General features: G+C 38.7%; 3 protein-coding genes across 5 annotated transcripts in view; 2 read left to right on the forward strand and 1 right to left on the reverse strand.

The window, feature by feature from the left end:
• The first annotated feature begins 2,078 nt into the window (after positions 1 to 2,078).
• Positions 2,079 to 41,455, forward strand: LOC110455141. Of its 3 annotated transcripts, none has more exons than XM_021505094.1 (2): positions 2,079 to 2,218; positions 38,584 to 41,455. In XM_021505094.1, the coding sequence occupies exon 2, from the start codon at positions 38,599 to 38,601 to the stop codon at positions 39,556 to 39,558; it is 960 nt and encodes a 319-aa protein (XP_021360769.1). In that variant the 5' UTR covers positions 2,079 to 2,218; positions 38,584 to 38,598; the 3' UTR covers positions 39,559 to 41,455. The 3 variants fall into 3 exon arrangements, with proteins under 3 accessions (XP_021360769.1, XP_021360768.1, XP_021360767.1); XM_021505093.1 differs by lacking the exon at positions 2,079 to 2,218 and adding an exon at positions 30,901 to 30,982; XM_021505092.1 differs by lacking the exon at positions 2,079 to 2,218 and adding an exon at positions 31,932 to 32,064.
• LOC110455142 lies at positions 13,529 to 30,576 on the reverse strand. Its single transcript, XM_021505095.1, has 2 exons — positions 30,517 to 30,576; positions 13,529 to 14,588 (listed from the first exon to the last, which is right to left on the reverse strand). The coding sequence occupies exon 2, from the start codon at positions 14,571 to 14,573 to the stop codon at positions 13,629 to 13,631; it is 945 nt and encodes a 314-aa protein (XP_021360770.1). The 5' UTR covers positions 14,574 to 14,588; positions 30,517 to 30,576; the 3' UTR covers positions 13,529 to 13,628.
• An 18,247-nt stretch (positions 41,456 to 59,702) lies between the features above and the next one.
• The window catches only part of LOC110455174, a 24,196-nt gene continuing 11,809 nt past the window's right edge, over positions 59,703 to 72,089 (forward strand). The window contains exons 1-2 of the mRNA XM_021505150.1: positions 59,703 to 59,784; positions 69,244 to 69,384. The gene's annotated coding sequence lies outside the window, so the exon portion shown is untranslated. The remainder of the gene's footprint in view (positions 59,785 to 69,243; positions 69,385 to 72,089) is intronic.

Here is a 72,089-nt window from a genome sequence, read left to right on the forward strand (position 1 = left end):
GTGACACAAAAGACACAGTGATTTATGTGGGACACATCTATGATTAAACAAAGTATTCAACGTATTACTCGAACACAAGTTGTCGAAGCGTGCTATATTTTTATTACATCTCACGCAGGCTATCCTACATTTAATACGCGAGTAGTAAGCAGGAACTTATGGTAAATTCCCGTTGCTATTGTCAAGGCGTGTGTATAATTATTTATGTAATATTTAACAAAATACTTTATGAGAGCGTTCGGCGCCCGAGCGAAGCTCTTTAATGGTAACACATGCGTACGTAAACAGAGTTGCCTCCCCTTGCTACACATTGCCCTTGAAATTTTTCGTCCGGAAGTAGCCGTCCAGTGGGGAAACCGGAATTGTGTCCTTGAAGCAAAGGCAATTATGTTTCAACTTTAATATCCGTGCTAGAAAACAGAATATAAACGTAAACAGAATTGTTGTTATATTTCGACACTTTCAGAATTTGATAAAAACTAATATACATTCTGTGGAAAAAATCCATCACATTAAATGTGATACAAACATCATATGACGTCACAAAAACGTAATACTCCTTCGGCCTTCATCAGTTATTTCCGATGAAAAATTAACCGTAAAATCTTGGAACTGATGTCCGTTGCATTATCGTTTTGTCGGTGCTTTCAGAACTTTGGTTTATTTCTGTTTTTATCACAGGTACAATAAGTAAACATGCGGATATTTCCATAAGATCCTTTTTGTCATGCACCAGGTTCTGTTAATATTTCTACCGGGAGATATATATATGTATTACACCAAATGGTCTACGTGTACATTTATTTGTTCATCGTCAAAAATTTCATCAGCTTTTGAATACCAATTGTTGAGAATATGAATAAAATATCTAACATATTTGAAGTCTTGTTATAGTCTTTACACAATGTATTTATACATCACCACTCATTAAAGAAACAATTGATAATGCATTTATGTTGTAATCAACATTGATTTTCCAGACCACCAACACGAGTTTGACGCCAAATAAACCAAATAGCCCCTATTTAATAGGCGGAAAAACGTTGTAATACCAGGTGGTTCATTTGTATATATTGTTTTAATACTTTGTTTGTCTATTTTTTTTATTTTTTTCCCCTGTGTACAATTAGTTTGGTTGTTTCCTATTTTTAGATCGGTAGCAAGCATTAATACGATACTTAACAGCTTTCACAGATCCTAACGGCTACCATAAACACTAAAACATAGTTTTTTTCCCCAGTAGAAATGTGCTTTACATAAAACGCATTCAGGTATTAACTTTCGGACTGTTGAACGTAATATTTTTTCATCACAAATAACTGAAATAATATTCTATGAATGCGCTGTTACCGAAAAAAACAGAAAAAGAAAATAGCACCAATTGTTTTATCAGGTTATTGCATCCACCTTGAAAAAATGACATGAAATCTTGATAATGTAAAAACGAAGTGAAGTGAGACAGGAAGCCTTAAAGGGCTCGTAATACTATGATTGAAAGTTCGAACCATTGTCTCGTAGAGAACATTTTTTCTTTTTTCAATATTACATTTAATTGTATTTTTTCAATAAATTTACTTCTAAAAAATCATTTGGAGTTCAATCGCCCAACGGCTGTTCAGCGTTCATAAACAACTAGAACACATCTGTCTTCTCTCCATTTTTTTTATTCTGAAACATTTGTAACACGATTGTGAATTGTCAATTCTAAATTTGAAATAGGGCGAGTTCATTATCCGGATTAAAGTAAAACATTGGTAAAGGGGACATAACTTTTCGTATCAAGTTACAATAATAAACGTTATCTCAAGTTCACCATCAATGCTATGTGTTGTTAATGTAAGTCGGGGTAATTTTATCATGACTTTTTAAAACACGTGAGTTGTTCCAATGACTTTATCATGTGACACATGGAAAAAACCTACAACATATAAGACACACACTTACAAGCAAAAAATATCAATTACGCACAACAATTACGAAACGGACTATACAGGAAAACGAAAGTACAATCCTTTCACACATGTATTCACTTACCAGGCTTCCCGATCAGGGCTGTGTATTTGCAGACACTGCCCGTACTCCATACATACATGTAGGAATACACGCTTGTTGTATAAATGCGTCCGAACTATTGCTAGTTCCAGCGTAGAGTGACTGGTGGCAGAATACCAGAGAGGGATAAAGGGCGGATCGGAGGGAGTGATGGGTAAAAACCGTGGTAAGTCATACAGTCCGTTTTTCACTGGTCAGTCTGACCAACACTCACGACATACTAGTCACGTGAGTAGTACTCACGCAACCGCATACAAAATACCTTCACACACACAATGACACTCACAGGTATGACAGTATGTCAGCCTGGTCTACACATACCCCCCTTATTTGAAATATGTCCAGGTAAGCAGGTAAACATCAGCTCATCCAACTACTATGTAATAAATCATTTCCTGCAAAATAAAGAAACAAACAAAGAAATCACAATTAATTATTTAATAGGGAAATGCATCTTCGGAACCTGTAGAAATAATCGAGAAAACCACAGTTAATACATTTCCAGACAGTGGCATAACACTTGTAGTGCTATACGATAATACTGATAAAAAATCTCTCTATGCAAAGGAATGGGCTTTGGTAAATATTTAGGGCTCATCAGTAAATGACATGATCCAAGTAGTCAAGCATTAAATTATTTTAAAGCCGGTTAACACGGACATCCAAAGACCTTATATTCCAACAGCCTCTACAACGAGTCGTTAATAAATAGATAATATCAACTTCCGCTCTCATTAAGACTGCTGTATAAATTATAAACTCACATAATATAAACAAACTAAACCAATGATAGGATTACTTATTTAAAAATGCCGTAACTTACACCAACATGATCAGATACCCAATACAAGTTATCTTTTATAAATATTGTACCAAGGTTCAACATTTATTTTGTCTTGCGACTTGTACACAGAACCCCTCATATAAGGACTGCCTTTATACAAGGACAACCATTTATGGAGAAAACCTCCCAATAAGGTCAACCTGTGAATAATGAAAACCTATGTATTAAGAACACCCGTTTAAAATTAACCACTGTGTATGGTGTATATCACATCAGAATACCACACACCTGATCACCTTTATTTTACAGCTACCTGACTGATACGACAATTTCACAATGGTCACAATACAGTTCCTAAGTGCTCGCTTTACTTAATTTTACCTTATAAAGTAGATCTATTAAAAGTAATCTGAACATTTTGTCAATAAAACACTCACTACTCTACAATAAAACCCAACTGTTCAAAATGTCTCGTCAAAATGTTTGGGGAATAATTGAGATCCATACCAGTCTGGGGGATTTCGTGTCCTGTCCGAACGTCGCACTCCTGCAGGATTAACAGCTTCCATATCGGATCCGGAATCCTCCCTATTCTCTGCTGATGGAGCATCTTGTGTCTCAGCCTCATCAGGGTTTTCCAAGGAACCTGGTGTCGGAGGTTCTTTTTCCATGGAGACCTCTGGGGGAATGGGATTAATCACTGGGTCTGGCACCCTATATGGAATAGGGGGAGATCAAGCTGGTGGTGCTGGGCTGTTTTCTATGGAAACCCGGGGCAGATAAGGACTCCTAACCTGTCCAGGGGTCCTATCCGGAGTAAGGGAGACTACCCCTCTTGGTTTCCACCTCTGAGACATGACATACCTGTTACCGACCGTGTTCGAATTGTCCGTCTCCGTTATGGAGCTGGAACTCTGTTCCACTTGGGATGTTACCCTACTGACCTTATTTCGGCGAACGTTGCGATTCGCCATAGCTTCATTTTCAGCCCAGTCAGACTGAATTGCTGTCAATAACAACAGCATATTCCTATGAAGTGTTCGCACAGAAACAACACCATCTGCCCTCTGCACTTTATACACAGGTAACCCATCTACCTCTGCTGATACCATAATATAGTAATCTTGCTCCCATCTATCTGCGAGCTTATGTCTACACTGGAATCCTACCTTTCTCACCAGTACTCGATCACCCAGGCCGAGTTTTGACTCTCGTACACGAGCGTCGTAAGCAGCCTTATTTTGCTCAGCTTGCCAACCAGATTCTCGAGCTGCTGACCTATAAGCATACTCCAGCCTCTGCCTCAGCCGATGGACATATGTCTCATAGTTGCCGGATTGATTCCCATGTGGGCCATTGATACCCAGGAATGCATCAACGGACAACCTCGGATGCCAACCAAACATTAAATAGTATCCAGTCGCATCACGTTTGGTGGCATTGTAGGCCTGCACCAGTGGTGAAAATAGCTCTTCCATTTTGAGGTGAGTTTGGTAAAACCGCTCTACCCAGCCATTGCCCATGGAATGGGATGGGGTGGTTCGAACCTTTTTAACCCCAGCAATCTTTCATAGTTCCCTTATGACTTTGCTACAGAAGTTTCTGCCCTGGTCAGACAGCAACTTCTCAGGGAAACTATAATGAACGATGAAGTGTTCATATAAGGCTTTTGCTGTTGTCGAGGCAGTTTGGTTGCGGCACGGGATTGCTTGTGCATCGTGTGAAGTGATCAGTGATTACTAAGATGTTTTCGTAACCACCCTTTGACTTTTCTAAACTTAAAAACTCAACACACAGCAACTCTAGTGGCTTAACGGTTTCGATTGGGACTAACCAAGCCGCACAGGCCTCACAGGGGTTTTCCTCCTAATGCATCTACCACACTGCTTTACCTTGTGACAAACATCTTTTTCCATGCCTGGCCAATAGAATCTCCGCCTAGCTAGCCACAGAGTTTTCTCTTTGCCCTGGTGTCCCACATCGTCATGTATACCCTTCAGTTCCTGGGTCTTGTGTACTTCAGGCAACAGTAATTGTTTCACCTGTTCACCATCTACAGTAGTAGTTCTGTAAAGGACCTTGGTTACAAAAGGTATGCACCCTTTCTTCCTAAGATACCTTCGCACCTCGGGTGGCTCATCCTTCAGCTCTTCTTCCCCGGAAAAGGCTTCATACTGTAGAGGTGTACAAGCCTACCACTAACTGGATCCTTACTCTGTTCCAAAGCCCAGTCTACTCGACCGATCTCATCTAAATTGCCACCAGCCTCATCTCCGACCGGAAGAGAGGCTGGACCCAATGTTATTGAGTCAGCGAGTGGCACTGAAACTGTGGCAACCTGGCAAATGGTCTTGACCGTGTCTGAAAAAACCCTGTGGACAGCGGGATAACCTGTCTGCGTCAGAATTGTTCTTCCCGGGGCGATATGGTATTGTGAAGTCATAACTAGCTAAGGCGGCTGTCCAGCGATGGATTGAGGCATCTAACTTAGCCTTAGTAAGGATATAAGTTAATAAATTGTTGTCGGTGATACCCTGAAATTTGGTACCATAGAGGTAGTCATGAACATTATCAGTGACTGACTAGGTCGGAGCCCCCTACTCGCATACGCTATGACCCTTGGATGGCCTTCCTGCTCCTGAAAAAGGACACTACCAAGACCGTCTCCGCTGGTGTAAGTGTGCACCACGAATGGCTTGGAATAATCTGCATATTCCAGAAATGGAGGACTAACAAGCTTCTCTTTGACTGTGTCAAAGTCAGTCTGTTAGGAGTCACCCCATTTCCACTTTGCATGTGCAACTTTCTTTTTTCTACCGGTTTGTGTTTTACCTGGGACACCGTGCCCCCTCAACAGTGCATTGAGTGTCTCGACTATCTTGGAGTAGTCTTCACAAACCGTCGGTAGTAACCTGTGAACCCGAGGAACTGGCGGTGTTTCTTTAGGTTTTTTGGCTCAGGCCAGTCATTTACTGCCTTGGTCTTATCTGGGTCAGTACTAATACCCTGTTCTGAAACCACATGACCAAGATATGTGACTGAGGTCGTAAACAACTCCCCTTGGACGGTTTCAGCTTGAGACAATGGGCCTCAATCTTATCAAACACAGCCTGCAACATCTTCAGGTGCTCTTCAAAAGTTCTAGCAAAGATGAGAACATCATCTATGAAAACCAAGCATTCTCGTAGATGTTAATCACCCATTCACCTTTCCATCTACCGCTGGAATGTGGCAGGAGCTTTCGTCAAACCGAAGCACAAACGGTTACACTCATAGAGCCCAAGGTTACCTACTGAAAAGGCTGTGTAAGGCTTGGACTGTTCCTCCATCTCTACCTTCCAATAGCCGGAACGTAGGTCAAGCTTAGAGAAACAGTTATAGCTATTCAGGGTAGCAATGACTGCGTCAAATCTCGGGAGATTATAAGCATCCTCCCGAGTGTTGTTTTTGAGCATTCTGTAATCGATACAGAACCTCAGGGAGCCATCTTTTTTTCTCTCGAACAAGTACGATGTTTGACGAGAATGGGGAATTAGATTCCCGAAAAAACTCCAACATCAAGCATATCCTTGACATGCTGTCGTACCTCTTCAAACATGCCCGGGGGAATCCGTCTATATGGTTGTTCAAAGGGTTTTTGATCTAACAGCTCTATACTATGCTTAACAAGATCTGTCTTACAAATATCTGAAGCATCTTTGGAGAAAATATGGCTCCATTTACCAAGGGCTTCTCGAACAGTAACCAACTGTTCGTCAGACAGACTACTGGTATCAACATGTACACCTAGTTCTTCAGGTTCAGACTGTGTTGGCATATTCACTATACTTGAAACTAAGTCATCTACAACTTTAACCTCCTGAACCTGACAAAACTCTGTCTTGGGTTTTATCGATATGGGTTTTGTAGTCAAATTACAGATTTGGACGTGTAGTCTCACTATGTTAGACTGCTGCTTACACTTTACCACCAACTGCAAACTTGGCACCATTACCGTCTATATTTTCAGTGACAACCTTGCTGATATTTTGTCCTATGCCTCTAACGATCCCATCTACCATAAATAACCATAAGGCTATACAGTGACTGTTTTCTTACCAAGTGATCTAACATAGAACTTGTCACAATGAATACTACTCATAGCCACCTCCCACTCCTGTGGTACAATTGGCGCCCAACGAAACATACCCACCGAAGGTGGTATAGGTTCTCGTGTGTCTTCGGGGTTGAAGACGTTGTAAAAGGAGGGAGTAATGTAGCGGCACTGGACTGGGTCGATCGTCGGCGACCAGATAGCTCAATTGGTAGAGCATCCGTCTAGAGTTCGGAGGGTCCCGGGTTTGAACCTCGTTTTGGCCGTGCATTTTTCCTCTCCTGTTACATTTGGCGTGGTGCCTCTAACTATCCCATCTACCATACAAGAACCATAAGGCTCTACAGTGACTGTTTTCTTACCAAGTGATCTAACATAGAACTTATCGCAATGAATACTACTCATAGTCACCTCCCACTCTCGTGGTACATCTGCAGTGCTTGTCTTACTAGAAATAACCACCTTACATGGTCTAATAATATTAGTACCAACAATCACATGGCACCTCTCATTGTACTCGATGTCTGGCTCCATTAAGACTAGAACTGGGATATCGAGACCATTTAAAAATGGAATTTGAACCGTCGTCTTGATATAACCCAAATATTTCAACCTTGTACCATCAGCTATTGACACCTCTAAACCTAACACATCTAAATCCTGCAAATCTGGTCGATCTTTTAACTGCAAAAATACTTTGTCTGACAAAGTTGTCAAAATTGATCAACTATCAATCAACGCTATCATTTCTTCACCGTGAAGAACTATCTTACTCTCATTCTTCTCTCCAACCATCCTATCAAATACTTGTTGGCCTTTGTCTGGTTTGGTACAGGTCTCCACGTGGCCAGCAGCAGAGACCTTCAGACGTTTGGGTTACTGTAACCACCACCTGTCTGTCGACCTATATTGCCTCGACCTCTTCCTTTCTGATGTTGACCTGACTGACCTCTCTGACCTTGACCTTTACCTCTATTCTGGTAACCTGTTCTACTTAATTGCAAACTGTTCAACGTTTCTAGTACCTTGGAAAACTTGTCATTTACCTTTTCATCTAGATTCTCGAACTTCTTGTCAAACTACTTTTCCAATTCCTCTATTGCGCTAAGCTGCTCAGACCTATCTCCCAGAACTGTTTGTGTTACCTCCACTACTAACACTTATCTCACTCTCGACAATACAAATCTCTTTCAGCAACTGGTCGTAATCTAATATTGTATCAAACTTATGCCGAGTCTGACTCTTCAACTTGTCACAAGATAGTGACGACCAAAACTTCCTGCGAAGCAAATAATTCTTGGAATAACTATCTAAATGTCCATGCTCTACAGCCACTTGTAACATGCTGTCTAATCGACACCCAAAATCCGTAGCAGTTTCCCCTGGCTTTTGATAGGAGTTAAAGAATTCTTGCATTATCGTATCCTTGGTGCGTACATCACCCTACAAGATATCAAACTTGTTCAAGATCTCTCTCACACTGTGTTGATTGTCAACCCCCATCAGGGCTAGTCTGGCATTCCCTCTAAGGGACCTATGGATAGCTTGACCTAAGATATTTTCAGATATTACAGGGTCATCAGCTAAATACTGGACTTCATACCTCTATTCCTTGTAAGTAACTTCATTCTTATGAGGTTGTTGGTTCCCTGAGAACTGGGATATTTTAGGGATGCTAGTGTTGTTATGACTAGGGGGTCTTGACAAAATTTCGTCAAACCCAAATCTGTCATGCTTAGGGGTACTAGTTTCAAACTTAAAGTTAGTTTCTACATCTTTCACATTCTCCTCCCCCTCTTTAAGAGGGGTGATCTTAAATTTACCAGCAGCTGTTAGCCTTGTAATAATTTCCATGTCGAGCTCCGCGTAAGTAAGAGACATGATGATTATATATATGTCAATAGATATATATTAATAGCAACAGAGTAACAACTCGACACCTATGATAGGGCAGCTCCAACCGGCACGGCCAAAGTAGTATATACACCATCACTATAACCATAACCTAAGTATAAAATACACAACAACAAAAAGGAAAATTTATAAAGGAGACCCTCCATGTATCTACATGTAGTACACTTCTAGGATACACAGTAAACATTTCTTCAGCCAACACCTAGCTAACAATGCTCCAGGATGTATGCCATCCTTGTACAAACACAAAAATTTACACTCACTCTAGCCTTATTCTGAGACTCACAATTTACAACATACAATATAGCACTTTATATATACTAATATAATACAGTAGGCATTACCAACCAATAAAATTACTTCAAATGTAATAAACAATATAAAACAAAATTGACATTGTGTATGAATAACATTATTACAAACAATGTACTTTACTGTGTCATAGCAAAAATGTCACAAAGAACAACAATAACAAAGTTTCAAATACTTTACACACCAATAATACATTTCTACATAATGTACAAATAAAATACTATGTTGTGATATAAAAAATCACACTATATACAACAATAATAAACTTTTATATTCTGAACAAAACAATAATAAACTTTCACATTATGTACAGATAACAACATACCATATTGTGATATAAAAAATATCACACTTTATAGCAATAATAAACTTTGTCATTATATACAGATAACAACATATATTGTGGTTTAACAAATATCACACTATTATTCTATTATCGCCCTTTTCCGAGGGAACTGTTCTCTTATAGTGTTGTCTGGGGAGGTATACGGTTCCCTTTTCCAGTAGGAAGTCTGTAAGTACTGCGACGTCAAATGGTGTCGTCTGCTTCGTCTTTATGCATTGATGAGCCTCTGCGAAGCAATCGGCATTCCTGGTCCCGAAATTCGAAGCCATTTTGGCAGACGACAACAATGAAGCGGTCCAAACAAAAGTATAGTGCCCGTCTCCAGGTATAGTTCCCGTCGTCAAGGGCGGATGCTAACTATATTAAATAGAACAAGGGTAGTTATCCAATAGCTATCCTAGAAATTATCATGTGATGTACTAAACAACAATACTAAACTTTTACATTATGTACAAATAACAACATACGATATTGTGGTATACAAATATCACATTGTAAAAATAACACTGTTGCATGTAATATATAAAAATGAACTTGAAATATAGGCCTATTGGGCATATACATGTAATAACAAATATGGAATATAATCCTGACTATTGTGATGTATAAAATACTTCCCAGGCCAAAATGTCTTTCCTGTTGGGTATTGCACAACCGAAGCCTAGTACCGCATTCCTTACAACCTTTCTGGTCCAGGTATTCAGATAACATCGCGAGTTCAACCAGTCGTCTACCCTGCGACCAGGTTAAAAAGTTATTGGCGTATTCATGATCACTAGTACTGGAGGGATCCTCATCGGACGTCGGTCTGGGTTCATCAGTAAAATTGTCAGTAAGCGCGGTGTCGGCTCATCAGTAAAATTGTCAGTAAGCTTAGTAGGGGCCTCAGTAGCCAGCGTCTCTTCAATGTGTGAACGAGTGTCAGTTTGTTTCGTCGCATAGTCGTGGTCTAGAAGTTGATATTGGACATCGTTGTTGTTGTTATTATTGTCAGTTAATGCATGTCGGCCATCACTGCCACGTCGTTGTTTACATCGCTACGACAGGTTTTTTGGCCCACACTTCTGCGATTGGAGATTTTCAACGCAAGGGACACAACTCAAAGTCAAAATGTTATTCAAACGAAATCTATTTTAGGGAAGATAACAACATTGTCGAAATGATAATCAGAGGCAGGTGACTCAAACACAGAAAAACGACAGTGGAATTCTTTAGTGTTTTGCTATGGCTGGGACGGGGATCCTTAAACCAAGTTATTCTCACACGCATACGTAAATACACACTTATACTAATGTACAAAAAAACGCACTCTTACGTCATATGCAGAATGTCATTCTTATGTCGTGCTAGGGATGTAGGAATAGAAATAGATGAAACAGAAAATGATATTAAATTAAATGGAAAACTCGTAAAAGTAGAAAAGTATCGACTAGGTCGCCTGGTAAGTGTACACATGTGGGACATCGACCAGATGAAGAGGGATTGCCGTGAATTCGCCAACAAATTCACTGACAGGAACTCCACCTCTGCGGGCGGATATAGAGGACTTATGGGCAAATATCAAGGACAACCTCCTGGTCATACACAACATCATTCAATCCAAGATGACAACAACGCGCTACAACCAGCCCTGGATAAACCGAGAGGTAAAGGCGCTATCTCGGCGTAAGAAGCGCAGCTACAACCGCGCTAGAATATCCAACTCTTTCAAAGACCGCGAGCATTACCATCAGCTCAAGAAAGCAACCCAAAATGCCTATAAGAAAGCCTACAATGAATATCTGAATACCATCATATCGCCAGACTCAACACCAAACCCAAAACGCTTTTGGAGCTTCATTTACAGCAAGAGAAAGGACAGTTCAGGAGTAGCCTGAAATCCTCCGACGGAATGACATACTTGGACAAAAAAGCCAGGGTCAACATCCTTAATGCCCAGTTATCTTCTGTCTTCAACGTCAGTGAGAGGTCCGAAAACATGAAGGACATGGGCGAGACCAGACATCCAGATCTACCACCCATCTCTCAGAAGGTGTTAGGAAGCTAATGCTAGGCCTAAACATCCACAAAGCCTCAGGACCCGATCAAGTACCAACAAGACTGCTGAAGAAACTGTCCACAGCGATAGCCCCAGCCCTAACACTGCTGTTCCAGGTGTCTTTACAACAAGGCAGAATACCATTAGAGTGGAAGAAGGCAGATGTCACACCCATCTTTAAGAAGGGAGCGAAGAACCGACCGGAAAACTACAGACCTGTCTCCCTTACGTCTGTTATCTGTAAGCTGTTGGAGCACGTCATTTGTAGCAGCTTGACAAAACATCTGGACCATCACAACATCCTCACAGACGCACAACATGGCTTCAGGAAGCGGCGCTCCTGCGAAATGCAACTGATCCTAACCATTCAGGACCTAGCCAAATGTGTCGACAGCCAGGGCCAAATAGACGTCATTCTCTTGGACTTCTCAATAGCGCATGTAGACTGTCTTTCCCGACAGAACTTTCCCTATCTTGAAAAGCAGTTACGCTATCTCACAGTTATAACTAACATTATAAGACTATTTCATGCCCGAGGGTGTAGGGTAGGGAAATTCCACCCGAAGGGTTTTCAAATTTGGTTAAAAATGATGCTTTGCCGAAGGTTTTCCCAAAATTTGAAAATCCCGAGGGTGGAATTTCCCTATCCTCTTGGGTATGAAAGAGTATTTTTCTCTCATTCCAACCACCAGAATAAGCTCAGAAACCATGAAAATGCGTTTGAACTGGACACCATTTTGAAAATATCAATCTCCCCTGAGCTTTTTAGACGAAAACGAATCAGCAAGCCGGATTAAGCATATCCCATATTGGCAAACAGAGTTTGCGCATAAAAAATACTCACATCTTTCTAACGTGTACGGTAAATATATCGTAAAAAGGTTTTTAATTTCATCATGTCGCCTTTTCCGCATTGCGACATCGGAGAGTTCTTAATTTGTGACGTCACGTCATTGTTGAGTCATTGTTAATAGATTAAGATTAATAGAATCTTCCCCTGCTCTGACGGTGTGACAGAGAAATCTCCAACCCGAGGGGTGATGTTCTTTGGTTGTCTAACCCGAGGCTCTGCCGAGGGTTAGAGAACCAAAGAAATCACCCCGAGGGTTGGAGATTTGTCTGTTACACCCTCAAGGTAGGGGATGATTATTTTTCTCCCATCCTATTATTTCAGTCACAGCTCCACCGACAGTAGTCTGCCATGTTTGTAAACAAAAACACATGTGGGGTATGCATATCGTCATTCACTTTTGATGACCCACAATTACCGATGACGCATTTTAATGACGACACAATTGAACACGTGCTAATCGGCACAAGGCTATCTCCCCCCTAGGGGGAGACAAGCTGATCTTTCCCGGCTAAAACGGGAGATATGCCTGTGAAGGTTGGGGGAATAATAGAATCTGTTCCGTGGACAGGGATATCTCAACCCGAGTGTAAGAGTTTGGCTGACCAGCACGAGGCTTGAGATATCCCTGTCTATGGAATAGACCCATGTTGGATTATATTTCTCACATACAAATAAACAAATTCCAGTCGGAATAAACATCGATCTTATTCTTCCTGCTAACCCCAAAGTCCTAGGGTTGAGACGGATGATTCCCCATTCACAACAGTTGTATGACATCACGGATACAATAAAATGACGTCACGTCGACAATCCATTATTATGACGTCATAGCGCGTGACAGTTATCTTTCCCTACCCCGTGTAAGATAGAAGTTATCTTTTCCTAGCAATAATGGGGGACACACCTGTGAAGTTTGGAAGAAAGAAATTTCCTACGCCACTTAACCTGGACAGCTCTATCTTACCCACATTTAAATGAGAGAAAAGTTTATATTGACGAAAAATCTGTTTCTAGAATTTCTTAAAATATTAAAGAAAATGTCTGTGATGGAATTTGATTGGAATGAAAAACAAACTCAAAAGAAAATCTACAGGCATACAAACATGTATATACAAAGGATAAATGTCGAATACATCCTTACTATGAACATTGAATTGAAAATAAAACCGAATGCAAAAAACACTTGATTGAAGCATTTTGTCAGGGAGGGAACTGAACCAAGCTATTACATCTTTATCACAATGTGCATTGTCTTGGTATGTGTTTCCGTCTCCGAATCTTTATTGTATGATTTGTATACATTGTGTGAAACCTGCAGCACGCGATTACTCCCTGCTGATATATAGTGTGATAGGATTCGGTAAAATATTTATTATTTTGATTCATGTTCCCGTGGCGTGCAGGGTAGGGTGCATTTTGATGAACTGCTAGAAGAGTGCTTGTAGCATCAATGACCACGTGACCCATTTTCCGAGCGTCCCGTACCAGCCAATTATCATAGAGTTTTTGGCCGATTTGAACTTCCGGTATATCTTTCCAGTGGTAGCTTCGGGATGTAATGAAGTAATCGATTCCCAACCATTCATTCATCAACTTTCCTCTCTTGGCAGCTCTTTCAATATTCTTCCAAGAACTTGCTTCTTTGAGTGTGACATTCGGCGTGTCCATCCGGCGACCCACTACCATATATGTCCGATTAACAACTAAAGACGAATTTGTAATTTCCTGTAAACTTTTGATGAAAGAATCAGTGAAAAGTATATCCCCATTAGCAAATCCATATAGTTTTGAATCTGGTTGCAGTTGCATGGCTTCTATGAACATATCCTTAAGAACGGGATGGCCTTTGACTTGTCGTCTAACTGGTAGCACCATCCATCCTAACTGTTTATATTTGTCCGGAATTTTATCATTGGTGAACAGTATGATGTTCACATGAGGCTGTAGTAGAGGCCAGTTACGTAAAGTGCTGTTATACACTTTGAATCTTTTAGGGAAGGTCATCCATGACGTAAACATTGTAATTAGTGGGGGTTGCTTTCTGTAAGGATTCTGATGGAATTGTCTTGCATCTTCTTCCTTATAGAAATAACTAAATGCACGAGACGAATACCGGATGTAGATATATCCGACAGATCCAGTGATAACCACAAAGATCCAAAACGTCTTCAATAAATTCATACTGGTTTCTTCAGCCTGAAAGTACAAAAGGAATCATAGATGTTTTTTTCAATTCTTAATAACAGTATAAATATAAAACGTTGACACAGGAAGATATGAAAATAAGGACTAATATATATACATTTGATATAGCGCCATATCTAGCTAACATCGGTCACTCTAAAGCGCTTTATACTACATAGATATACAATTAATACAATTAGCATAAACATTAATCAATACAATATTTGAGGAATTCAGAAGCTGCCTTATAAGGCGCTAATTTCTAGTCCTATGCCACCTGGCTAATATCTCCATTTGTGTTTATGCTTTGTGTGTGCTGGAGATGTACTGTGTTCTGTTTGTAGTGGGACCGTGCTTCCAACGGCATCATTTATAGTATCACCTCACTTGAATGCTACAGCACAGATACCACAACATCGACCGCAGACCATTTTATCCATGTGTACGACGACTTCTGGGATCGAAATCCGGCCGCATGCGTGGAAGGCTGGAATGTAAACCACTCGACCAATCCGCCGTTGCCTGTTGCATTAATTATTATTTTACAAAATGATTACACTTTATACCCAACATTGCCATCATATTCTGATCGACAAAATTTGCATTGGACATATATTTAGAACCCTGTTACACTTTCTTGAATATTTATGCAGAAAGAAAACTTAATGTTCTAAATCCTTATTTATATGTTTCCTGGTAAAATACATAATTTGTATTACGGATTGTTATTATACCATTTTCAATAATTATTGATATCTCTATTTTAACAGGTTGTCATCAATTCATGTTATACTCATAGATTGTTATGACTGTTAAATTGTTTCTGATTTCAATCTTCAGTCTTTTTTTTTTAAGATTTGAAAACACCTTTTTAACATTTATGGTATGCAACAGAGATCCGTTCAAAAATATTCAATGATGAATCTGTGAAAATATATTCGAACGAAATTGTTCTGCACACCGTCATAAATATTAAAAAGAAACAGTTCAGTCCTTAGATTTAAGTAAAAAAAAAATGTAAAAAGAAAGAATTTATTTCATCGTACTTTGTGATCTGATCATTTGGTTTAAAATACATTTTAGACAAACTGTCTTACAGAATGGTCGAACAGACATTTCTGCAGGAAAAAGATCGGGTTTTCTATGGTAAACAATTCCGGCCAATCGGCGACCGTCATTTGAAAACTATTTGGGGAATATCCATCATAATTTAATTTTGACGTCACGTCATGGTAGGTCCCAGACTTCTCCGGAAAGACAAGAGCAGATTATGATTGGAAATCATTCATCTGTTATGGTTCTGACTGGTATTGGATTATAACATTTTTGGTTGCATTCTACAATTCTAGCACTGCCCAACCACGTACTCATTTACAGCTGAGTAGACTTTGACAAGTAAAGTATCTTGCTCAAAGATACAACACAGTGCCGTGACGTGACTAGAACACACAACCCTTCGGTCACGACCCCGGCGTTCTACCACTAGACTACCGTGCATCCATATATACCGATAAGTGTGATTATTCTAGTCGCATTAAGCAACTTTCACGTTTTCAAAGAAGGAGCAGGGTAAGTCACAATGACAGCATAAGTGAGCATTGTCATAGATGTATAAATTCCTCAATTAGATCAAAGGCAAGCATAACACTTGCCCATAATACTACCTGAAATTGACATATACTTGTATCTATCGAAACGTTTTGTTGTAAGTGTGTGGCCATCAGCATGGGATAGTCGGAAAAAGTTGTATCAGAAACGCAGGTTATCTCGAAAGTGTCAACGCTCGATTATTACATCCAACAGGATTACAAAGCAAGGTGCGAAAGTGTCAACGCCCGATATTACATCTCAACACGATTACAAAACAAGGTGCGAAAGTGTCAACGATCGATATTACATCTCAACAAGATTACAAAGCATGGTGCGAAAGTGTCAACGCTCGATATTACATCGCAACAAGATTATAAAGCAAGGTGCGAAAGAGTCAACGCTCGATATTACATCTCAACAAGATTGCAAAACAAGGTGCGAAAGTGTAAACGCCCGATATTACATCTCAACAAGATTACAAAGCAAGCTGCGAAAGTGTCAACGCCCGATATTACATCTCAAGATTACAAAACAAGGAGCGAAAGTGTCAACGCTCGATATTACATCCCAACAAGATTATAAAGCAAGGTGCGAAAGCATCAACGCTCGTTATTACCTCTCAACAAGATTATAAAACAAGGTGCGAAAGTGTCAACGCTCGAAATTACATTTAAACAAGATTACAAAGCAAGGTGCAAGGAATCAAAAATAGTGCTAGCAAACAGAGAGAAAATAGGAAGATACCAAATAATGGCATGTTACATCTCAACAAGATTACAAAGCAAGGTGAGAAAGTGTCAACGCTCGATATTACATCTCATCAAGATTACAAAGCAAGGTGCGAAAGTGTCAAAGCTCGATATTACATCTTAACAAGATTATAAAGCAAGGTGCGAAAGTGCCAACGCTCGATATTACGTCTCAACAAGATTATAAAGCAAGGTGCGAAAGCGTCAACGCCCGATATTACATCTAAACAAGATCACAAAGCAAGGTGCGAAAGTATCAACGCTCGATATTACATCTAAACAAGATTACAAAGCAAGGAGCGAAAGTATCAACGCTCGAAATTACATCTCAACAAGATTACAAAGCAAAGTGCGAAAGTGTCAACGCTCGATATTACACCTCAACAAGATTGCAAAACAAGGTGCGAAAGTCTCAACGCCCGATATTACATCTCAACAAGATTATAAAGCAAGTTGCGAAAGTGTCAACGCTCGATATTACATCTAAACAAGATTACAAAGCAAGGTGCGAAAGAATCAACGCTCGATATTTCATCTCAACAAGATTACAAAGCAAGGTGCGAAATTGTCAACGCTCGATATTACATCTCAACAAGACTACAAAACAAGGTGCGAAAGTGTCAACGCTCGAAATTACATTTAAACAAGATTCTCAACAAGATTACAAAGCAAGGTGCGAAAGTTTCAACGCTCGATATTACATCTCAACAAGACTACAAAACAAGGTGCGAAAGTGTCAACGCTCGATATTTCATCTCAACAAGATTACAACGCAAGGTGCGAAAGTGTCAACGCTCGATATTTCATCTCAACAAGATTACAACGCAAGGTGCGAAAGTGTCAACGCTCGATATTTCATCTTAACAAGATTATAAAGCAAGGTGCGAAAGTTTCAACGCTCGATATTACATCTCAACAAGATCACAAAGCAAGGTGCGAAAGTGTCAACGCTCGATATTATATCTCAACAAGATTATAAAGCAAGGTGCGGAAGTGTCAACGCTCGATATTACATCTCAACAATATTACAAAGCAAGGTGCGAAAGTGTCAACGCTCTATATTACATCTCAACAAGATTATAAAGCAAGTTGCGAAAGTGTCAACGCTCGATATTACATCCCAACAAGATTATAAAGCAAGGTGCGAAAGCATCAACGCTCGTTATTACCTCTCAACAAGATTATAAAACAAGGTGCGAAAGTGTCAACGCTCGATATTACACCTCAACAAGATTGCAAAACAAGGTGCGAAAGTCTCAACGCCCGATATTACATCTCAACAAGATAACAAGGCAAGGTGCGAAAGTGTCAACGCTCGATATTATATCTCAACAAGATTATAAAGCAAGGTGCGAAAGTATCAACGCTCGATATTTCATCTCAACAAGATTACAACGCAAGGTGCGAAAGTGTCAACGCTCGATATTACATCTCAACAAGATTGCAAAACAAGGTGCGAAAGTGTCAACGCCCGATATTACATCTCAACAAGATTACAAAACAAGGTGCGAAAGTGTCAACGCTCGAAATTACATTTAAACAAGATTACAAAGCAAGGTGCAAGGAATCAAAAATAGTGCTAGCAAACAGAGAGAAAATAGGAAGATACCAAATAATGGCATGGGTACATCAGATTTATATTTGTCGCTTTTGTGTCTCCGAAAAGGCCAAAAAGGTTTATCTAGAATTGTGCAAGTGGTTCCCACATAAGTTGCCACTTATATCATGGCGTGGTTATTAATAGCTATATTCTGTTCTCATTCCTCGACCTGCTGAGTTGGGAAAATACATTATACTATTTCAACGTATGTTTCTATAAAGGACATATTTCTATAGTATAACAAAATAAACGTGATTTATTTTAGAACAATTATGAAACAAGTTATATCAATTTATATTAGTCAGTCTTGTTGGCCCGGATGTAAGCGCGTGGGGGTGTTAATGAAGGAGAAACCGGAGTACCCGGAGAAAGCCCACGTGGCCGGGCAGGTGAACCCATATCAATTTTCATTTTTATAAAATCTTTTTAATGTTTAATTTAAGCGTTTTGATATATACATGTACATACTGTTCATACTTAATACTGATCTTAACGTATTTCTCGGCATTATAAAGAAACATTTACAACAGAGGGAGAAGTAGGTGCTTGCAGTAATTTTAAGAATTCCTGTCCCACTGCGCTCTGACTTTTTCCAGTATACAGTAATCTCTCCTTAATTTCGATTTGGATATAAATGTTGGGCCAAAACACTTCCGTTGATCATGTAGCTAAGTCGGTTTAAAAAAAAAAGGGGGGGGGGTATACAAATATAAGGTCCTGGTTTCGAATCCATGTCTAGTCCATGCTTTCATTTTTAAACCTAAGAGGAACTATTGGTATATATTTACAAAGTGGCTATTGACACTCGGGCTAGATAAGCACAAAACGGTATGCCGGGTGGCGGATTCCGGAAAGTTTTCATGTGGCGATAGTAATTGTGCGTAGACGGTTGTGCATATCCGGATTTAACAAAGAACGATAAATGTAAGCTTTGGTCAACAATAAAACTAAGTGAATGGATTATTGACTTAATTTAACAATGTGTATCAGTATATACACTTAAGAAAACGTGTTTAGTTACTTATTATTACAAATTATGATTCGTTGTTGCTAGGTGTTCCGAACGGCCGAGTAAGAGTTGTTCAGAATTTTCGAAAACGGCATTTCTATTGTATTGCCGCGTTGTGATTATATCATTTAAATCTAAGCTGAAAAATCATTTGTAAAAGTGATATATTTCAGTATTTGTTTTGAAGTTCGCACATCACATGGAAAACGTTGACGTAACTTAATGTTGTTGTCATGGTCGTTGTGCATTTGTTTGCTTTTATAGAAAGCAATGTTACAGCAAAATGTAGAAAGTTACAGCTTCATGAAGGTAAACGATGAGCATGTTTATTTTGTGTTTTTTATTTAAGTGTACACTCTCAAATACTTTTGTATGGAAGGTGGTTATTTTTTGTCTTTCTTGTGTATATGAACAAGATATGATAATCGTACTGGTCCTTGCATGAGTGAATTATAAATATTCATAATATCAGAACTTTGATCCGTGATAATATACTAAAGTGTTTAAATATAAATCAAATTAAAATGATTATTCTGTCTTAGTAATTTTTCATAAAAGTCCCGTAAAGTATGGTTTTCGTGTCCGAAATTACTTTAATTAATTATAAAATTATCAATATCAAAGTCAAACATCAAATGCAAAGTTCAGTGTTTGGTCGTATCCTGGGTTTGGTTTAGTTTGTTTGGCTTTTTTAAGGACGTGCCAGGTTTTGGTTGTGGAGGAAAGTCGGAGTACCCGGAGAAAATCGTGTGTTTGTGAAATCATGGGACGAAGTGTTCTTTGTGGTGTTCCTGTACTGTCCATGTCTTGTGCGCATGTGTCTGTAGGTACATGTAATGTCAATGTCTTGTGCGCATGTGTCTGTAGGTACATGTTATGTCCATGTCTTGTGGACATGTGTCGGTAGGTACATGTACTGTCCATGTCTTGGGCGCATGTGTCTGTAGGTCCATGTACTGTCCATGTCTTGTGCACATGTAGGTACATGTAATGTCAATGTCTTGTGCGCATGTGTCTGTAGGTACTTGTACTGTCCATGTCTTGTGCACATATATCTGTAGGTCCATGTACTGTCCATATCTTGTGCACATGTGTCTGTAGGTACATGTATTGTCCATGTCCTGTGCGCATGTGTATGTAGGTACATGTACTGTCCATGTCTTATAGGTCCATGTAATGTCCATGTCTTGTGGGCATGTGTCTGTAGGTTCATGTACTGTCCATGTCTTGTGCGCATCTGTCTGTAGAAGCATGTACTGTCCATGTCTTGTGCGCATGTATCTGTAGGTACATGTACTGTCCATATCTTGTGCACCTGTGTCTGTAGGTACATGTACTGTCCATGTCTTGGGCGCATGTGTCTGTAGGTCCATGTACTGTCCATGTCTTGTGCGCATGTATCTGTAGGTACATGTACTGTCCATATCTTGTGCACATGTGTCTGTAGGTACATGTACTGTCAATGTCTTGTGCACATGTGTCTATAGGTCCATGTACTGTCCATGTCTTGTGCACATGTGTCTGTAGGTACATGTACTGTCCATGTCTTGTGCACATGTGTCTATAGGTCCATGTAATGTCCATGTCTTGTGCGCATGTGTCTGTAGGTACATGTACTGTCCATGTCTTGTGCACATGTGTCTGTAGGTACATGTACTGTCCATGTCTTGTGCGCATGTGTCTGTAGGTACATGTACTGTCCATGTCTTGTGCGCATGTGTCTGTAGGTACATGTACTGTCCATGTCTTGTGCGCATGTGTCTGTAGGTACATGTACTGTCCATGTCTTGTGCGCATGTGTCTGTAGGTACATGTACTGTCCATGTCTTGTGCGCATGTGTCTGTAGGTACATGTACTGTCCATGTCTTGTGCGCATGTGTCTGTAGGTACATGTACTGTCCATGTCTTGTGCGCATGTGTCTGTAGGTACATGTACTGTCCATGTCTTGTGCGCATGTGTCTGTAGGTACATGTACTGTCCATGTCTTGTGCGCATGTGTCTGTAGGTACATGTACTGTCCATGTCTTGTGCGCATGTGTCTGTAGGTACATGTACTGTCCATGTCTTGTGCGCATGTGTCTGTAGGTACATGTACTGTCCATGTCTTGTGCGCATGTGTCTGTAGGTACATGTACTGTCCATGTCTTGTGCGCATGTGTCTGTAGGTACATGTACTGTCCATGTCTTGTGCGCATGTGTCTGTAGGTACATGTACTGTCCATGTCTTGTGCGCATGTGTCTGTAGGTACATGTACTGTCCATGTCTTGTGCGCATGTGTCTGTAGGTACATGTACTGTCCATGTCTTGTGCGCATGTGTCTGTAGGTACATGTACTGTCCATGTCTTGTGCGCATGTGTCTGTAGGTACATGTACTGTCCATGTCTTGTGCGCATGTGTCTGTAGGTACATGTACTGTCCATGTCTTGTGCGCATGTGTCTGTAGGTACATGTACTGTCCATGTCTTGTGCGCATGTGTCTGTAGGTACATGTACTGTCCATGTCTTGTGCGCATGTGTCTGTAGGTACATGTACTGTCCATGTCTTGTGCGCATGTGTCTGTAGGTACATGTACTGTCCATGTCTTGTGCGCATGTGTCTGTAGGTACATGTACTGTCCATGTCTTGTGCGCATGTGTCTGTAGGTACATGTACTGTCCATGTCTTGTGCGCATGTGTCTGTAGGTACATGTACTGTCCATGTCTTGTGCGCATGTGTCTGTAGGTACATGTACTGTCCATGTCTTGTGCGCATGTGTCTGTAGGTACATGTACTGTCCATGTCTTGTGCGCATGTGTCTGTAGGTACATGTACTGTCCATGTCTTGTGCGCATGTGTCTGTAGGTACATGTACTGTCCATGTCTTGTGCGCATGTGTCTGTAGGTACATGTACTGTCCATGTCTTGTGCGCATGTGTCTGTAGGTACATGTACTGTCCATGTCTTGTGCGCATGTGTCTGTAGGTACATGTACTGTCCATGTCTTGTGCGCATGTGTCTGTAGGTACATGTACTGTCCATGTCTTGTGCGCATGTGTCTGTAGGTACATGTACTGTCCATGTCTTGTGCGCATGTGTCTGTAGGTACATGTACTGTCCATGTCTTGTGCGCATGTGTCTGTAGGTACATGTACTGTCCATGTCTTGTGCGCATGTGTCTGTAGGTACATGTACTGTCCATGTCTTGTGCGCATGTGTCTGTAGGTACATGTACTGTCCATGTCTTGTGCGCATGTGTCTGTAGGTACATGTACTGTCCATGTCTTGTGCGCATGTGTCTGTAGGTACATGTACTGTCCATGTCTTGTGCGCATGTGTCTGTAGGTACATGTACTGTCCATGTCTTGTGCGCATGTGTCTGTAGGTACATGTACTGTCCATGTCTTGTGCGCATGTGTCTGTAGGTACATGTACTGTCCATGTCTTGTGCGCATGTGTCTGTAGGTACATGTACTGTCCATGTCTTGTGCGCATGTGTCTGTAGGTACATGTACTGTCCATGTCTTGTGCGCATGTGTCTGTAGGTACATGTACTGTCCATGTCTTGTGCGCATGTGTCTGTAGGTACATGTACTGTCCATGTCTTGTGCGCATGTGTCTGTAGGTACATGTACTGTCCATGTCTTGTGCGCATGTGTCTGTAGGTACATGTACTGTCCATGTCTTGTGCGCATGTGTCTGTAGGTACATGTACTGTCCATGTCTTGTGCGCATGTGTCTGTAGGTACATGTACTGTCCATGTCTTGTGCGCATGTGTCTGTAGGTACATGTACTGTCCATGTCTTGTGCGCATGTGTCTGTAGGTACATGTACTGTCCATGTCTTGTGCGCATGTGTCTGTAGGTACATGTACTGTCCATGTCTTGTGCGCATGTGTCTGTAGGTACATGTACTGTCCATGTCTTGTGCGCATGTGTCTGTAGGTACATGTACTGTCCATGTCTTGTGCGCATGTGTCTGTAGGTACATGTACTGTCCATGTCTTGTGCGCATGTGTCTGTAGGTACATGTACTGTCCATGTCTTGTGCGCATGTGTCTGTAGGTACATGTACTGTCCATGTCTTGTGCGCATGTGTCTGTAGGTACATGTACTGTCCATGTCTTGTGCGCATGTGTCTGTAGGTACATGTACTGTCCATGTCTTGTGCGCATGTGTCTGTAGGTACATGTACTGTCCATGTCTTGTGCGCATGTGTCTGTAGGTACATGTACTGTCCATGTCTTGTGCGCATGTGTCTGTAGGTACATGTACTGTCCATGTCTTGTGCGCATGTGTCTGTAGGTACATGTACTGTCCATGTCTTGTGCGCATGTGTCTGTAGGTACATGTACTGTCCATGTCTTGTGCGCATGTGTCTGTAGGTACATGTACTGTCCATGTCTTGTGCGCATGTGTCTGTAGGTACATGTACTGTCCATGTCTTGTGCGCATGTGTCTGTAGGTACATGTACTGTCCATGTCTTGTGCGCATGTGTCTGTAGGTACATGTACTGTCCATGTCTTGTGCGCATGTGTCTGTAGGTACATGTACTGTCCATGTCTTGTGCGCATGTGTCTGTAGGTACATGTACTGTCCATGTCTTGTGCGCATGTGTCTGTAGGTACATGTACTGTCCATGTCTTGTGCGCATGTGTCTGTAGGTACATGTACTGTCCATGTCTTGTGCGCATGTGTCTGTAGGTACATGTACTGTCCATGTCTTGTGCGCATGTGTCTGTAGGTACATGTACTGTCCATGTCTTGTGCGCATGTGTCTGTAGGTACATGTACTGTCCATGTCTTGTGCGCATGTGTCTGTAGGTACATGTACTGTCCATGTCTTGTGCGCATGTGTCTGTAGGTACATGTACTGTCCATGTCTTGTGCGCATGTGTCTGTAGGTACATGTACTGTCCATGTCTTGTGCGCATGTGTCTGTAGGTACATGTACTGTCCATGTCTTGTGCGCATGTGTCTGTAGGTACATGTACTGTCCATGTCTTGTGCGCATGTGTCTGTAGGTACATGTACTGTCCATGTCTTGTGCGCATGTGTCTGTAGGTACATGTACTGTCCATGTCTTGTGCGCATGTGTCTGTAGGTACATGTACTGTCCATGTCTTGTGCGCATGTGTCTGTAGGTACATGTACTGTCCATGTCTTGTGCGCATGTGTCTGTAGGTACATGTACTGTCCATGTCTTGTGCGCATGTGTCTGTAGGTACATGTACTGTCCATGTCTTGTGCGCATGTGTCTGTAGGTACATGTACTGTCCATGTCTTGTGCGCATGTGTCTGTAGGTACATGTACTGTCCATGTCTTGTGCGCATGTGTCTGTAGGTACATGTACTGTCCATGTCTTGTGCGCATGTGTCTGTAGGTACATGTACTGTCCATGTCTTGTGCGCATGTGTCTGTAGGTACATGTACTGTCCATGTCTTGTGCGCATGTGTCTGTAGGTACATGTACTGTCCATGTCTTGTGCGCATGTGTCTGTAGGTACATGTACTGTCCATGTCTTGTGCGCATGTGTCTGTAGGTACATGTACTGTCCATGTCTTGTGCGCATGTGTCTGTAGGTACATGTACTGTCCATGTCTTGTGCGCATGTGTCTGTAGGTACATGTACTGTCCATGTCTTGTGCGCATGTGTCTGTAGGTACATGTACTGTCCATGTCTTGTGCGCATGTGTCTGTAGGTACATGTACTGTCCATGTCTTGTGCGCATGTGTCTGTAGGTACATGTACTGTCCATGTCTTGTGCGCATGTGTCTGTAGGTACATGTACTGTCCATGTCTTGTGCGCATGTGTCTGTAGGTACATGTACTGTCCATGTCTTGTGCGCATGTGTCTGTAGGTACATGTACTGTCCATGTCTTGTGCGCATGTGTCTGTAGGTACATGTACTGTCCATGTCTTGTGCGCATGTGTCTGTAGGTACATGTACTGTCCATGTCTTGTGCGCATGTGTCTGTAGGTACATGTACTGTCCATGTCTTGTGCGCATGTGTCTGTAGGTACATGTACTGTCCATGTCTTGTGCGCATGTGTCTGTAGGTACATGTACTGTCCATGTCTTGTGCGCATGTGTCTGTAGGTACATGTACTGTCCATGTCTTGTGCGCATGTGTCTGTAGGTACATGTACTGTCCATGTCTTGTGCGCATGTGTCTGTAGGTACATGTACTGTCCATGTCTTGTGCGCATGTGTCTGTAGGTACATGTACTGTCCATGTCTTGTGCGCATGTGTCTGTAGGTACATGTACTGTCCATGTCTTGTGCGCATGTGTCTGTAGGTACATGTACTGTCCATGTCTTGTGCGCATGTGTCTGTAGGTACATGTACTGTCCATGTCTTGTGCGCATGTGTCTGTAGGTACATGTACTGTCCATGTCTTGTGCGCATGTGTCTGTAGGTACATGTACTGTCCATGTCTTGTGCGCATGTGTCTGTAGGTACATGTACTGTCCATGTCTTGTGCGCATGTGTCTGTAGGTACATGTACTGTCCATGTCTTGTGCGCATGTGTCTGTAGGTACATGTACTGTCCATGTCTTGTGCGCATGTGTCTGTAGGTACATGTACTGTCCATGTCTTGTGCGCATGTGTCTGTAGGTACATGTACTGTCCATGTCTTGTGCGCATGTGTCTGTAGGTACATGTACTGTCCATGTCTTGTGCGCATGTGTCTGTAGGTACATGTACTGTCCATGTCTTGTGCGCATGTGTCTGTAGGTACATGTACTGTCCATGTCTTGTGCGCATGTGTCTGTAGGTACATGTACTGTCCATGTCTTGTGCGCATGTGTCTGTAGGTACATGTACTGTCCATGTCTTGTGCGCATGTGTCTGTAGGTACATGTACTGTCCATGTCTTGTGCGCATGTGTCTGTAGGTACATGTACTGTCCATGTCTTGTGCGCATGTGTCTGTAGGTACATGTACTGTCCATGTCTTGTGCGCATGTGTCTGTAGGTACATGTACTGTCCATGTCTTGTGCGCATGTGTCTGTAGGTACATGTACTGTCCATGTCTTGTGCGCATGTGTCTGTAGGTACATGTACTGTCCATGTCTTGTGCGCATGTGTCTGTAGGTACATGTACTGTCCATGTCTTGTGCGCATGTGTCTGTAGGTACATGTACTGTCCATGTCTTGTGCGCATGTGTCTGTAGGTACATGTACTGTCCATGTCTTGTGCGCATGTGTCTGTAGGTACATGTACTGTCCATGTCTTGTGCGCATGTGTCTGTAGGTACATGTACTGTCCATGTCTTGTGCGCATGTGTCTGTAGGTACATGTACTGTCCATGTCTTGTGCGCATGTGTCTGTAGGTACATGTACTGTCCATGTCTTGTGCGCATGTGTCTGTAGGTACATGTACTGTCCATGTCTTGTGCGCATGTGTCTGTAGGTACATGTACTGTCCATGTCTTGTGCGCATGTGTCTGTAGGTACATGTACTGTCCATGTCTTGTGCGCATGTGTCTGTAGGTACATGTACTGTCCATGTCTTGTGCGCATGTGTCTGTAGGTACATGTACTGTCCATGTCTTGTGCGCATGTGTCTGTAGGTACATGTACTGTCCATGTCTTGTGCGCATGTGTCTGTAGGTACATGTACTGTCCATGTCTTGTGCGCATGTGTCTGTAGGTACATGTACTGTCCATGTCTTGTGCGCATGTGTCTGTAGGTACATGTACTGTCCATGTCTTGTGCGCATGTGTCTGTAGGTACATGTACTGTCCATGTCTTGTGCGCATGTGTCTGTAGGTACATGTACTGTCCATGTCTTGTGCGCATGTGTCTGTAGGTACATGTACTGTCCATGTCTTGTGCGCATGTGTCTGTAGGTACATGTACTGTCCATGTCTTGTGCGCATGTGTCTGTAGGTACATGTACTGTCCATGTCTTGTGCGCATGTGTCTGTAGGTACATGTACTGTCCATGTCTTGTGCGCATGTGTCTGTAGGTACATGTACTGTCCATGTCTTGTGCGCATGTGTCTGTAGGTACATGTACTGTCCATGTCTTGTGCGCATGTGTCTGTAGGTACATGTACTGTCCATGTCTTGTGCGCATGTGTCTGTAGGTACATGTACTGTCCATGTCTTGTGCGCATGTGTCTGTAGGTACATGTACTGTCCATGTCTTGTGCGCATGTGTCTGTAGGTACATGTACTGTCCATGTCTTGTGCGCATGTGTCTGTAGGTACATGTACTGTCCATGTCTTGTGCGCATGTGTCTGTAGGTACATGTACTGTCCATGTCTTGTGCGCATGTGTCTGTAGGTACATGTACTGTCCATGTCTTGTGCGCATGTGTCTGTAGGTACATGTACTGTCCATGTCTTGTGCGCATGTGTCTGTAGGTACATGTACTGTCCATGTCTTGTGCGCATGTGTCTGTAGGTACATGTACTGTCCATGTCTTGTGCGCATGTGTCTGTAGGTACATGTACTGTCCATGTCTTGTGCGCATGTGTCTGTAGGTACATGTACTGTCCATGTCTTGTGCGCATGTGTCTGTAGGTACATGTACTGTCCATGTCTTGTGCGCATGTGTCTGTAGGTACATGTACTGTCCATGTCTTGTGCGCATGTGTCTGTAGGTACATGTACTGTCCATGTCTTGTGCGCATGTGTCTGTAGGTACATGTACTGTCCATGTCTTGTGCGCATGTGTCTGTAGGTACATGTACTGTCCATGTCTTGTGCGCATGTGTCTGTAGGTACATGTAATGTCCATGTCTTGTGCGCATGTGTCTGTAGGTACATGTATTGTCCATGTCTTGTGCACATGTGTATGTAGGTACATGTACTGTCCATGTCCTGTGTGCATGTGTCTGTAGGTACATGTACTGTCCATGTCTTGTACACATGTGTCTGTAGGTACGTGTACTGTTCATGTCTTGTGCACATGTGTCTGTAGGTACATGTAATGTCCATGTCTTGTGCGCATGTATCTGTAGGTACATGTACTGTCCATGTCTTGTGCCCATGTGTCTGTAGGTACATGTACTGTCCATGTCTTCTGCGCATGTGTCTGTAGGTACATGTACTGTCCAGGTCTTGTGTACATGTGTCTGTAGGTACATGTAATGTCCATGTCTTGTGCACATGTGCCTGTAGGCTGTAGGTACATGTACTGTCCATGTCTTGTGCACATGCGTCTGTAGGTACATGTACTGTCCATGTCTTGTGCCCATGTGTCTGTAGGTACATGTACTGACCATGTCTTGTGCGCATGTGTCTGTAGGTACATGTATTGTCCATTTCTTGTGCACATGTGTATGTAGGTACATGTACTGGCCATGTCCTGTGTGCATGTGTCTGTAGGTACATGTACTATCCAGGTCTTGTGTACATGTGTCTGTAGGTACATGTAATGTCCATGTCTTGTGCAAATGTGTCTGTAGGTACATGTACTGTCCATGTCTTATGCGCTGTGCACATGTGTCTGTAGGTACATGTACTGTCCCTGTCTTGTGCGCATGTGTCTGTAGGTACATGTACTCTCCATGGTACATGTACTGTCCATGTCTTGTGCACATGTGACTGTAGGTACATGTACTGTCCATGTCTTGTGCGCATGAGTCTGTAGGTACATGTACTGTCCATGTCTTGTGTGCATGTGTCTGTAGGTACATGTATTGTCCATGTCTTGTGCGCATGTGGCTGTAGGTACATGTACTGACCATGTCTTGTGCGCATGTGTCTGTAGGTACATGTACTCTCCATGGTACATGTACTGTCCATGTCTTGTGCACATGTGACTGTACGTACATGTTATGTCCATGTCTTGTGCACATGTGTCTGTAGGTAAATGTACTGTCCATGTCTTGTGCACATGTGTCTGTAGGAACATGTACTGTCCATGTCTTGTGCACATGTGTCCGTAGGTACATGTACTGTCCATGTCTTGTGCGCATGTCTCTGTAGGTTCATGTAATGTCCATGTCTTGTGCGCATGTGTCTGTAGGTACAGGTACTGTCCATGTCTTGTGCGCATGTGTCTGTATGTACATGTATTGTCCATGTCTTGTGCACATGTGTATGTAGGTACATGTACTGTCCATGTCTTGTGCGCATGTCTCTGTAGGTTCATGTAATGTCCATGTCTTGTGCGCATGTGTCTGTATGTACATGTATTGTCCATGTCTTGTGCACATGTGTATGTAGGTACATGTACTGTCCATGTCCTGTGCGCATGTGTCTGTAGGTACATGTACTGTCCATGTCTTATGCGCATGTGTCTGTAGGTACATGTACTGTCCATGTCTTGTGCACATGTGACTGTAGGTACATGTACTGTCCATGTCTTGTGCGCATGTGTCTGTAGGTACATGTACTCTCCATGTCTTGTGTACATGTGTCTGTAGGTACATATACTGTCCATGTCTTGTGCGCATGTGTCTTTATGTACATATACTGTCCATTTCTTGTGCACATATGTCTGTAGGTACATGTATTGTCCATGTCTTGTGCGCATGTGTCTGTAGGTACATGTACTGACCATGTCTTGTGCGCATGTGTCTGTAGGTACATGTACTGTCCATGTCTTGTGCCCATGTTTCTGTAGGTACATGTACATTGACCTTTTACATGACCTGGCATTTAATTGATCAATATACCCAGGTAGACGAAAGAGACCCTTGGGGAGGGCTAGTTGTTGTAGGCATCGGTTCCTCTTGGAAAAAAATAATACTATTTAGAAATATAAAGGACCAGACGATATCGTATACATCGTATGTACCTTTAGATTGGACAGATCCAATTCATAAAAGATCAGCAGATGACATTCTACCCATAGTCGGACCATACATCTATATTTCATTGTATATTATCTTGTACCGGTACCCGTATTTGTATGTGATCATAATCACGAAAACATATGATAGCGTTTTAAGAGGTAGTAGGAAAGAGTGAGGTTCAAAGACCGGACATATCTAATTTTGTTGGATTCAGTCATGCGTTGATTTGAATCTATCACTTACCTTTCTTTTTGTTGAAAATTACACACATGTACGGGTACACCAACTCTCCATTTCTCATTTACTCTGGTCAAGCTGTGTTAACATGTTGGCTGCCTGCCTATACACATGAGGACCGAACTCAAATCGTTACCGTCCAGAAATACTAGTGATGTGTATTGTAACCCAGACGTAAAGCTACCCTAAGGTGAAATGTAAATTAGGTTTGATTCAACAGAGGCCTTGTCGCTGTACATTTTCATTGTCATTATCTTAAATAGATATTTAAATCTCTGTTGACCACTGGAAAATAGCATTAAATGTACTTATAAGGGTCGAATCGTGTTCTGTTCTGGTTCATTGAGCATCCAGTTTAAAAATAGTCTATAGAGACAAACTTTATTTGAACTGTGTTACCTCAACAAAAATATTTGGATCCTTCAAGAAGTATGGTGTTTACGTAGAATGAGTATCTATATTATCCAGATTGGTAAGTATTGATTATGAAGAGTTCTTTTTGCACAACCAATAACATTTTCTATGTAACGTTTCGTGACTAATACGATATTTACACTGTCACCTTCATCAGACAAATGACCAGTGAAGCGTATAAACACAAAGGGGTAAAATGTGTACGAGTTGTCCACAAAAATCGATGTCGATTCGGCTACGTACAATAGTTGTTATATATGTACCGAAATGACTCGATCAGCTACGCTTTGTTTAATATTCTATTCTTCTTTGACTTTATTCCTCCATAAATGAAGAGTACATATAAAAATGTAATAATATTTAGATAAAGAATTAGAAAAATAAGTAGATATCAATAAAGTGAAGGCATAGCAAAGGTTACATAAATGACATATATTGATCGTACTAAGTCAAGGCGTCAATGAGGGAAAATACATGAAACAGGAAATATAAGAAGGGGAAAAAATAAAAATACATGATTGAGACAAACTCAATTTGATTGGTTCAAAGTCATGTAAATACATACATATATATACACATTTACTGGAAAGTGAATTCAGCAGCTTTAACAGAAAAGCAACAGCACTCGTATGCAAACCTAGTGCAGCACTAATCATCCGGGAATAGTTCCCGTATATTGTCAGGAATGTGTCCTAATCGGATACAGAGAATTTCCGTCTATCTAAACTGTCTAACTCTAACCAGATGTCGTAAATGACCACGTTGGTACTTTTATAAACACATAGGTGTTTCTGGTACAATCGTAATAAAAATGCAAAGTCTTACTTATAAGACTTATTCTTATTTGAATTTCTAATTCATTTTATCCTCGGTTACACAAGCGGCTCCACTTACGCCAGACACATATTGACCACGCGTACATCACGTGAACGGTCAACGCTGATTGGTCAACTTAAGTGGTCACGGTTGAGTGGAGCGCACTTGAACTTCACCTTCGTCAGGGATCAGCAACAGTGCACAGACTGTTTTTGTGAATATTGACAAAAACACACATTTGTGTCAGTATTACCCTACATTTAACCCATTTTGGACTCACGACACTGCATGTGAACAATTTCATTCGTTTCGGAGCTGCAACTGGTAAATATGTTTGCATGATTTGTTGTTTGTGGGCGTACGAACTTTTATGAGACTCTTTGTTTACATTGTCACGGTTGAGCATGACGGGACCTACTCCCATAACATGAGAGGCCGCTGGTCGGCCTTTTTTCAATCGGATATGATTTTGCCGACTGCGACCTCTCATTTCCGAAGCACACATTTAAAACATTGCTTCTGGATTAATACAAAATAGCAGGGGGGATTTCAAACGGAACGAAAAGATACGGAGTTTGTTTGTATTCCACTTGTGAAACATTACATGTATTCCATTTTTGTATTAACCGGAAAAATCATGGCAAATGCTGTCTGCTTCGCTTCGAATGAGGAAAAACTCATTATTTATGTCTTTGACACGATTTTTTTCTCATATAGTCATGGATTTACGGAAAGGAATATTTATTGGACCCTTTTGACCATTTAAATGTATGTTAAAACGATATACTCTTTCTTAATCCGAACTTTGAAAATGTGATCGTCAGCATCGGGAAAATCAGCTATGGGCAGTTAGAGGTTACGCAGCGCCTGTCAAAAGTTTTTCGCCGTGTAAAACCTCTAACATTGTTGGAGTAGACGGGACCCAACCCGACAGGGACAGTGCTTGTTTTAGGACACAGTTTTATTTCACGGTTAGAGCAATATGTCAAAAAAGACGAACGATGTTGGAATTTTGGGCTTCGAAGTGATATGATTAATATGACAGGTTTCCCGGGTGGTACCACTCCGAACCTGATCAATCGTTTACAACGGGGTAACATCATGGTTGGAGAACGCGCAGTGTGTCTTCAGATTGGGGGAAACTGTCTCAGTCGTCCTGGAAACACGCCTGACGTAGTAGTGCGAAACATCGCCAATTTAGTAGGAATTTTGAAAACTGAATACGGGGTGCAGTGTGTCGTAGTGTCGGAACTGTTTCGCCGATTAAAGACAAGACCACACAAGAACGGCGTGTGTGTTGTTATTTACAACCCGCGTATTACACAAACGAACAGTCTACTGATCAGGGACGTTATTAGTCGGTTACCGGGATAATTGTTTTATTCCTTGTGTAAGACACATCGGAGAGTAGACATACAAATAGTACAGTATATTCCAAATACAATGATACATGTATACAATAATAGTCAAATGCAATATGATGCATATTGTACAATGGCATACGTGATAACTCATTAATCGTGCAGTACGACAAAATGACATCATAAGAGACAGCATTTTACACTGAAATACACCAACATCGTAAGGTTCCGATACAGTGAAATCATAACAATAGTATATTACAATGTTAATAATACTATGCCGTACGATAACAGGATTAAATATAGCTACATACATTGAATCGCACATATGCATAAAATCTCACGGATGTTCACCTCCGATAAAGTCTCACGGCGTGGGACATGAATTTACGGAAAGTCCTCAAACCCTCACGTTTTTTAATGATCGATTGGTGAACCCTTTTCCTGTTGTTGTTTACTCGAAGTCTTACTTACTTAGTGTATCTTTTCAACATCAAGTGCTTTATGAAAGCCCCATACTTCTGCACTGTAACTTAAGACGCTATTAATATAAGTGTCGAATACAGAACATTGTGTTTTGATATTAAAATTATGATTTTTGAACTTTTAACAAAGCGCATAATATGCCTTATTACCTTGATCTGCAACATGCTTTTGAGTGATATACAATTTACCGTTGTTATTAAAGAGCATGCCTAGGTTATTAAACTGGTCGACGACTTGGAGCGCTTTAGTGTCGTAAAACCATTTTTCGGTGTTTCTTATCCCGCCAACATTCCTGAAAACTACTATTTTCGTCTTATCAGTGTTCAAATTGAGTTAGTACTTGTTATTATATGATTTCAGAGCTTCCAGAATATGTTGTAAATTTTCTGGCGTTTCTGCAAATAGCACCGTATCGTCAGCATACATTACAAGAAAAATGTTAATTAAATTAATTTCAATAGATGGACAACTTTCTTTTATGAAATGAATTTCACAGTCATTGACGAACATGGAGTATAAAATGGGTGAGAAAATTTCCCCCTGGAAAAGACCGATTGTATTTGAAAAAAAAACCTGAATGAAAATCATTGTGCTTTACACATGACTTAACTGAACTATACAACGATTGAATTTTACGTAACATTTTCCCTCTAACAGCCTGCTTAATCAATTTGCACCACATATGAGATCTGTCGATTACGTCAAAAGCCTTCTTGTAATCAACAAAGCAACAGTAAAGTCTACCACCTTTTCTACTTAAATATCTATTAATTAAAGTCTGAAGTACAAATATTGCATCAACGGCTGAATGTCCGGGTCTAAAACCAAATTGAGCGTCTGTTATTACATTATTTTTAACATCCCAATTCACTAGTCGTTTATTCAATATGGAGGTAAACATCTTCCCCATACAACTGACTAGAGTAATGCCCTTGTAATTATTTGTATTTTCTATATCGCCTTTCTTATATACTGGGGTGATACTCTCAGTAGACCAAGCTTCAGGGGAGAATCCCTAATTGAAAAATATAATTAAAAAGTTTGATTAAATATGGAACAAGTATATCCTTGCAATCAATAAAAAGTTCATTAAGCATTTTGTCCCCACCACAACTTTCATTTCTACTCAACTTAACTTAATGTATTGCAGAAATAACTTCTTTTTCTGTAATATGGTTGTCGAGTTCTTCAAATACACATGACAAATTATTTTCATCTTAAGTTGTTTCGCCTATCTCGTGAACTGGATAACCTTGACAACTTAAATCTTTAAAATGATTGTAGAATTTGTCAAGAGAAATTTTGTTAGAACTTTAAATTTTCGTTTCGAAAAGTATTTATAAAAATGTTTCGGGTTGTGTTTTCTAAGATACTCCATCATATCACCCTCCTGTCGCTGATATTCTCTTTTCAGTCTTAATGCAAATTTCTTATAATCAGTTTTTTTCTCAATTAATATTCTATGATTATATGTAAGGCATCTTTGTATATATTATATTTCTGCTTACATGGAAGATTAAACCAGGGTTTATCCTCATGCTAAATAGTTGTTTTCTTTGAGACATTATCAGTTATAGTTGACTTACATCTATGTACATTCACAGTGGTAAACAAATCTCATTTAGAAAAGAACAAAGTTTGTCAACACATACTTTGACATCTGACTTGTTTAACAAAGGTGTAACGAGGAGTTTACTTAATACATTGGTATTTTGACTAAGATTTTGTCTAATGAGTTTACGTTATTATCACTCAACTTTACATTTTCACAAACATATCTAGCATGAGTTTGATTTCCAGGTAATTCTTCATCAAAATTTATATCTAATCTCAATTAAAAGATAAAGGTGAGTGATCAGGCATAGTTACAACATTACCAGACTTAAATTCTTTTACATTATGAAAATTGTCACCCTCAACTAAAAGGTAATCTATAAGGTTTGTACCAATAGAACTGAAAAAGTAACACTTCCATCCGGGTCACCTGAGTGACGTCCATTTAATATCCTAAAACTAGTAGATTTACATTCGTCTGCTGGATAACCGATACACCGGTAGTGAAGCGGACGTAAAACCTATCAATCAATCAATCAAAAAAAAAAGTAGATTTACACAGAGACAATAACTTTCTTCCAAAAGAGTTTACAGATTTGTCCATGCTTTTCCGCTCAGTAAGATCATACACTCTATCAGATTGATAGTCAACAGCATCAATTAATACATTACCATCGTTACCCAAGCCATCATTAATTATCATATCAGGTCTGGTACCAGTTCTGGCATTGAAATCTCCAGTTATGTGCACTTTACGATTTGATCTATAATTTATAATGGAATCTTGCAGAATTTGAAACAAATCTATTTCTTCTGTGTTATTTTCGCAGAAAATAATTTTTCGGCGGGAAAGTAACAAAAAACAATGTACCTATAATATTTTTTATTTTTTTCAAGTTTTAACCATATTACGCTTTCGTAAATATTTTCAACTATCGATATATTGTGTTTTAAGCAATTTTTATAGAAGATAACAATACCCCCACCGATACCAGTTTTCCTCGGAAAGACATATTTACAATAACCATCTAACTCAAATTCGTCTTTCTCAGATAACCAACATCCACCGAGACACATGATGTCATACTTGTTGATAATAATTACCAATGTTCCACGACAGTACCGACAGGCCTCGCTCAGCCGTATACGGTTGCGCGTCACTCTCCGCTTGATCCTATGCACGATGATCCGAGTTACCTGCAGCAGCTGTAGCCGCGTAACTGGCCGCCGGGGCCGACTGTCCCACCCTATTGCCAGAAGCCTCGTGATCACCATCATGCAGTTTGCCATTTACATACAGCCTGTCTCTTACAAGTCTGACGGAGGGCTTTTCTCCAGAACTTTTGAGACGCTTTATTACAGGATAGAGTTTCTTACGGCGGTCCTCAATAACGGCGGGAAACTGTTCATGGATACCAAACGGCGTACCTTGTAGTTTGTACGAATTGTTTGTCACTCTTTGGAGGTCCTGGTAGTGGATGAACCTAGCTACAAATTGGTCTTTGTTTTTCGCTAACATGTTTTCCAAATCTATGGATCTTAAGCTCGTAGAATATGAAGTCACGTAGTTTATCCTCCGTCACTTCTTCCCTTGGTTGCCACCAAGACCTGTGAAGACCAAGTTGTTCTTCATAGAACGGCACAGCAAGTCTGCACTGTGTCAGATTGTCTGTTTTGCTCATCAATCATTCCCTCCATCTTGTCATTAACAGCGTCCATTTCATCTTCTTCTTAGTTTAAAAAAGAAAGCAGGGCTAGACCTGGATTCGAACTCATTGGAGAATTTCTACATTTATGACAGTGCTCAAGGGTCTTATGCTGTCATTGTGACTTACCCTGCTCCTTCTTTGAGAACGTGAAACTTGCTTAAATTGACTAGAATAATCACACTTATCGGTGTTTATGGATACACGGTAGTCTAGTTGTAGAACGCCAGGCTCGTGACCGAAGGGTTGCGGGTTCGAGTCACGTCACGGCACTGTGTTGTATCTTGCAGCAATATAATTTACAGTCTACTCAGCTGTAAATGAGTACGTGGTTGGGCAGTGCTAGAATTGTAGAATGCAACCAAAAATGTTTTAATCTTATTACAGTCAGAAGCATAACAGATGAATGATTTCCAATCAGAATCTGCTAGTGTCTTTCTGGGGTAGTCGGAGACCTACCATGACGTGACGTCAAAATTAAATTATGATGGATATTCCCCAAATAGTTTTCAAATGACGGTCGCCGATTGGCCGGAACTGTTTACCATAGAAAACCCGATCTTTTACCTGCAAAAATGACTGTTCGACCATTCTGTAAAACAGATTGTTGAAAATGTATTTTAAACCAAATGATCAGATCACAAAGTACGATGAAATAAATTCTTTTTTTTTTACATTTTTTTTTACTTAAATCTAAGGACTGAACTGTTTCTTTTTAATTTTTATGACGGTGTGCAGAACAATTTCGTATGAATATATTCTCACAGATTCATCATGGAATATTTTTGAACGGATCTCTGTTGCATACCATAAATGTGAAAAAGGTGTTTTCAAATCTTAAAAAAAGACTGAAGATTGAAATCAGAAACAATTTAACAGTCATAACAATCTATGAGTATAACATGAATTGATGACAACTTGTTAAAATAGAGATATCAAAAATTATTGAAAATGGTATGATAACAAACCGTAATACAAACTTATGTATTTTACCAGAAAACAAATAAATAAGAATTTAGAACATTAAATTTTCTTTCTGCATAAATATTGAAGAAAGTGTAACAGGGTTTTAAATATATGTCCAATGCAAGTTTTGTCGATCAGAATATGATGGCAATGTTGTGTATAAAGTTTAATCATTTTGCAAAATAATAGTTAATACAACAGGCATGGGCGGATTGGTCGAGTGGTTTACATTCCAGCCTTCCAAGCATGCGGCCGGGGTTTGAGCCCCGAAGTCGTCGTACACATGGATATTCAGAGAAAGTGTTTTGCTCTTGCCCACACAACTCCAACAACCCAAATTGAGTATAAAATGGTCTGGGGTCGATGTTGCGGTATCTGTGCTGTAGCATTCAAGTGAGGTGATACTATAAATGATGCCGTTGGAAGCACGGTCCCACTACAAACAGAACACAGTACATCTCAAGCACACACAAAGGCATACACACAAATGGAAGATATTAGCCAGGTGGCATAGGACTAGAAATTAGCGCATTATAAGGCAGCTTCTGTGAATTCCTCAAATATTGTATTGATTAATGTTTATGCTAATTGTATTAATTGTATATCTATGTAGTATAAAGCGCTTTAGAGTGACCGATGTTAGCTAGATATGGCGCTATATCAAATGTATATATATTAGTCCTTATTTTCATATCTTCCTGTGTCAACGTTTTATATTTATACTGTTTTTAAGAATTAAAAAATATCTATGATTCCTTTTGTACTTTCAGGTCGAAGAAACCAGTATGAATTTATTAAAGACGTTTTGTATCTTTGTGGTTATCACTGGATCTGTCGGATTTATCTACTTCCGGTATTCGTCTCGTGCATTTAGTTATTTGTTTAAGGAAGAAGATGCAAGACAATTCCAGCAGGATTCAAAATATGTTGAACCTTACAGAAAGCAACCCCCACTAATTACAATGTTTACGTCATGGATGACCTTCCCTAAGAGATTCAAAGTGTATAACAGCACTTTACGTAACTGGCCTCTACTACAACCTCATGTGAACATCATACTGTTCACCAATGATAAAATTCCGGACAAATATAAACAGTTAGGATGGATGGTGCTACCAGTTAGACGACAAGTCAACGGCCACCCCGTTCTTAAGGATATGTTCATAGAAGCCATGCAACTGCAACCAGATTCAAAACTATATGGATTTGCTAATGGGGATATACTTTTTACTGATTCTTTCATCAAAAGTTTACAGGAAATTACAAATTCGTCTTTAGTTGTTAATCGGACATATATGGTAGTGGGTCGCCGGATGGACACGCCGAATGTCACACTCAAAGAAGCAAGTTCTTGGAAGAATATTGAAAGAGCTGCCAAGAGAGGAAAGTTGATGAATGAATGGTTGGGAATCGATTACTTCATTACATCCCCAAACTACCACTGGAAAGATATACCGGAAGTTCAAATCGGCCAAAAACTCTATGATAATTGGCTGGTACGGGACGCTCGGAAAATGGGTCACGGGGTCATTGATGCTACAAGCACTCTTCTAGCAGTTCATCAAAATGCACCCTACCCTGCACGCCACGGGAACATGAATCAAAATCATAAATATTTTACCGAATCCTATCACACTATATATCAGCAGGGAGTAATCGCGTGCTGCAGGTTTCACACAATGTATACGAATAATACAATAAAGATTCGGAGACGGAAACACATACCAAGACAATGCACATTGTGATAAAGATGTAATAGCTTGGTTCAGTTCCCTCCTTGACGAAATGCTTCAATCAAGTGTGTTTTGCATTCGGTTTTATTTTCAATCAATGTTCATAGTAAGGATGTATTCGACATTTATCCTTGGTATATACATGTTCGAATGCTTGTTGATTTTCTAATGAATTTGTTCTTCATTTAAATCAATTTCCATCACAGACTTTTTTCTTATCTTTGATATAATCTTTGTTTCTATTAATGTTAGTAATAACTGTGAGATAGTGTAACCGCTTTTTAAGATAGGGCAAATTCAGTCGGGAAAAACAGCTTACATGCGTCTGTCGGCAGACAATTCTGCCAAAAGACGTCGGCGTTCGAGTGAGTTCTTCTTTGCGGACTTTGTTAAATTATTTTTGTACTTTTTATAAGATGCATGAACTGATATATTACAGATGTTAGATCACCGTAACCTTTGTGCTTAAAATGGATTTCTGATATTATGCTCAGTGTTCATAACCCCTACGAAGTTAGCATTATTAAATTCATGCGCGCCTGTCATGGAAAACAAACATATGATGACGTGTATAGTATTGACACTGGCGAGCCTATTTCGAGTCTGGGAGAAAAGGAATCAATATACAGGAATGTGATCCAGACTCTTAACCGCTGGTTGAGATTTCCCTGTCTATGGAACTGACCCATGTAAGATTATATTAATCAACGCCCTTACACCGCCGTAGAGTTACGCCCCCTCCTCTCACATACTTCCGCCGTCACAACCTTACACCCTACAAAGAATAAAAACGTTTACCATCACAACTTCTACTACTGGAAAACAACTTCTCTCCGTCCTTCGCTACGTTTATCCACTCCCGTAAAATTATATTATACCTCTAGTCCTTCAAAACGTTTACTTCCACAATCATAGGACCTTTTGGCACCACACGCTTTTACCCTTATTTTACATATACCATCATACTGTATACTATGACGTTTTAGCAGAAGTAAAATGTTCGCCTTTTTCGGCCTCCGCCATGCGGTCGAAATTATCATGACAGCGACCCTAAATCAGTAAATAGCGTTCCGTATATTGCAATAACATGTGAAGGGCGAAATTAACACGGGATTAACATGGCTATATAACCGATAAAGGGCAAATATTTGGCTGGGCGAAAGTTTCCATGTATACAGTACATTGCAGTAATATAAATCAATAAATAAATGAATCTTGCTTCTTATTCCCGCAACCTACTCTTACTTAAACGGAAACTTCCCGCGTCTATTGCATACACTGCATTCCACATGTTACACCGTCAATAACTATATCCCCTTCTTACACCTTGTCCCATTATATTGCCAACGGGTGAACCAGTTGTTGCCATTACCATTAACTCTGAACGTTAAGCAGGGAATAACAACTACATTTTAAAGGACTTTTGTATTCCAGGCCTGGGGACAGATCCCATTACCTTTCCCACCTAGGTGAACGTTCATCATTAAAGCCAAAAGGAAGATAGTTTCAAGCAATGCGCTTGGAAATATAAGGAAGTTAGAATAAGTGGCATATAAAGATACAAAATATTACAATGAATGCAGTAGATTTATTTTCGTTGCTTTCGTGTTCCCAAACAGAGTAAACCTGCTTTATCCTACTGCATGCCTTAAGACGCGACTACAAAAGTGTTAATCAGTTTCCACCAATCTCGTGTCGATGTAGACATACATTTTATTTTACCTGTTAATTTTAAAATATATTCACTTTTTGCTTTCCTAATGACATCGACACATGTATTTCTCGCCTGTTTAAATCGCTGCCAATGATAAGGATAGAGTGTGCGTTTAGCTTTTTCGATGTAGTCTCTTCCGAACCCTTATTAATTTCCTAACTTCATTATGCATCCATGGTGGTTCATTATGTCTTATTAAACGATTTTATTATGAATACATTTTTGTGTGGCTTCTAAACTGATAGCATGCGAATGCGAATTCATCAATGGCTAAGTTTTCAAGTGGGCCATTCCAGTCAATATCATTTAAACTATCACAAAACATTTTATAATCTGCATTCTTATATAACCAAATATGCCTTTCAGTATTTGTATTAAAAGTATAACGACCAATATCTAAGAATGTGTAGATGGGACAGTGATATCTAGTATCAGCAGGTAAAAACGATTCGCCAACAAAACTTTTTTGATAACATTTAAATCATTTGTCATAAAAATATCCAAAAGAGAGGATGAGTGTTCTGTAAAATGAGTAGGTTCGTCAACAAGTTAAATGAAATTATATCTATACATTATATCAATTATACGATTAGGGTTAACAGCTAGCTGATTTTCATCAAAATCACCTGTAACTGGAATACTATCAGATTTATAATTAGCCACCATATCAATAGAATGATCAATTAAATTCCAAGTTTCATTTCCAGAGTTTGGTGGTCTATAAAAAGTTGCAAACATGATAATTTTATAATTGATCTGCAATTCAACCAAAATGCATTCAAGATAATTTATTTCAAATTCTGAACGTCGAATCGCCGTGATATTTTTGTTAACATACACAGCAATACCTCCACCAATCCTATCTGACCGTGATTTTACGAATGGGTCATAGAATTTAGAATTAGAAAGTTCACTTGATTTTTTTCTGTATCCGGTGATAACCAGATCTCGGTGAATGATGAAATATCATATTGCTGTAGTTTACTAAAAATTAAATCAGTTTTTAATAATAAACTCTGGACGTCGTAGTGTAATAGTGATAAATAATCTTGGTTAAGAATCGTTAAATCAGAAAAGGAGGAGGAATATTCAGGACCTGGGTTACTTTCAACATCTTCACAGCGAAGGAGTAATTTTAGAAGACAGGTATGCAATAAAATACACATCATCGATGAAAAACTTTCTACAGCATATACACACATGTATACAAAATCTGGGCACGACCCACAACGTAAGGAAAGGTACATAATGTAAGAAAGACATGACAGTAATATGTAGTACACCGTATACTTCAAGATTACTATTGCAGTATCAGTGTGATTGTTCAACTTTTCAATAGTACACACGTCTTTAGAAGGTTTATTCTGTACAAGTATATCAATATTTTATATACTGAAAGTAAATCGATTCCTAAATACAAAGTAAATCTAATTGTTTTCTCAAAGGTAACCGACTTGACCTCACATGATACAAACCGATACGGACACGGTGAGATAAATAATCAACAGGCATTATGTAATATTATACACATAGTAAGGGTATCTCTGTGTCCAAAGATAAACAGTTCGCAGCAGTCGAGGTTCACTAATTCAAAAATAGCGCCATTCGATTATATAATAAATAGAGTTTGGTAGTACGGCTGACTTATAAGTAGTATATGCATGAGGTAAGTTTCGTGATTCACCACAGTACAAAAACATAATAGGTTGTAACCAAACAGTAAAAAACAAATTGGAAATAGAATATTGCCTCGGATGACCATTGGGTATTGAGGGAAAGTTAGTAAATTAGCCTGTTTTCTACACAACATACAGTATATACTAACAATAAGATATATATTCTACACAGTGCAGTTACGACAGGAGATTCAATCGCTAACCTTACACATGATACAATGTTTATACCAACAATTAGATGTATACATATATACATGTAATACACATTTGTACTTTCAAAGATACGTATTATCACAAGTCTATCAAACAAGTCTTTAAACACACAAATATACACTCACAATCACACTCTCATATACACGTACAAACGTACGACCCTTGCACACACTCATGGTCACAAGTCTTCCGCTCACAGAACATATGCACATGCCAACATACATATACATGCATTCCTTATCCAACAGACTCAAACACACACACCATCACACTCTCATATACACGTACAAACGTACGACCCTTGCACGCACTAATGGTCACAAGTCTTCCGCTCACAGAACATATGCACATGCCAACATACATATACATGCATTCCTTATCCAACAGACTCAAACACACACACCATCACACTCTCATATACACGTACAAACGTACGACCCTTGCACGCACTAATGGTCACAAGTCTTCCGCTCACAGAACATATGCACATGCCAACATACATATACATGCATTCCTTATCCAACAGACTCAAACACACACACCATCACACTCTCATATACACGTACAAACGTACGACCCATTGCACGCACTAATGGCCACATGTCGTCCGCTCACAGAACATATGCACATGCCAACATGCATATACACGCATTCCTTATCCAACAGACACAAACACACACACCATCACACTCTCACATATACGTACAAACGTACGACCCTTGCACGCACTAATGGCCTTATGTCGTCCGCTCACAGAACATATGCACATGCCAACATGCATATACACGCATTCCTTATCCATCAGACTCAAACACACACACCATCACACTCTCACATATACGTACAAACGTACGACCCTTGCACGCACTAATGTCCACATGTCGACCGCTCACTTAACATATGCACATACCAAACACATATACATGCATTCCTAAAAAAACACCACACACACACACACACACGTAGGTTATGATGACACTTTACGATAATTCGAGATACGCTACATGTAGCTGTTACAACATTTCACTAACGTTGCACCTAGGCAACCACATCAACTCTTACATAGATACCACTACAACAACGTTGCTGAGCCAATACCAACATTATATGCTAACCATACAACCTTAGGTCCCCTCTTGTTTATCATTAGCATGCTGTCTGGGTCGTCATGCGTAAGATAAAAAGTTATAAAATGTGCAGTTGGGAATTACACATTCGAGTTGACCATTTAAGACAAAGTATATCGAGATGCCGAAAGCAGGGCTCACGCTGTCGGTAGCCAAAGTAGCCATTGGCTACTTTTATTTTTTATTGGCTACTAAAAATTCGATGTGGCTACTAAATTGACTACTAGGTTTTTAAAAATGGGGAACCTCTGTATCTTTGTCCCAGAAAACGATCCGTCTACAGCAGGTTTTTTTTCCATTAATAATAAATCATACAATCAAATTATATATAACATAATATTTACATTTATGCTGCATCCTTCCATTGCAATGCATTGAGAAGGCAAAAGTTGTCGTGGCACTATAACAAAATTTGCGATTGTAACGTCATCAATCTCTATTGTGACGTCATCAATTTCATTGTTATCAAGACTTAATCTGCTGTTCAAAGAACTGTCCAAAATAACCAAATAAAGCGTAACTACTGTAACAAGGAAAATTGCGAATATGAATAATGAATATATTAGCAAATATCGTTATGGTCCTATAACCCATATTTATATTGCTGACAAACTTACATAAATCCTTGCTAGGCTTTATTAACTTTGTCATCTAGAGCAATGTGTGTTATATGACCATAACAATATTTGCTAAAACATCCATTGCTTAAATATATTATATATTTATCACTAGTTAAAATAAAATTGTAACCTTGTTAATGTACCTGAAGGTCAAGTAAAACTGACAGAATTTTAAAAATGGTTTTATTTCTATTAAAAGTGTTTTGGATGGCGTCGAAAATATAAAAAACAAAGCTAGAATAAATGCATCATCATCATCATCATTCATCATCATCATCATCATCATCATCATCATCATTTTCATCGGTATGGCAAACAGAACTTATAAAGTATTACAAAGCTGATTGCATCAATAAATAAATTGGAGTATCATGGACTATTATGAAAAAATGTATATATATGTAAATGATATGACTAAATTATCATAAATCTAAAACGCTGCCTAAAAAAACGTAATAATATCAAAACTTAAAAGATATACGCGCTATATAAATGTTGTATATTTTTATTATTATATGAATTTTGATAAAAAAGTACACAAAACAAACAAAACATAAAAAGAAACAAAACAAACAAAACCCCACTCAGGGATAACGTAAAGCGTAAGATACAAAACCCCAGTCAGGGATAACGTAAAGCGTAAGATACAAAACCCCACTCAGGGATAACGTAAAGCGTAAGATACAAAACCCCAGTCAGGGATAACGTAAAGCGTAAGATACAAAACCCCACTCAGGGATAACGTAAAGCGTAAGATACAAAACCCCAGTCAGGGATAACGTAAAGCGTAAGATACAAAACCCCACTCAGGGATAACGTAAAGCGTAAGATACAAAACCCCACTCAGGGATAACGTAAAGCGTATGATACAAAACCCCACTCAGGGATAACGTAAAGCGTATGATACAAAACCCCACTCGGGGATAACGTAAAGCGTATGATACAAAACCCCACTCAGGGATAACGTAAAGCGTATAATACAAGCTATGCACACACAAAGCATACGTACATTGAAACATTCAAAACTAATCAAAAAATAAAGCTATAAGTTATGCTTGCACTAAGTATACATACATAAAACAACCCGAATATAATTAAAAGTGTAAACTGTCAGCTAAGCCTGTATTTCGCATACATACTCTTAAAAACCGCTCAATAATCATTAATATGAAAAGGCAAAGCATTAAAAGAGCGTAGCTTTTGCTGATCTCTGATATTATTTAAAGTCGGCTAGTCGAGGAATAACAATAAAACACAAGCTCTAATGAGATTAAGACCGACATAACAATAGGGAGACCGGGGCAAGTTCGGCCTTCTTTTTAAGTCCGTTCTAGTAAGTATGGCAGCACGGCCGTTTTTGAACATTATTTAATTATCCTATCGGAAGATCGGATGGCCGTAAGTTCGGCCCCCATTGGAATCAGCTTAATTATGACGTCATAAAGCATGCAACGTCAGATTTTACCGCCAATTTTACGAATTTGTATGTGTTACATGGGGCCGAACTTGCCACGGTATCATTGGCCGAAACTGTCCAGGCCCAAATTGATATTTCAATAAGTTCTTATCGTACAGCAATATAGTAGTGAGTGATTGGCTTGGCTTTTATGTATTATCATTTGAAGCTGTCAGTGTCTTACACGTTTGACTGTAAGAAGTTTGCATAACTAGAAGCGAGATCATGAATTTCTTTCTACCCTCTCAAAAGTAATTTTCTCCTATTAAGTCATTTTACATTAGAGTTTTCCTCGCCATTTTTTCGTCGTTGAATGCCCAGCCAACTAAACTGCTAAGATCCTTAAACTTGTAAACATTAGCACAAAAACAAACAAAATAAGGGATGGCTAAACCGGTCTCCCGTATGTAGATTTTTTTTTATATCAATGATGATTGGTAAAAATGTATTCACAATATAATTTTTGCATCAATGACGCCATTTTCTTCCAGTCAAAGCTAAAGTAGATATTTGTTCTTGTGCGTAACGTATATGATGGTTCGGTGGCGCAGTGGAAAGCGTGCTCGTCCTCACTAAGATGGCCGGATTCAATCCCGGTCACCTGCCCGACCACGCAGGTTTTCTCCGGATACTCCGGCTTCCTCCCATATTAAGAATTAAACCTTCTGCGTGCTTCCGTCAGGGCACAAAAAGAATGATTGAGATAAGCTGGGGGAAAACTGTTTGGTAATTACTATAGAAAAAAGTGCATATACATATTTTACGATTAGTCTAAGTAAATATATAGAGATGTTAGTTAAAAAAATGAAATTAAAAAAAGAAAACATTGTAATACTTTGATGTAACTGATATGGATATGTAGTCTCAATTACTGTTCCATCCTGAAACACCAGATTGAATTTCAAATTTTGTAACTATCACCGAGGTTTTGACAGGTCATGATGCCAAATAAAATTACAGTTTCTGTCTGTAACTAGTTATAAATCGGCACGCGTTGTGAAAAAGTAATACGTTGCTGAAAAAGGACGTTGCACTTGGGTTGGTTGTCTGGAAAATTATCGTTAATTTCGTCATAAATGCATTTTCCATTGCTTCTTTTATGAGTGGTGATGCATAAACAATGTAAAGACTATATCCAGACTTTCAATAATGTCAATTATTTCGTTCATATTCTCAACTAATTAAAATTAAAAGCTGATGAAATTTTAAATGATCTCTTTTTTGAAGATAGCTCCCGGTAGAAAAAACAACAGAACCGGGTTGATGACCAAAAAGATCTTTAGAAAATATCCGCTTTTTTTACTTTTTGTGCCTGTGGCAAAAACTGAAACGTCACAGTATGATTATCTCTGAACGACGTTTCATGTCTGCTAGTATCAAAATGTATGTGATAGATTTTTTTCACTCAGAATGTATATTAGTTTTTATCTAAATAAACAAATAATGGGCGGATTGGTCGAGTGGTTCGATCACCGAACCAGACGTGTAGCGATAGGGCAGGTGTAGTATAGGTGTATATGGATTGTTTACATCATGCTAATATGTTTGTATTTCGATGTTTATATTGATATAGTTATATCAGAATGTAATGTATAATGCATATTGTTTATAATAGTCTGATACAATATGTACGATGAGTTTAATTGTCCATATAAATGTCATTCTGACCAGTCAGTATTGTCCATGTGAAAAAGTACGGCAGCCTTGAGTCGCCATATTTGAATTGAATATTTAATCATGTTTTATGATATAAATGGACCGACACGTTGTAGAACTGTTAATATAGATGAATATTGTGTAGAATATATATATATATAATATGTGTCAGGACTATTTATTGCATTGGGCTAATTTTCAAGTAGGATGTTATTGTATGAACGTTGTATGAAGAGAAGGTGGGAAAATATATTGTATCTATTTTATTTATATTAAAGCTTTCCATGACGGATTGATATTCCTGCACCTATCAGGACCCTGTCTGCATAGACGACTTGGGCTTCAGGACCAATTTTGATATGAGGTTAGCCACAGGAGGGATTTTGTGGACTGTACGGAAGGGTCAGGGTGCCAGAAACGTTAATCAGTGTGTCGACCGACAGGAACAACCAGCTCTGAGTGGGGACTAGCGGACTAGTCAAGTCACATGTTGGTGTCCTGACAACTGGGACAACGCTATTAAAGTCTAGTTACCTGCGGGTAATTTACGGAAACACTGTGTGTTTACCTACGTCGTAGCAGACGTAGCTTCTCGGGACCTGAACTGTGCTGCGGTACAGTATTGTTTCGGGTGATCTGTGCTGCGGTACAGTATTGTTGTGGGTGATCTGTTCGGGTAGAACAGATGGTGTGCTGTCGACCAGACGTTGATTTATGGAACATTGTTTTTGAGGACACTTTACTTTAGAAGACTGTGTTCCTGATGAACTGTACTATTATGATTAGAGGGTGCATGGGTTGAGAGTGAGTGTGATAGTGAGTACTAGTGAATTTGCATTTAATAAATTGTATATATTTTCATGATCTTTCTTTGTGTTGCTCTTTACATCCAAATTTCTTAAACCGGCGCTTGTCCGACGTTACATTCACTATATGAAGATGTTCATGCATGGGTTGAAACACAATTGTCTTTGCTTCAAGGATACACTTCCGGTTTCCCCACCGGACGTTTACTTCCGGACGAAAAAAAATAAAGGCAAGGTGTAGAAAGGGGAAGCAACTCTGTTTACGCACGCATGTGTTACCATTAAAGAGCATACGCTCTTAATATTTGCATTTGCTGTGCAAACTTCCATTGTAATGCATTGCGATGGCAAATGTTGTTATGAGACTATAACAAAATTGAGTTCTTATAACGTCATCAATCTCTATTGTGACGTCATTAATTTCATTGTTGTCAACACTTGATTTGCTGTTCAAAAACTGTTCGAAATAACTAAATTAAACACACTGCTCTATCAAAATGGTTTCAACAACGATAAAAGCACACTTTCAGTAATATCAGTACCATACATAGACAAGTAGTTTAGGGATCCCCGTACTTCTGTGAAAACTGTAAATTTGCGTTTGAAACCTTTTTTGTTTCTTTGGTTTCACAACAGTATAGCTGGATAAAGTATTTCAGGATGGGGAATTGTCTGGTCTGGTGGATGTAACGAGTGGTGTGCCCCAGGGTAGTGTCCTTGGTCCAGTTCTTTTCCTAATCTATGTCAATGACCTACCTGATATAGTCGAACACAGTGTAGTAAAACTTTTTGCTGATGACTCAAAACTGTTCAAAAACATTTCTAGGCAAACAGGGTCTGCAGAACTACAAACTGATATCAATAACATTGTCCAATGGACATCAGATTGGAAAATGAAATTGAACACCAAAAAATGTAAACATCTAAATATTGGTAACCTAAATCAAGATTCTACATACTACTTCCCCTCAGGTGAACAGATTGAGAAAGTTACTAAAGAAAAAGACCTAGGTGTTATAATTGACAACAAATTGAAATTTAACCACCATGTGAGTCAATCTATTAACAAAGCTAATCGCACACTAGGATTAATCTTTAGGACATTTACCTATATGGACAAAACTATGTTTCTTGCACTTTACAAGAGTCTCATTAGGCCCAACTTAGAATATGCCACCCAGGTCTGGTCCCCTTTTCTGAAAAAGGACCAAATAGCTTTAGAAAATGTGCAGCGTAGAGCTACCAAAAGAATTCAATCTTTAAAACACCTTTCTTACAATTCAAGAATACTAAGACTAGGCTTACCTACACTGGAATACAGAAGAAAACGAAATGACCTAGTAGAAGTTTACAAAATAATAAACAACATCGACATTCTTGATAAAGATAAACTATTCACCTTCACACAAACAACAACAAGGGGTAACAACAAAAAACTATTCAAAAAACAGAGCAGGACCAGGGTCACTCAAAATGTTTTTAGCAGAAGAGTGGTGGATTCTTGGAATTCCCTTCCCAATTCAGTAGTAGAAGCCCCTTCTCTTAACTGTTTTAAATCTAGATTAAACATCTGTTGGAAAAATATACCGTCCAAGTTTTATCCTAGTTTTTATGCTACACAACCGGTTAACAGTATGTTACCAAACCAAGATGCGCCTATATTAGCAATTTAGCTAACAACGGTGTCGAAGAAGAGGTAAACAGGGTAAACAGGATAAGAGCTTATTAAAAAATAATCACAATGGTGTTCTGACTGTCATGCTGCAACACAATTGAGTCAGACAATGATTACAACCGTGACTTTCTGACATTATACTGTCGTTCCAGCCAACCGCGCTACCCAATCAACGACAATAGCGTGGCCTTGTCGTGCTATACTTATTGATTGGTTGATTGATAGGTTTTACGTCCGCTTCACTACTAGGTAGTTCGTTTATCCAGCAGACGAAGAAAAGAAAGGAAAATGAGTAGAAGGGATAAAGTATTGAGTAAAGAATAGAAGAGGGGGGCAGGTTAGAGAATGAGCCGTTCATCATATATATATTAACTGTATATAATTCTAGTTTTTGTAAGACGGCTCCTATGCCTAATAATTGCTTAACCTAACACTCGTCGTATAGTATCACCAAGTCTGGACCGGAAGTGAGGTACTGAGCCACCGCCAGCTACACCAGCCCCTGTCTATTCTATGATTTTTTTTTTATATATATATTTGAAGTCCTTCTAATTGTCTAATAAAGATATCCTAGTTCTAACAGACAGTTCTCACACGGGACACCTTTTATAGTCCCATCCGACGGACTGTGTGTTAGTGGTTAGTGGTTAGAGTCATGCAGGTGCTGTTTTTTTGTTGTCCGTTCAATGTAATCCTCTCCTTATCATTCGTCACTGAAACTAAAGCTGACTGTACTTTTACCAATGTCATCTTTCTTAAAAAACTCGTTTTGTCTTTCACTTAATTCTGCTCATCGTTCCGACATTTAATGATTTTTGTGTATAGTGTGATTATTAGGGGGGGGGGGGGGTNGTTGGTTATAACATTGATGGAAGCTGGAGGGTTTGGTGTTTCTACTTTTATATGTATGTGCTTATGTTTACATAATAATTACAATAAGTTTATATAATAATACTATTTTTTTGTTAATGACCCTAGTGGCTAAACAACGACTGGTCTGAGTACATCTTGACTAAATTAGATGAACAGACCACATGTGCTTTGTGAACAATGTTTACTTGCCGAAATATTCACAATTGAAGTTCCAATTTAATCCGCCTTGCTACTTCCAGTCGCCATTCCGTGACGTTCAATAATTTGGAAGCTTAGAGAACAAGGCTGAATCCGCTAAGGTTGAATACATGAATATGTGAATACAAAATGAACGCTTTGCTAGCAAAGATGAGATGTTACAGGCTGGACAGATAATATGACAACAAAAACAGGCTGAAAACATGCATGGAATGTGTTTTTCTTAAGGGAGGCTGTATAAACACATTATGAATATGTAAAATCATGATGGAAGTCCATTTTACCCGAATTACCTGACGTTATTTTCAATACCTTCAGTTCATCTATATTTCCACACTGTTCTCTGTATAAGGGATAGGAATCAGTTTGTTTTTTTGGGTTTTATAAATCCTTGCAACCACTATTAAGTCATATGTATTTAAGAAAGGTCTGCCAAATATCTGATTCTTTGACAACTTTACTACAAATATATAGCAGGAATTGAACTTTCTATATCAACTGCACTACACTTCATATTATTTGTTGACATTTTTCTGCTACAATACATGGAGTTTCCTCACAGGATGCTGATAACCGAAAAGAGTCTGAAACCTTAATCATATCTTTTAGAATACTGTGTTTGATCCACTAAACACCAACAAACAACATTTAAACCCTTCATTCCCTAAATCTGTGATTAAAAGGATTGTAAAAAAAAAAATATGTGTTCGCTTAAATGTTAAAATATTTCTGTTCAACATTCATACAGTGGTGTTCAAATCGAATAATACGTAAGTTGACATAAAATTGTACTGCAGTATTTTTTGGTCTGACTTTTGACAGCTAAATAAGTCTCATCAAGGGTCATTGACCTGTCAGAAGTTAAAGTAGCCAAAGTTATTTGACCTTGGTGTAGAGGCTTCTAAAAATAGAAGAAAGTAAGGACTGGATTTTCTCGATCTCGAAGAGTTGTGTTCCTTTGTTTGCTTTCCTATACATCTTATTCTGGCAGTTTATCATTCATACTTTATTTTTCCATTTGTTATGCACTTCATATACATCTGATGAGAATGGGAGATATTTAAAAATGCACAAAATTCGCCAAGAAAGCTGAAAGTTATACAAAAAACCAAAAGGTGAAACTTTACACCATGCAGGCCAGGTTTGAACATTTTACTGTAATGTTTGTTTTACTTTCCGTGTGGGGAGGATTTTCAATGCATCTCGACTGTTATATCAATCAATTAAAAGCTTGGCCCCCTGAAGAATCGGGGATTTTCTTTCATGTCTACTACTTGGGGACATATTGAACAGACCAAAATAGATATTCTGCCCCCATTGCAACACACTTGGGATCTTAAATCTTTCCTTTCTTTCTTCACTGTTCTGCCTTTCCTTGGTCGTGCTGCCTGAGAAGCATGGCGAACACTTAAGGATCAGTCTGTCCGTCATCACACGTTGTCGTTTGCAGCGGCAGTCACATTTAAGTTTTCAAGACTTTGTTTCGCCACCATTTACCATATCAATTTGTAACTTTTTATGTGGCTTAATCATAATAGATTACAGATCAGTTTCGAACCACGTGCCAATATTTTATTTTTTTGCTGGAGTTACATGTATGGCCCTTCACACATTGGAATTGTTCTCATAATTAACTGTTTGCCATACTTTGTTCGTTACCGCTTGCCACTTACATATGTAGTATGTGGCTTTATCATAATGGATTACAGTTAGAGTCCAATCTCTGTGTCAATATTTCATTTGTTGCTGGAGTAATGACCCTTTGCACATAAGAAATCTCATAATTAATGTTTTTCGATTTTTTTTAATTTGTTACCTAATATGTGGCTTTGTCATAATGGATTACAGTTTGAGTTCAAACCCCGTGTTAATATTTCTTTTTTTGCTGGAGTTATGGCCCTTCGCACAAAGGAAATTATCAAAATAAACTTTTTTTTTACTTATTTCGCTACCGCTTGCCATATCAATTTGAAACTTTGTTTGTGGCTTTATCATAATAGATTACAAAGTTTGAACCATGTATTAAAATTCCCTTTTTGACTGGAGTTATGGCCCTTTTGCACATAGGAAATTCTCATAATTAACTGTTTTCCGTATTATTTGCAACTTAGTATACATGTATAATGGATTACAGTTTGAGTTAGAATCCGTGTCCATGTTCTATTTTTTCTGGAGTTATAGCCCTTTGCACATAGGAAATACTTATAAGTAACTGTATGTTTTCCATCAACACATGCACTTCCTTCGAATTGCAGTTTTCGCTGTTGCGAGGACATACATCACCTGATACAGTACATCCTTTGAAGTCCTTCTTTATGGCTTGATGATGTTTTCAAACCAATGGTCTGGAGCATTACTTGGTTAAAAAGACTGAATGCCGTTTAACAGAGGGTCTCTCTCATAATACTCCGGCTTCCTAGTGGGAGGAGTGGGGTCCCAAAGGGGGATTCTCCAATTCAATTACACAATTTGTTGTTAGGACCCCTGCACATCTTTAGTAATCAGATTGTACGTCTGTCTGTCCTTCTATCTGTTATTAGCTCACTTGCCAAGGACAAGTGAGCTTTTGCCCTGGTGCGGCATCCGGCATCCCGTCGCGTCGCGGCGCATCCCGATTCAATGTAAACACTTAGCAACTTCATTCATTGACAGATTTTGGTCAAACTTTATACAAAGGTCAAGTATGGGTATACTTGGGACATCTTTGTATTTCAGGGATCCAAGGTCAAGGCCAAGGTCACATTTGCTATACATAGAAAATCATCCTGTCCCGTCGCGTCCCGTCTCGATTCAATGTAAACATTTAGCAACTTCATTCTTTGACAGTTTTTGGTTAAACTTTATACAAAGGTCAAGTATGAGTATACTTTGGACATTGTTGTGTTTCAGGGTTCCAAAGTCAAGGCCAAGGTCACATTTGCTATTCATAGAAAATCATCCTGTCCAGTCGCGTCCCGTCTCGATTCAATTTTAACAATAAGCAACTTCATTCTTTGACAGTTTTTGGTCAAACTTTATACATAGATCAAATATGGGTATACCCTTGTTTTTCAGGGCTCCAAGGTCAGGTCAAGGTCACTGTTGCTATATATAGAAAATCATCAACTGATTCAATTTAAACACTTAGCAACTTCATCCAATATGTTATGGATATGGTAATAATATACAGAAAAAACATGAATATTAAAGTCAACTTATCAATTTTAAGTGTAGAACCTTGTGTGTGTGCATACGTGGACTTTATTCAGTGTAATAAAATGTTTGCTTAAGCTTTTGGATAGCTTTTCAGCCTTTGATATCAAAAGTCAAGGTCACTTACTATAAATAGAACATCAGTTTGTGCACTGTATTTCGAATTCTGTTGGACTGATTACACTCAGATTTTATCAAGTCCTGCTGGGGATAACTTTTCAGGTCCAGTGGTCAAAGGTCAATGGGTCACTATAACTAGAAAATCTGTTTAATGCACTAATGCACAATATCTTGATTTCTCTTGGGCTGATTACACTCTTGACTTTATACAGTGCTTCCTCAAAGAAAGTGCCTGCTTGGGATAACTTTCCAGGCCCGGGTGTAAGGTCTCGATCACTGTTACTATATGAATAGAGAATCAGTTTATAAAATGCACTACTTATATTTTGAGTTCTGTTGGGCTGGTTATGCTCAAGACTCTGATTCCAGTGCTTTTATAAAAAAACTTGGTTTCATTAGTGTTTGCTACATGTATACCTAACCACAGTTTCTTTTAAATCTTCAATAAAAATAATTATGGAGAATAGTCACGGCGGCATTTAATATATATATATAAATCTTATTACCGGTAAGCTTGTAATAATAATAATAATAAAAATACTGGACGCAGGCAATATGCCTATATATCCAGATCTGGAATATCGTCAGACACTATGCTGACGTCCCGGCAATGAATTAGTTCATTAGTGTCTATCTCATGGTTATAGAAACAATCAGGTTGTCCCCAATACTTATCCAGGCGGGATTCAAATGTTTTAATTGTTGGTGAGGTGACGACAGTATCGGGTAGTGAGTTCCAGTGGTTTACAATACGTTCTTTAAAAACATATTTTCTTAAGTTCAACCTGCACATCCCCTTTAGTAGTGTGAGACTGTGGCCTCTTGTTCTTTTGTTATTATTTAGGCATAAAAATCCTTCGCTGACCGCGTTATCGTATCCTCCGTGAGTTAGTTTGTACACTTGAACCATGTCTCCTCGCAGTCTTCTATGCTTGAGTGTTGGTAGTTTTAATATCCTTAATCTGTGATCATAGTTCAACTCCTTCATTACCGGTTTTTGTTTAGTCGCTCTTCTTTGTACATTTTCCAGTTCATTTATGTGTTTTTGTAGGTATGGATTCCATACGCTGGCCCCGTATTCCAGGTGCGGTCTTACAAGCGCTTTATACAAAAGACAGAATGTTGTATTGTCTAAATATGTGTAAGTTCTTCGGATAGTTCCCATTATTCTGTTTGCTTTATTGACCGATTCGTGGATATGATCGCTGAAATTTAGGTGATTGTCCGTAATAATTCCTAGATCCTTTTCTTTTGTTATGTTTTCCAAAGTGACATTATGTAGTGGCGCGTTGTTTATGTTCTTTCCTAAGGTTAATACTTTACATTTGTCGGGGTGAAATTTTAACAATCATTTATCTGACCATTCTTGGAGCTAGTCAAGATCATCCTGTAGGGTAATATTTTGATCATAATTGTAAATTTGTGTATCATCTGCGAACAAGAATGTTGCTGCGTTGATTGTTTCTGGGAGGTCATTTATGTAGATTACAAATAAGGATGGCCCTAAAACACTACCCTGTGGAATCCCACTAGTTACCTCCATCCATTAAGACGTTTCACCATTGACTGATACTCTCTGCTTCCGGTTTGTTATAAAACTGTGTACCCACCGTACAATTTCCGGTGATAGTACGTATGATCTTAATTTGCCTATTAAACGTAAGTGGGGAACAGTGTCAAAGGCCTTCATAAAATCAAGATAAACTGTTTGGATTGATCTCCCTTGGTCGAGAGCCTCCGTCCAGTCGTCAATTACTTTTAACAGCTGAAGTACAAGTAAAGTCTACCTTTTACGAATCCATATTGATGTTTACTCAGAAGTTGATTTCTCTCCAAATGGCTCATTATTCTTGTTCTTATCATCTTCTCCATAGTTTTACATAGTACACTGGTCAGACTTACAGGTCTATAGTTCCCGGGTTTTTTCTTATCCCATTTTTTATGGATGGCGGTTATCTGTCCCTCCTTCCAGCTGGCCGGAAGTTCTCCTGTCTCTAGAGATTTGTTGAATATTTCACACAATGGTGTGTTTATTATATCAGCAGTTTCTTTTAGTACTTTAGGGTGGATGGTATCTGGTCCCGGTGATTTTGCAGGATTTAAAGTTTTTAAGATGGTTAATATTTCTGCCTCCGTTATTTTAGTATTATAGTATGGAGTTGGTATATTGATATCTGTTAGAACAGGTATACAATTTTGCGGTTCAACCGTAAATTCACCTGAGAAAAAATCTGCTAATACGTTGGCTTTATCTTTGTCGTGTTGAGCTATTAGTGTATTTCCTCCATTTGTAACGTGTAGTTCTGAAATTCCAGATTTTGATTTTGTTTTTGAGCTCGCATAATTCCAAAAATTCTTTGGGTTGATCTTCTCTTCCTGAGCAATGTCTTTTTCCAGGTTCCTTTTACAATTTCTTACTAATGTTTTTACTTCATTTCTGGCTCTTACGTATTCCTTGTATTTCTCTCCGTCTCTTGTTTCAAGATATCTCTGCCAACTCCTGTGTTTTCGCCGTATTGCATGAACGGTTTGGGCATCTGTATGTTTCCGGTTCTTCATTGATCGTTGAACTGATTTTGGTATGTTTCGTTCAATGGTGGATTTTATTTCATTGTAAACTATTTCATATTTGGATCCGTTTCTGCTGCGCGTCCTAATGTTTCCTTCCAATCTATTGATAGGTCTTTCCTTATTTGCTCATGATCTCCTTTGTTGTAGTTATACTTGGTTGTTATACTGTTTGGGTAAGTCCTTGTACAGTTGAAGACGAAGTAAATGGTGCCATGGTCGCTCTTGCCAATTCCACTTTTTATTTTAAGGTTACTTACCATGTCTTGCTCGTTTGTAAATATCAAATCTTATATACTGGGCTCGTTATTTATCCTTATTCTTGTTGGCTCATTGATGTGTTGAAATAGGAATGAATCTCTAATTGACTCAATAAATTTTTCCTCCAAATGTTTTGCTCCCTTAGACGGGATCCATCGAATCCAATCTATATTTTTTAAGTTAAAGTCTCCCATGATTAATAAATGTGAAGTCTGTATTTTTCTTATATCCGCAAGTAACGCACATAGCTCCATATTATTTTCATCTACACTGTTAGGACTTCTATAGATGCACCCCACTGTTAGTATATTTCCTTTGTCAAGGTTAATTTTAATCCACAATTGCTCTGTAAATTTCTCGTTGATCGATACTTCCGTAGCTCCCAAGTGTTGAGCAGTGTAAATGATGATTCCTCTAAATCCAGTTTCTTGTTTTATTTCTCCGTGGAATATGTCAAAACCATCTATGTTAAGCTCTGATTGATTTATTCGGTCGGTATCTGGATTTTTTTGGAAACGCCTCCACAACTCCAACTATATCTAATTTATCTTTGTTGATTATACATTTGAGCTCATCAATTTTGTTTGTAAGGGTATCTGCGTTTGTGAACATACATCGGAGATTCGCTATGGCTTTTTGGCTGCCAGCCTGACGATTTTTCTGTTCCATGGTGGCCCGCGGACACGGTGGATATATTCCCCCGATTCCTTCCTTTCTCTTGTATTTGCCTCGTCTCTTAAGGCGATTTCCTGTTCTCGTTCCTTTTTCGTGAGGTCGTTATTTACCCGGACATTTGTGTATGTTTCATTGCATTTCAGCTGGCTTATGTTCTTGAAAAAATACCATACATTGTGTATATATTACGTTTTATTAGGTATAATATCGCTGTGTTATTGGTTTAAAAAAAACGGTCTGAGTATTTTGATTTATTGTATATTATTAATATTACCCCTATTAACTGTGTTAGATAAACATATATTGATGATTAGTTCAAGATTCGCTTATCCCGTTATTCCTACCTAACTAATAGGTCCATATAGCACTGTCGGCTTCCCTCCTTTACCCGCGCTAACCTTGTAGGTTTTATGCCGAATGAGCGAAAGGACCTATTCTATGGGTCGTATTATACAGTTTATAGTGGTAATACAGTTCTATCCTAATTTTTATCCGTCGTTTAGGCTTTGTACAGTCTAAATACGGCGTGCCGCTTCAGATTGTGCATCGCCCCCGGCGTTACATATAAATGTAATCATGTGTATCCACTCATGAATACATATATATATAATATTATACTCGATTAGACATAAGATTGCTGTGGGGTGGAAGACTCGTCCTTTTTAAAAACGGAACTTCCCGCACGTGGCCAGAACACATACGCTTCAGCTTTCCTATATCAACCGGAAGTGAAATGTTTTTTTGTTTTTTTAATAGTTAATTAAATTTGTGTATTGTTTTGATTGATAGGATATTGTTATTATTACCCTATTAGCTGTGTCAGATAAACAGCTATTGATAATTAGTTCAAAATCGCTTATCCCGTCATTCCTACCTAAAGCAACCATTCCTACCTAAAGCAACTATCGAATACCCGGGTTTATATAGAACTTACATAATGGGAACCAATTCACCAATGAAAGCACTCTTTACACTGCAGCGGAAAATAAGAAAGTGAAAGCAACGGAAGTGAATTATTTTAAACGCCCGGATTACAGCAGAAGCTAGCGGTTGTTAACATTGCCCGACACGAGGTAAATAATACAAGGCAACCAAGTTTAAATACATACAGACAACAAAATATTTACATTAATAAATTTACCTAAAATAAATACACTCTCGGATTCATACCTGACCGGTCATTCATTCATAAATATCACTTTTTTACACTTATATCCGTCATTAAGTAGATGTTACTGAATGCATGAAAAGCCACTATATAATTATGTAGTTATTTGCCAGAAGCGGGACAGGGGTCCTTAACTTTTAAGGACATTGATGAAATCCGCAATTTATATCAACCATCTGAGATAAACAAAACAACTAAAAACGGGAACACGCTACACTTCCTGTCGGCTCTTAATATAAGGTAACACCGTACATTATACTCTGTTGAAGTTATGGTAGCCTGTCTTCTTTGATTTGTTTGTTACAATAGTTTAGACGGAACGTTAACGATTGTCTGTGTACGTGTAGTATTTTGTTATTGATCGTACTAAATTAGTGTCAGTGAATGTGTCTGGAAAAATGATGGTGTTTGGATATCTCTCGATGTTTCCTGATAACTCTTTGACACATACTAGAACTGAAAGATTAAGGACTTGGAATGGCGTGATATACACGTGTAATTCCTCAACAGATACATGTAATTCGCACGATAAGATGTTCATTTCAACAAATTTTATTCATGATGTTGTATGAATTGGATCGAACAACAGGCTATGCCTATATCAGTTCTCTCCTACATGCATTTGTATAGATCAGCATATAAATATATTGTAATTTATCAGTGAAATGAAAAATTGAAAAGAGACAACTAATATACAAAACAGATATCAATGTGCAAGTCATATGGTATAGGGGAGATAACTCTAACAGCTTATGAAAGGTCACAAGTCAAGCTTTGCTACTTCTTGACCTCACCAGAGTATTGAGTGGGTTTTTGACATATTCCTTGACTAGATTCTCCCTGGGAGTTCAAAATCCACACAGAGTGACTCATAGATACATGTAGTTGAAGATTAGGCTTATATAATTAAATATCGTGAATAATCTATGTCAATATTGTATGGTATATTAACATTCACATTATAATACATTGAAAATATAATTATACAACTATTTGTTATTAATTACAAAACACAAGTCCATGTTGGTTTAAGGGGTGAGTGTATCATATTCACACTGTGTTTATAGAAAGCGATTAATAATATTTATAACCATAAGCATGTTTGCTGTTCATGTTTACAATATTAGATTATTTATAGTACATTATAATATAAGTTGATATAGATAATTCTAGTTAATAAATCTTTTTGAGTTCAAGATAAAGGTTGAGACNCAAGATCACAGGGGTCAAATATGTTAAAAACTTTAAACAACTCCTCTGAATAACCAAAATGCCCAGGGTGATATTTGGCCAGTAGCTTGCTGGGATGAAGGGCTTCCAAGTTTGTTCAAATGAATGGCCTTCATCCATTTTCAAGGTCACATGGGTCAGTTGTCTTAAAAAATCTTTAAACAACTTGTTCCCAATAACTAAGAGGCCTAGAATAATGATATTTGGCCAGTAACATGCTAAGGGTGAAGAGCTACCAAGTTTGTTCAAATGAATGACCTTATTTAGATTCAAGGTCACAAGGGTCAAATATGTTTAAAACCTTTAAACAACTTCTTCTGAATAACTAAGAGACCTAGAATAATGATATTTAGTCATTAATTTGCTGAAATCAAGGGCTACCAAGTTTGTTACAATGAATGTTACAATGAATGACCTTTATCTATATTCAAGGTCACAGGGGTCAAATATGTTAAAAGCATTATACAACTTCTTCTGAATAACCAAAATGCTCAGGGTGATGAGATTTGACCAATATCCTGTTTGGGTGAAGGGCAACCAAGTTTGTTCAAATGAACGACCTTCACTTATATTCAAGGTCACAGGGGTCAAATATGTTAAAAAACACATTTACACAACTTCTTCTAAATAACCAAAAGGCCGAGGATGATGATATTTGGCCAGTAGCATTCTAGAATGAAGGGCAACCAACTTTGTAAAAATGAATTACCTTGAATTATTTTCAGGGTCACAAGGATCAGATATGTTCAAAATCTTAAAACAACTTCTTCAGAATAACTAAAAGTCGCAGGTTGACGATATTTGGCAAGTAACATGATGTGATAAAGTGCTACCAAGTTTGTTCAAATGAATGACCTTCATCCATTGTCAAGGTCACATGGGTCAATTGCCTTAAAAAATCTTTAAACAACTTCTCCTCAATAACTAAGAGACATAGGATAATGATATTTAGCCAGTAACATGCTATGGATGAAGGGCTATCACGTTTGTTCAACTAAATGACCTTTATTTAGATTCAAGGTCACAGGGGTCAAAAATGTTTAAAACCTTTAAACAACTTCTTCTGAATAACTAAGAGACCTAGGATAATGCTATTTGTCCAGTAGCATGCTAGGATAAAAGGCAACAAATTTTGTTCAAATGAACGACCTTTAATTCTATTAAAGGTCACTGGGGTCAAATATGTTTAAAACTTTAAACAACTTCTTTTGAATAACTAAGACGCCTAGAATAATGATATTTGATCAGTAATTTGCTGAAATCAAGGGCTACCAAGTTTGTTACAATGGATGACTTTTACCGATATTCAAGGTCACAGGGGTCAAATATGTTAAAAGCATTATAAAACTTCTTCTGTATAACCAAAATGCCCAGGGTGATGAGATTTGACCAGTATCCTGTTTGGGTGAAGGGCTACCATGTTTGTTCAAATGAACGACCTTCACTTATATTCAAGGTCACAGGGGTCAAATATGTTTAAAAACACCTTTACACAATTTCTTCTAAATAACCAAAAGGCCGAGGATGATGATATTTGGCCAGTAGCATTCTAGAATGAAGGGCAACCAATTTTGTTCAAATAAATGACCTTGACTTATTTTCAAGGTCACAATATATAATATAAACTTTATTTGTTTTACAACAATTATGAAATGAACTACCTTCAAGGTCACAAGGATCAGATATGTTCAAAATCTTAAAACAACTTCTTCAGAATAACCAAAAGTCGCAGGATGACGATATTTTGCAAGTAATATGATGGGATTAAGGGCTTCCAAGTGTGTTCAAATGAATGACCTTGAATTATATTCAAAGTCACAGGGGTCAAATATGTTAAAATCTTTAAACAACCTTTTCTGCATAACCACAAGGCCTAGAATGTTGATATCTGTCAGTAGCATGGTGGGATTAAGGACTACCAAGTTTATTCAAGTGAATGACCTTAAAGGTCACTGAGGTCAAATTTGTTTAAAATCTTTAAATAACTTCTTCTGCATAACCATGAGGCCCAGAATGTTGATATTAAGCCAGTAGCATGCTTTGATGAAAGGGCTATCAAGCTTTTTCATTTGAATGACCTTGACCCACGTTCGGGGTCACATTTACTCAAATATGTTTAAACATTTGAATAACCTTATTTCAATAAACAAAAGTATAGGTAGGTGATGTTTTGCAAGTTGCATCCTAATATAAAAGGCTATAAGATTTTTTCAAACTAACGACCTTGTTCGACTTTCAAGGTCACAGGAGTGAAATGCTTTTAAATCTTTCAACAGTTTCTTTTGAATTACTTTAACCATAAATACTGATAGTTTGCCTTTAGCTTTATTTAAGTTCACTTTTAAGGTTACACATGTGAGATGTATACCAGATGAGCGATGAAGGCCCATTGGGCCTCTTGTTTAAAACAACTTCTTCTAAATAACCAAAAGGCCGAGGGTAATGATATTTAGCCAGTAGTATGCGTGGATGATGGGCTACAGAGGTTTGTTCAAATAAATGACATTAAATTATATACAGGGTCACAGCGGTCGAAGAAGTTTAAAATCTTTAAGCGACATCCTCTGAACAACCATGAGGCCCATAATTATGCTATTTGGCCATTAACATGCTTGAATGAAGAGCTACTCAGTTTGTTGAAATAAACGACCTTGACTTATATTCAACGTCACAGGGGTAAAATATGTTTAAACAATTTTCACGACTGCTGAATAACCAAAAGGCCCAGGATGATGATATTTCGCCATAAGCATGCTTGGTTGTAGGACTACTAAGTTTGTTCAAATGAATGACATTGTCTCATATTTAAGGTCGCAAGGGTCAGAAAGTTGATATTTGGATGAAGGACTATTAAGGTGGCTCGACACATCGTCATCAGCGTCCATTTTCGTGACATACTTCCGGAAAAAGTACAGCTAGGACTCAATTATCTTAATCGAAATGTGCATGTACACCGTGTCGTCATTTCCGTATTGCGTATCGGGCATTCAATATCGTAGTGCAAATTATAGTAACACCTGCTGGGCCGTTTTCGTTTAAACGGTCAAACCGATCGGACCACTGTTGTTCGTTTATTAAATAAGGTCGGACCTAGTAATCTGATGCTGCTTTCAGGCGAGTCTTGAGAAAGCCTTGCAAGGCCTGCATACACATTTGCAGGTCCGCCAGGATTTACACCCGAAATTGTTACATTTATAAACGGTCAAACCGGTTGTTCCGCATAAACGAACAGGCCCATGGTAAACAATAGTACACGTGCGTGCCGATGATATGTCAACACCCGATATCAAGATTTTACCGGGAAATGTATACTCACACGTACTTCAGGAATAAAGCTTTCCAATTCATAGACATAAACAGACTCACGGGAAGACAGTGACATGAGACCAGACGACCTCAAGAAGGTCATATAGGAAACACATGGAATGCGGACGTACCAACCTCACATGTGCATATCGCGTGTTTACACGAGTTCATAAGCTCGAGGTCGTTACGATTTTCGCTGTTGAGGGAGTTTCGCTCTGTCGATTAAATCGTGTTTACAAATGTAGTCTACTAGCTTACTCTGTGAAAATAATGTTTTGTAAAATATCAAGATACCTATGAAATGCATGTGTGAGTGCACGTGAGAACGGTATACCATGCGATAGCCTCTGACCTGACATGTAATTATAAATATACCGTGAGTTAGCGGACTGTGGAATGATGTCCAAAGTGTACATGACTGAGGGTAATTTGGTTCCATTAAAGAACAATAAATTGATAATTTTGATATCATATTTTTGATTTATTTCCATCATTTTTGTTATATGTAAACAGAGACAACTGTCATTGTGTAAATGTCACCCCTCTGCAAAAAGTTCCGATTTTTTTCAAGGAAGATAACTCTCACCCGGATCAAAGTGATTGTAAAATGTAAAATAAATTAATTATAAAGCCATTGTGTATATTTTGTTCAATTTCCCACTCTATATGTATAGAACTTTGTGTCCTGGGTGCTTTTAGCTTGTAGATAATCACTTTTATCCGTACAAATTCAATAAAAAACACTTTGTGTAACATGTGTTACATATTTTGCGATAAATAAAATATTTGTAGGGTTAATTAGAAATGCTTCTTTTCATTTTATTATTGTTGTTATTGTTCCGAACAATGCCACACACAAAAAAAACCGGAAAATATTAGAATTGACGAAAATTCAATTTTTTGGTATTTTTTCCAAAAAAGTCCCCAAACTATCGGAATGTTTAGATTTTCATAAAATCAACTCGACATAGTTGCATAACAATTATATGAAAGTTTCAACGAATTTTGCTGGTTAATTGCGAAAGTGTGGAGCCACCTTAAGTCATTTGAATGACCTTGACCCACTTACAAGGTCACATTTGGTCAGATATGTATAAACATTTAAATTGCATAATCTCATTAAACAAGAGGTCTAATGTGGTGTTATTTGGCAAATTGCATGCTGGGATGAAGGGCTATAAGGTTTGTTCAACGTAATGAGCTTGTTCGACTTTCAAGGTCACAGGGGTCAAATGTTTTAAAATCTTTTAACAGGTTGTTTTGTCATTCACCGTAAATACTGATATTTTGCCTATGCCTTTACTTAGTCCACTTTTCATGTTACAAGTGTGAGATCAATACCAGGTTAGCGATGTAGGCCTATTAGACCTGTTGTTTAAAGTAACTCGTCGCATGTATTGCTCCTTCGAAAAGTGTAGTAATTTGTCGTGCTATATTTAACGCCTGGTTTTAAAGGCCAAGGACGACCTAGTTTAAAATCCGTACGGATTCTTATCAGTGATGATCTGTAGGAGGCGGAGTCTAGCAGCTCTTATCAGTAAACTCCCTAGCAGCAGCAAATTGTAAACACATACACGTGGTCATACATGTGCCAGACCACTAGCTCATAACACGTCTTTGAGATTGCATGCTTAAATAAAGTCTACGTACTTACTGTAGTGTGAAATAAATCCCAAAATCATATTATTTTAGTTCTACAAACACAGAGTGATAACTCATAAGTCAGACACAATCTTCATCCTTCTGTTCCATATGTTTGACCTCAATGCACTATACACTTTTTTTTCCTTTTGCTGTTCTCTATGCCCTAGGAATGTTTTTTCGATTGATAGATGTGTATTTACGGTCTACATTGGTGTTCCAGTGACACACTGCAAGTTCAGATCGTGTTTCATATTGTTTGTCACTAAATGAAATCCATTTATCATAAAAAATGTTCATCACGTTGTTGAAACTTTCAACATAAAATGTGTCTCGTGCAAGGACAAAATCATGTGGACTCTTATACAACACAAAACTTGTAAGCACTTTGAAGAGGAGTTTTGTGGCGACTGCATCTGAAAGAATTTGTCTAGATGGTTCATAATTTTTATCTTTCCTGCATCTACTCTCAGCATAACACCCCGCGTGATTTCCTTTGTAATGCTCAATGATGTTGAGAAGGTTCCGTTTCAGGATCTCAGGGTCCCCATTGCAATTTTTCATACACCAGAACGCATGTGTGAGTGTCGTTTTAACTTTGTCCTGAAGAAGAGGTGACCAAATTTTCCCTTTTTGATATAGCGGCCCTGTTGACACATTGTGCAATGCCCTTTTCAGGCTCTTTGTTGCATGCCAGCTATCGTTTTTGGTTTGTTGAGTGTCCTGTTTCTCTGACATATTTGTTGATTGCCATGTTTCTGTCGTGTGTGTGTGCATTGATGGTGACAACATTTTCATTCATTTCTTCATAAAATTTCACAGTGCCAAATTGTTCGTGTCGCTGGGATACTGGGTCATCTGCATTTGTAACATGAATATGTCTGAGGACCTTATAAGAGTTTTGACCAATAACTACAACACTGATATCATTGGCATTCTTACGCCAACCGTGTCTTGCATCTGTCATTATATCTATGCCGTCCAGGTCTTCGTAACTCCCAACTTCCTCCAAGACAGCAGTTTCAGTACTGTCTTCATATTCTTGTCGGATGGCAGTGGAATGCATTTCATAGAATTCTTTTCGTTTCTCCTTTGTTATGCATCCAAGTCCTGCTCCATTGCAAAGCCGTGTGTAGTGAATCGGAAGCATTCCACTACAGATCATCCCGTGGTAAATCCTGTAATTCACAAGATACCTGTTGTTGGGTAGATATGGTGATGAAGACCACACAATGCTATGACATTTGTCTTTGCTACAGTTTAATCGAAGTGCAGCGACATGGCCTTTCATGGTCAATTTCTGAACACATACATTTCCATTGCATATCCTTGAGTGATTTTGTGTCACTTCACACAGTTTCTCCACAGACGACTGTGTAGTAAGAAAAATATTTTGGTCAGTATTTGATTCACCAGCTTGTATGTAAGTATTGAAGTTGAGACATTCTTGCTGTTTTTCCTGACCCTTATGTCCCTGTAGAAAATAAGCCAACACTTCAGTCATTATATCTCCATTGTTAACAGGATGTCCTGCCTGCCGTGATATCATGTCCCTTACTTTCTTCAAATTCTGTTGCATAATGTTTTTCTTAATATCATCTGCTGGTATTTCTAATTTAAAACTTGGTGGTCGTTTCCTTTTCTCTGCCATGTTTGATGCTCAATCTTCGGCTAAATTATATGACAGTTTGACGATCAATGATATTCTCCGAAGTCCACGGTACAATATGTTCCTATTCCTGACTCTCTGTATACCTAAGTTCCCTGACTCCCTAGCCTCCAGGTTTGATCTCCCTGGCTACCGAGGTGCCTTTTAATATAGTTCACAAACCACCACTGAATCCCCCCCCTAAGGACCCTTACCTATCAATAGATATTACAAGTTTGCAACACTGTGTTAGTGTCCAGCTCAGCTAGGTCCCAGTGGGGTACCCTAAGCTGACCATGCATCACCCTAAAGCAAGACAGCATGATATTTCCTACTCATCCCAAATCCCTGAACAATTACCTAAGCATATTTACACTATTCTTACAGGGATCTTTCAAGTTTCAACATGATGTCAGTAATATATTGTTCCCTTCAGCATCCCCCTGAAACATCAAACAAGATGCCAAGCCCTCCATTTACTTTATAGTAACCCCCCACCCCCAACACACATACACACACACACAGTTTACAGTGACCAGGCCTCGGACTTTCCCCTCCAATTCATTGATAATAAGGATCATGGCAGCATCTGAAGGCCCTCATGGTCCATGTGAAAAATACGATGCTTCAACACAAACTGGTGATGAGGATTTAATAGATATTGAAATTGGAGAAGATATGCAAAACTATGTGACTCCGGCACAACCATTTTGTATTGAACAGGATAAAGATGAACCAGAGTGTGATCATTGTTTATGTAAACCATGTATTACAAGTGAAAGAAACATGCAGCTGTGGTGGGAAACAAAACTACACAAAAAGGATAAATTAAACAATATCAGAAAAAAGGAGCTTTATAAGAGATTTTGGACATCTCTCTATCACAGAAATGTGTTTCATGATGAGAGATACATTGTTAGGAAACTAGCAGCTCTCAGACAACATAATGTAGTGCATCATCGTAGAGAAATCATGCCGGACTGTATTGTAAAGCTGGTGAGATTTTGGTTTCCAAATCCCGACAATATCCCTTACATGGGTCATATGTGGGGGTAACTGGTGCATCTGTGGCACTGTGTAGACCTGGTTGTGTGGTCAAATTTAAGTTGGAAACATTATACATGGATAATAAATAGTATAGAACTGAAGATATGTGTTAATGGCTCTGGTAATTGGATTACATTCATGGTTATGATGCTGAGGGATCTAGTTTCTGGACATTGCCGCCAAAATGGTGATTAGGTAGGGTGTTTTGTTTACTCAGCATGCGTTGCTAGGGCCGTAGCAACAACACAGCTGTAAACTTCCGGTCTCAACATCCGGTTTGGCAAACGAAAAAATTCAAATTTGACTGACAGGACTACAAATTGACACAGAATGATTTTTAAATGAAAAAAGTGAAGGCTGCCAACATTTGTATTTCCAGCCATTTTCCAAGTTGTCTCCCTTTTATACCCCCTCCTTGGCCTTTAATGATGTCACGCTTACGCTTGGCAACAGATTAAAGCTGAGTGCCATTGTGAAATGGTCACTCAACGCAACTCTGCCGTTTGCTGTATTATCTGTTAAGATTTCCGTACAGGTATTACAATAATTTAGTAGATATATGTAAATACTATAATTAATGTTTATAATTCTACCGTCGCTTTATCTGAACTTGAATTTGAAAATCTATGTAGTGAATAGAAAGTAACGTTCTGATTGGACAGTACGTAAAGTGATATCTTTATGTATCATGTGAAGATAAAACATTTCGTATGTCTTAACTGCAGTGAAGATACAGTTATTTTCAATTTGATACTTCCTGGTTTTTCGTTGGTAAAATGTTATAAATGTTGATAACGTAAGGGCTTATTGGGTGTTTTTTTTTGTAGATCGTGTGTGACCTCAATTTCCCTGAATGCTTTCAGGCATGGGGAAGCGCCGGAAGTGGACAAAGTGTTTACTGGTCATCCGCTTACGGGTTTGAAAAAAATACCTACATCCGTTACTTGTGGACGAAGCGTAAATAAAAGGTTTGTGAAACTACAATAATTATTTATTTTCTTATTGTTGGATTTTACAGTTTGTACAGGCATCACACGTCATGCCAGAATATTGGCAGTCACAAAATATGTTGATCAGGAGTAGTTTAACAGAGAAAATACGTTAATACCGAGTTAGAATAAAATGAAAACTAACTTTGTGTCTGTTTTCGCTGTTAGTATTTTAAAAGTATGGTAAAACAACTTGATAAACATGAGATCTAGAGTCCTATATGAAGCAGCCTCTAGGGAGTCGTACAGGTATGGTAACTTGTATGTGCAGCTATATGTGTAGGAAAGGAAGGGTATAGTAAACAAGAAAGTTGGAGACGTGAAATAAAACCACATGTTAAAGGAGCTTTCCCATTATCTAAATTTAATAATTCTTTGCATAAAGGAGTTACATCGGCAATAGAAATTTGAGGAATTGCTACTTAAAAATAAAGAATTAAACATCCTAAAGAACACCAATATAAGCATAAAAAACCTCAGTTAAAATAATGAGTAGTTTTTCATCTGATAGCCAGAATATGACAGCCTTGAAATGTATGATATTTTCATGATTTGCACAAATATTTCATCTTTTTAGCCCACCATCATCTGATGGTGGGCTATTCAAATCACCCTGCGTCCGTGGTCCGTCGTCTGTCCGTCGTCCGTCGTCCGCCGTCCGTCGTCTGTCCTTAAACAATTCTTGTTATCGGTATTTCTCAAGAAGTACTAGAGGGATCTTTCTCAAATTTTATATGTAGGTTTTCCTTGGTCCATAGCTGTGCAGGGCAACTTTTGAGACTGATCAGATAAACAACATGGCCGACAGGCAGCCATCTTTGATTTTGATATAGAAAGTTTGTTATCGCTATTTCTCGGGAAGCATCAGAGGGATCTTTTTAAAATGTTATATGTAGGTTCCCCTTGATTATTATTTGTCCAGTGCCTTTTTTGAGACTGATCGGATAAACAACATGGTCGACAGGCAGCCATCTTGGAATTTGATAGTGTAGGTTTGTTACCGCTATTTCTCCGGAAGAACTAGAGGGATCTTTCTTAAATTTTATATGTAGGTTCCCCTTGGTTATTATTTGTGCAGGGCAACTTTTGAGACTGATCGGATAAACAACATGGCCGACAGGCAGCCATCTTCGATTTTGATATAGAAAGTTTGTTATCGCTATTTCTCGGGAAGTATCAGAGGGATCTTTCTTAGATTTTACATGTAGGTTCCCCTTGGATTTTAGCTGTGCATGGCATTTTTTGAGACTGATCGGATAAACAACATGGCCGACAGGCAGCCATCTTGGATTTTGATAGTGTAGGTTTGTTACCGCTATTTCTCCGCATGAACTAGAGGGATCTTTCTTTAATTTTATATGTAGGTTCCCCTTGGTCCTAGCTGTGCAGGGCAATTTTAGAGACTGATCGGATAAACAACATTGCCGACAGGCAGCCATCTTGGATTTTGATAGTGAAAGTTTGTTATCGCTATTTTTCGGGAAGCACGGGAGGGATCTTTCTCAAATTTTATTTTTAGGTTCCCCTTGATCTCTCGTTGTGCATGTTATATTTTGAGACTGATCATAAAAACAAAATTGACTAAAAGAAGAACTAAACAGATCTTTCTCATATTGCAATGATCGATTCTATTTCTTTTACTTAATTTAAGTACTGTACTAGTAAATATGTGAAATGACAAACTCACTTTGAAGGTTGGTTTTCATACACATCAGTTTAAGTTTAGATCAAAAGTTACCTCAAGGTGCATTTACTGTTAACATGACTCGATCAAACAGATAAGAGGAAAGAAGAGAAAAGATCGAACTGACAAAGAACTAATGAAGATGTTACAAAGGAGGGCGCCAAGATCCCTCTGGGATCTCTTGTTTGTTATATGTTAAAAACTTGCCAAGCAGTTAGGAAAAATTGAAAAATGACAATCAATGAACTCATATGACAATTGTGCTGATCTGCATCTAGAATCACGATTGGTACATAAATTAAATGGTGGCTTAAAGAAGTTAACAGTATGTGTCTATACTTCATGTTTTCAAAAAACTGATATAGGCAAAAGAAAATACAAATAGAGATTCGCTGTATTTAACTGTACGTTAAACTAGTATCCGATTTGAACCAGATCATAGGTATTAAAATGTTTATTTATATTGTTTATTTAAATCCTATTGTGATTATGTCCATTACGGAAGATGCGGAACATATAAAAGCAAAACAAAATAAATATGTACTTTGGGTTCTATACTCCAGTACAATTTGGTTTATCGTATATACAATTACACCCCCACCTGCTTTGACAATTAATGTATGTTTTATGTTCATAAATTATAATTCACAAATAAAAACAGTTGTCTTTCTGCCATTAATGCATTGCATATAATATTTACAAAGATGTATGTAGTGGGGGCTGTGTATTACATCTAGATAAGTACGTAGGTAACAACATTGCTAAGATGCAAATTTTCACGACATCCAGGCTGGCAGTAACGTTGTTTCTGGTTCGAACAATTGTTGATCCTTATTACACTTACTTTAAAGATGATAACGGTAATATTTTGGAAAGTATTTTTACCAGTGGTAGACAAAACTAATCCAGCAAACATCGGTCTATTTGGAAGATAATGATTATGTGAATACAGTTGTGGGATATCACAACGTTACATGATGTGCTGTCTGCGCACAGTGAG

This window comes from Mizuhopecten yessoensis, unplaced genomic scaffold (genome assembly GCF_002113885.1).
Source record: "Mizuhopecten yessoensis strain PY_sf001 unplaced genomic scaffold, ASM211388v2 scaffold8149, whole genome shotgun sequence".
NCBI classification, from domain to species: Eukaryota; Metazoa; Mollusca; class Bivalvia; order Pectinida; family Pectinidae; genus Mizuhopecten; species Mizuhopecten yessoensis.

Bases quoted from the DNA above. Each gene is read 5' to 3' on its own strand.
- LOC110455142 (XM_021505095.1), bottom strand. From the start codon at position 14,573: ATGAATTTATTGAAGACGTTTTGGATCTTTGTGGTTATCACTGGATCT.
- LOC110455141 (XM_021505094.1), top strand. From the start codon at position 38,599: ATGAATTTATTAAAGACGTTTTGTATCTTTGTGGTTATCACTGGATCT.